This window comes from Plecotus auritus (genome assembly GCF_963455305.1).
Source record: "Plecotus auritus genome assembly, chromosome: 1".
In the NCBI taxonomy this organism is placed as follows: Eukaryota; Metazoa; Chordata; class Mammalia; order Chiroptera; family Vespertilionidae; genus Plecotus; species Plecotus auritus.
This window is the reverse complement of record NC_137770.1, coordinates 121,139,125-121,211,030: the sequence shown is the minus strand read 5'-3', so window position 1 is coordinate 121,211,030 and position 71,906 is coordinate 121,139,125. Positions and strand designations below refer to the sequence as shown.

Genomic DNA, 71,906 nt, shown 5'->3' with positions numbered 1-71,906 from the left:
GGGGGAGCCCCGGTGGGCAGGGGTCTGGAGGCACACGCGCCAGTGTGCACAAAGGCTGAGGAGGTTGCCACAGGCTTTCCCTAGCAGAAGGGAGTCGGAAGCTCCTGACTGCACTGAACCCCAGTTCTGACTGGGCTGAACCCCAGTTCCAGGCGAGCCCCTGGGGACCCACACTCTTACGGGGGGGAATCTGGACTCTCGGGTGGAGACTCGGGAGCCGGGGAAGGCAGAGGTCTGGAGGCGTGCGCGTGCCAGTGTGCACAAAGGCTGCGGAGGTTGCCACAGGCTTTCCCTAGTGGAAGGGAGTCAGAAGCTCCTGACTGCACTGAGCCTCAGTTCTGACTGCACTGAACCCCAGTTCCAGGTGAGCCCCTGGGGATCCACGCTCTTGTGGGGGGAGTCTGGACTCTCGGGCGGAGACTCGGGAGCCGGGGAAGGCAGAGGTCTGGGGGCGCGTGTGCACAAGGGCAAGGCTGACTGGAAGCCAAGACTGTCTGCTCTGCCCTGAGACTCCACCCCATCCAAGCTGAGCACAGAGGCTACTGCAATTTGGCAAGTCTAATCCTATAAGGCTGTCTCCAGCACCGAACTTCTCCCAGCATAGACACAGCTGATCCTTACAGCCAACTGGCCTGGAGGTCAATTCCTCCCAGTGATACCAACAACAATCAAGACTTAACTACAACAAGGCTGTACACACAGTCCACAAAGGGGTGCACCAAGAGTGTCCACCTCAGGTTAACTGGGGAGGCCGACCCACTGGGCCATATAGGAAACCTAGCACACAAATCTACCCTATCAACTCAGGGAAGCAGTGAAAATGTGGCGTTAAAGAAACAGATCACAAATGAAAGAAATGGAGGAAAACAAACGACTGGATATAGAATTCAAAACCACGGTTATAAGGCTTTTCAAGAATATCCTAGAAAAGGCCGATAAATATAACGAGACCTTCGAAGATATGAAAAAGGACCAACTAGAAATTAAACATACACTGACTGAAATAAAAAATATTATACAGAGACCCAACAACAGACTAGAGGAACACAAGAATCAAGTCAAAGAATTGAAATACAAAGTAGCAAAAAACACTCAACCGAAAAAGCAAAAAGAAAAAAAATCCAAAAAGTTGAAGATAGTGTAAGAAGCCTCTGGGACAACTTCAAGCGTACCAACATCAGAATTATGGGGGTGCCAGAAGAAGAGAGAGAGCAAGATACTGAAAACCTATTTGAAGAAATAATGACTGAAAACTTCCCCCACCTGGTGAAAGACATAGACTTACAAGTCCAGGAAGCGCACAGAACCCCAAACAAAAGGAATCCAAAGAGGACCACACCAAGACACATCATAATTAAAATGCCAAGAGCAAAAGACAAAGAGAGAATCTTAAAAGCAGCAAGAGAAAAACAGTTAATTACCTACAAGGGAGCACCCATGCGATTGTCAGCTGATTTCTCAACAGAAACTATGCAGGCCAGATGGGAGTGGCAAGAAATTTTCAATGTGATGAATAGCAAGAACCCACAACCAAGATTACTCTACCCAGCAAAGCTATCATTCAGAATTGAAGGGCAGATAAAGAGCTTCACAGATAAGAAAAAGCTAAAGGAGTTCATCACCACCAAACCGGTATTATATGAAATGCTGAAAGGTATTCTTAAAGAAGAGGAAGAAGAAAAAAGAGAAAAATTATGAACAACAAATACATATCTATCAACAAGTGAACCTAAAAATCAAGTGAATTAAAAACCTGAGGAACAGAATAATCTGGTGAATATAATAGAATCAGGGGCATAGAAAGGGAGTGGACTGATAATTCTCAGGGGGAAAGGGGTATGGGGGGGCGGTTCAGGAAGAGACTAGACAAAAATCATACACCTATGGATGAGGACAGTGGCGGGGAGGTAAGGGCAGAAGATGGGGTGGGAACCGGGTGGAGGGGAGCTATGGGGGGAAAAAAGGAGAGACAATTGTAATAATCTGAATAAAGATTTATTTAAAAAATAAATAAATAAAAATAAAAAATAAATAAATAAAATAAAAAATTTAGCTCTCAAAAGAAGAAAAAAAAAAAAGCTCAACTACAAGATGATGCACACAGACCACACAGGGGTACACCTAGAGTGCCCCACTCAGGTGACTGGGGCGGCTGAGCCACTGGGCCCTACAGGACACCTACTATACAAGGCCACTCTACCAATTCCAGAAGACACAGAAGCTCTACCTAATACACAGAAACAAACACAGGAAGCAGCCAAAATGCAGAGACAAAGAAAGATGTCACAAATAAAGAACTGAAGAAATCTCCAGAAAAAGATCTAAATGAAATGGAAGCAAGAATACTACTAGAAAGAGTTCAAAAACAATGGTTATAAGGTTGCTCAAGGATCTTAATGAGAGCTTCAAGGGACTTAGTGAGACTTTCATGGATCTTAGTGAAAATTTCAAAAACATGAAAAAGGACCAGTTGGAAAGAAAGCATACACTAACTGAAATAAAGAATAATTTACAGGGATTCAACAGTAGAATAGAGGATGCCGAGAATAAAATCAACGATTTAGAATATAAGGAAGCAAAAAACACCCAATCAGAAGAGTAAAAAGAAAGAAGAATTCAAAAATATGAAGATAGTGTAAGGAGCCTTTCGGACAACTTCAAGCATACCAACATTTACATTGTGGGGTGCTAGAAGGAGAAGAGAGAAAGCAAGATATTGAAAACCTATTTGAAGAAGTAATGACAGAAAACTTCTCCTACCTGGTGAAAGAAATAGACTTATAAGTCCAGGAAGCCCAAAGAGTCCCAAACAAGAGGAACCCAAAGAGGCCCACACCAAGACACATCAGAATTAAAATGTCAATTATTAAAGACAAAGAGAGAATCTTAAAAGCAGCAAGAGAAAAGCATTTAGTTACCTGCAAGGGAGCGCCATATGTCAACTGATTTCTCAACAGAAACTTTGCAGGCCAGAAGTGAGTGGCAATAAATAGTCAAAGTGATGAATAGCAAGGACCTACAAACAAGATTACTCTACCCACCAAAGCTATCATTTAGAATTGAAGGTCAGATAAAGAGCCTCACAGACAAGAAAAAGCTGAAGGAGTTCATCACCACCAAACCAGTATTACATGGAATGTTGAAGGGTATTCTTTAAGAAGAGGAAGAAGAAAACAAAGAAAGATAAAAAAAAAATGAACAATAAAATGGCAATAAATACATGTCTATTAACAATTGAATCTAAAAATCAAAATGAACAAAATAAACTGATGAATAAAATAGAACCAGAGGCATGGAGACATGTAACAGAATGACAAATCTCAGGAGGAACAGGGGTGGAGGGGAAGAGATTAACCAAAGATCTTATATGCATAACCTATGGACACAGACAACAGGGTGGTGAAGGCCTGGGGCAGGGTGGGAACCGAGTGGAGGGGGGCAATGTGGGGAAAAATGGGGGACATCTGTAATACTCTCAACAATAAAGATTTTATAAATAAATAAATAAATAAATAAATAAATAAATAAATAAATAAAGGCCCTTCTTGGCATCATTTCTTGACATTTCTCTACCATAAGGTCCTTGCCCTAATATTTTTTATCATATTTTGTTTCCTTCTTCCTCTTCTTAAAGAATACCCTTCAACTTGATGTTCCCAAACTATGTACTTCTTCACATTTGGTTCTCTCTGCCTAGGTGAATTTATTCCTCCACTTTCATATGGAGAAATCACACTTCTTCTCCAGGGCCTATCCCGTGCAAGTCAGTACGATGGCCACAAGTGTGTCATGATGCATAGCCTTCTGTAGTTTACTTTTTTCACAAGATATTGATAAACGAAACTCTTTCTAAATTTACTTTAACTGCTATATAATATTTCATTGCTTTGTTTATGTATTTTCCTGTTTCCAACCAAGAGAAAAAAACATATTGAATTTTTGCTACCATAAATAATGCTTTAACTAGGGAAAAAAAAAAAAAAGGTGTTCCATTCCACATGTTCTTTTTTATAAAGTGACACTGACACTCTTCCCATCAACATTTGTTCTGTCCCCTCCCCTTAAAACCAGTTGCAGCTAACAACCACAATCAAGCTTTAAGATGATCCCAGTCCCAGCCATCATACAACTGAAACTGCACAACCCCAAGTGAGAATTGCCTGGATGAGCCCAGTCAAATCTCAGAATCATAAGAGATAATAAAATGACATGACCATGTTTTAAGCTACAAAGTTTTGGGGTGATTTGTGATATAGCAATAGCAAATGGAACATCCCTTCTCAGATGGAGCTTTTCTTCTTGAAACCTCATCCTAGGAAGAATGAGTAATCCTTCTTTGGGACACAAGCTACCTTGTTTTTACTACTAGTCCAGCAAAGCACTTCTCATAATTGTTATAGACAGCACTGTCACTCTTCCCTCACCCCCTGCCCCTCAATTCATATTGAAGCCCTAACCACAAATGTGACTGTATTTGCAGATAGACACTATTTAAAGAAGCCATTAAGGTTAAATGAGGCCATAATCCAACAGGACTAGTGTCCATGTACTAGTAGTAAGAGGAGGAGGAGACATCAGGAAAGCCCATGCACAGAGGAAAGGCCATGTAAGTACACACAGCAAGAAGGTGGCCATCTGCACTTTAGGTAGAGCAACCTTGCAAGCACCTTGACCTTGTCCTATCAGCCTCTAGACTCGTGAGAAAATACATTTCTGTTTTTAAAGCACCCAGTTTGTGGTCTTCTGTTACAGGAGCCCAAGCTAACATAATGAATATATATTTCCAACAAATGAGATAAGGACCTTGCTTCATCCATCTCTGTATCCTCAGAACCCTACTGTGGACCTGATACACATGTAGTTGATGAATTAATGTGCATAAAGCCAGAGAGGCCAATGAAGCTGGTAAGGAAGTGGGTAAAAGGGCCCAACTTTGAAAAAAAGAGATAAAAATTGATACATCTAAATAAACAATGAATATGTGATATAAAAAATACTAGCTAACGTTTGAAAGTTCTTTAAAGTAGACACCATGCTAGATTACATAGATTATTTATTTGTCAGGATAACTTTGCTCTCTACCTTAGCCTTCCTGGCCCCAACAATCACAAAAACAAATAGTATAAGGCTGTTTTTCTATGGTGCCTTTGAGGTGATATCAAGAGAATTGAAGTTGAACTGAGACAGGAACTTAAGTTACTGAAAGGAAATAATTACATTCTCAGAGAGGAATACAAAGAAAGGAGGCACTGTGACTTGGGAGAATCCTAAATATGCAATATTTAGGATTGGTAAGAATATTTAGATTGGTAAGAAATGGGTTTCAGAGAAGGACAAGAGAGGCTGCAGAGAGAGTCCATAATGGAGACTAAAAAATGGCAGCTGAATTTGAAAATCACCAAGTCACCAGTGAGCTTTAAGAGGAGTTTCTGTGGCGTGCTGGTCTCCAAACTACAGTGTTAAGGAAGGGGAAGCAAGGCATCTATACTAATAAAAGGGTAATATGCTAATTAGACTGACCATCTTCCAGGCGACCTTCTGGACAAAGCCATGTTGGAGGGGCCAAGGCAGAGGAGGTTAGAGGCGACCAGGCAGGCAAGGGAGAGCAGTTATGGGGATCAGGCCAGCAGGGGAGAGCAGTTAGGGCGAACAGACTGACAGGGGAGAGCAGTTAGGGGGATCAGGCCAGCAGGCAGGTGAGCAGTTAGGAGCCAGAGGTCCTGAGAGGTCCCAGATTGGAGAGAGTGCAGGCGGAGCTGAGGGGACCCTCTTCCCATGCATGAATTTCGTGCGCTGGGCCTCTAGTAAAGAAATAAAGTCAGTAGTTAAAAGTATTATTGCACTCCTTCCTTCAAGAAGTTAGAAGCAAGAGAAAGAAGAGTGCTGTCACAGTGAGTAGAGTAGGAGGAGCATTTGGACTGCAAAAGAGCAGTCGCTAGAGGAGCAAGAAGAGCCGAAAGTGGAATGAAAGAGGCTCGGATATAAAGGTTTCTGGCTGAGCGGGATTTCCAAGAGGCTATGAAGACGGAACTATGCACTCAAGGGAGGGGCGCAGGTCAGCCAAGAGAAAAAAGCAGTCTGGTGAGTCCCTGCAGCAATGGCTCAGGGGCTGGCTGGACACATCCGACGCGTCTCGCCAAGAAGGCAGCAAGGACCAGCGCCCAGGGGCCTCCCGCGGACCTCAGGGAACCCGTTTCGCGCGGGCTCTAACTTCCCAGCTCCCGAGCCGCCCGACCTCCGCCAAGGTGGCCCTCGGAAGCGAACAGCAGCACCTCCAGGAGAGGCCGAGATGCACACCCCGAAGGCACTCACCCCACGGCCACGCGGCGCCAGCGCTGGGCCGGCCGCACGATGAGTGCGTCCCAGGCGGCCGCCAACCGGCCCTCAGGGGATCCCGGTCGGGGGGACGTGGGCCCAGGCTGCAGCGAGCTCCAAAGGGAGCGCAGCGCCGAGTGCGGCAGCTGCGGCTCCAACAGGAAGACACAGCCCACTGCCAACGCCAGGAAACCCGCGTACGCAGAGCCGCGCCACAGCGCCATGGGGACCCTGCAGGCCCAGCGTAGCCGCCTTGTGCCTTTCCGGGCCGCGCCTCTTCCGGGCTCGGCGCGCCCAGGTCCACGCGAGCGACACGTCACGCCGCGCGCCACTGGACCCTGAGGGGGCGGGGTACGGGGACTGCAGGGGACAAGGAGCCATTCTCCTTCCATCCGATCCTGGCACTTGCCGGCGCTGTTTCCGGCCCTGAAGTACATTGGACAAAGGCGGTCGTCCTGGTTAGGGCGCTGCATCCCTTCCCGGAACTCCAATCATTTCCAAAAATAGAGGGGTGAGGATACCTTTGTTTTCCCAGTAAAACGAAAAGGAGGGATTATAAAGAAGCGGGCAAACTTCCATCTGAGCCATTCAGTGTCCCCATTTGGATTGTGCCTGTAGTTCCGAGGGTACGAATCACACCCCGCTTTTAATCCGTTCCCTCTGCCCTTGTGTGCATATGTAATAGGCAGTTAGGTAGATATGAACAAAGCAAGGACGATGGGCCAGGCACAGAAGGTCACCAGGGTGGAAAGCCCCAGGTGCCTAGCAAAGGATAACTGTAGGGTGGAACCTCACCCCAGGGTGACCTTTCCTCCCCTAGCAGATCACTGGTCATGGGGTTTGGACCCCCTGAGTCTTTCCTACCTAGAGATAACATCTAGGCCTCAGATGTACCCAGATAAGCAACAAAACCAGCCAGTCTGGACCAGCTGCATGGAGTAATGATCCCCTAAACTAGTGTTGGCCAATGAATCAGTGGAGACCACAACCCTGAAAGGACACACCTGGAAAGGTGCTAAATATTCTATTAAGATCTTCCCCGGGACCGCCCCTAAAATCTCCACCCTTAAAACCCTTAGGATGGAGGACCCAGTGCGCTCTTCCTCCTGGGAGCATGCCCGGTGCCTTTCCCTTTCCCTTTTCCCTCCTCCTCTCCCTACCTCTCCCTGCCCCAGGCTGTTACCTTTCGTGTCCTCACTCCAAAGCTCCAAGGGCCCTTCCTTTACCTCTATCTCTTGTTTCCTAAGTCCATTTCTTCTAGAAATTACTTCTCCTACCACTGTGATTTACCAAATGTTCTCTTACAGTTTGGGTCTTGGCTCTGAATTCTTTCCTAGCCAGAACCAAGTACAGAGGTTGCTGAACCCAGATTTTGTCTGACCCCAACGGTCCCACACCTGGTGTGGTTATTCCTGCCGTCTACAACACATCCCCATAGTTTACTAAATTCCTCGTCTTTCACACCCTGGGCTCAGCGCTCCCCGCAGGAATCTGCTCTAATGACTGCAGCGCTGCAGCGAGCTCCTGGGGCCCACATGGCAGGGGCATTCTGTCCCTTTGGAGGGAGGATGACCATAGCATTCTAAGACCTTCAGCCACTAGGGGCATATGCCAACACTAAGGAGCTTGCAGGGATCATCCTGGCTGAATGACCAGATTAAAACCGAAAATAATCCTTTTGGGGGCGCTGTTCCCTGGAACAATCTCAGAAAAATGTACAAATCCATAATACATCTTGTGTACAACACAGGGAGGTTATGAACCTCAGTTAAGAAACCCTGGCTTCTCCTCTTCTCTCTTGTGATATGGCTTAAACCCTGCAGACCCTGTTGTCTTTGTTGTAACCCTTGTGTGTGAGCCTAGGTTGGGACACAGTGAAGCTAGGCTCAGTTACAGCAGCCACCATGCCAGGCCTTGTCTTGTTCCCTGGCCTGTTTGCATTTTTCCAGTCCTTCTGGCTCCTGACTTGGCTCTGTGTGGGATTTTCCACTCTGTGTCTGACCTTTGGACTTGGTAGTGAAACTTTATTTCCCTAACTTTGATCTTGAGCATTAGGCTTCATCCCCTTCCCACCCCCCAGCACCACTGTATCAGCACTTACCCATCCTATCCTATCATCCACCCTTTCCTGTCTCACCAACCTGACCACAACCCTTCTGACTGACCATAGCATTCTTTTTTTTTAAATTATAAATCTTTATTGTTCAGATTATTACAGTTGTTCCTCTTCCCCCCTGCATAGCTCCCCTCCACCCGGTTCCCACCACACCCCATGCCCTCATCGCCACGCCCCCACTGTCCTCGTCCATATGTGTAAGATCTTTGTCCAATCTCTTCCTGCACCCCCCAAACCCCCTTCCCCCCGAGATTTGTCAGTCCACTCCCTTTCTATGCCCCTGATTCTATTATATTCACCAGTTTATTCTGTTCTTCAGATTTTTTATTCACTTGATTTTTAGATTCACTTGTTGATAGATATGTATTTGTTGTCACTTTGTACATAATTTTTATCTTTACCTTTTTCTTTCTCTTCTTAGAGAATACCCTTCAGCATTTCATGTAATATTGGTTTGGTGGGGATGAACTCCTTCAGCTTTTTCTTGTCTGTGAGGCTCTTTATCTGACCTTCAATTCTGAATGATAACTTTGCTGGGTAGAGTAATCTTGGTTGTAGGTCCTTGCTATTCATCACTTTGTATATTTCTTGCCACTCCCTTCTGGCCTGCATAGTTTCTGTTGAGAAATCAGCTGACAGTCGTATGGGTACTCCCTTGTAGTTTTTCTCTTGGTGCTTTTAAGATTCTCTCTTTGTCTTTTGCCCTTGGCATTTTAATTCTGATGTGTCTTGGTGTGGTCCTCTTTAGATTCCTCTTGTTTGGGGTTCTCTGTGCTTCCTGGACTTGTAAGTCTATTTCTTTCACCAAGTAGGGGAGATTTTCTGTCATTATTTCTTCAAATATGTTTTCAATATCTTGCTCTCTCTCTTTTGCTGGCACCCCCATAATTCGGATGTTGGTATGCTTGAAGTTGTCCCAGAGGCTTCTTACACTATCTTCATACTTTTGGATTCTTTTTTCTTTTTTTTTTCCAGTTGGGTGTTTTTTGCTTCTTTGTATTTCAAATCTTTGACTTGATTCTTGGGATCCTCTAGTCTGCTGTTGGATCTCTGTATATTATTCTTTATTTCAGTCAGTGTATGCTTAATTTTTGATTGGTCCTTTTTCATATTCTTGAGGGTCTCACTAAATTTCTCGGAGGTTTCTGGAAGATTCTTGAGTAACCTTATAACCATGGTTTTGAACTCTATATCCAGTCTTTTGCTTTCATCCATTTCTTTCATTTGTGACATGTTTCTTTGTCTCTGCATTTTGGCTGCTTTCCTGTGTTTGTTTCTATGTACTGGGTAGCTGCTAATTCTCCTTGAGTTGATAGACTGGCCTTGTGTAGTAGGTGTCCTATAGGGCCCAGTGGCTCAGCCTCCCCAGTCACCTGAGGTGGACACTCTCGGTGCACCCCTTTGTGAGCTGTTTGCACAGTCTTGTTGTAGTTAACCCTTGATTGCTGTTGGTATCCCTGGGAGTAATTGACCTCCAGGCCAGTTGGCTGTGATGACCAGCTGTGTCTACACTGGAAGATCTGTTGCAAAGGAGACACCCTTATGGGGCAGGACTTGCTTCAGTAGGGCTTTGGTGCTCACTGAGTCTGCCCCTTGAGTGTGTCTCTTATGAATGTGAAGATTTGTAATCCGATATGATCTCACTCTGACCACTGGGTACACTGGCTCTTGGATCGCCAAGATTCCTGCTCTTTGTATGGGGTTTGGAAGTGTCCAGAAGAGGCCCAGCTGTGAAGCAAGGCAGCTGCTGCTGCTGCCACCAGGCAGTGGGTCTTCTTTTTCAATCTCTGGGGTTTTCTGACCCAGCTGCAGTTTATTTTAGGGGAAAGAACAGGCCATTCATATGAAAAGCTGATTCCCACAGCTTGGGTGGGGTTATAAATTGGGTGGGGTGGGGTCTCTGGGAATCACCAGGGCAGAGCAAACAGCGATGGCTGCCCTGAACCAGAGAAGTCCCCGGTTCTCCGTGTCCTGCGCTCCCTTGCAGGAACAATGATCGCTGTGAGCACCTCTAAGTGTAAGCCGCCCTCGCGTTCCTGTCCCGATGCCAGACAATCCAGTTTCTCCTGTATGTGTCTGGGTCCTCCAGAGTCTCTCCCGGAACTGGAGTTCAGAGCAAGCGGGAGCTTGTATCTCCCTCCCGGTTTAAAAAGCAGCACATCCAGGTGCAGCACTTTCCAAGCCTCTGCACCTCTTATGGGTCTCAATGTGCTTTCTTCACCTCTCTAGTTGTGGAATTTCCACTCAGCCAGCTTCCCCGCGGTTCTGGGTGGTAGTTGTCCTGCCTTTTTGATATGGTTGTGAGAGGCAGCAAGCCAACTTGGTTTCTCCCCATAGCAGTTTTTTTAAAGGAGATATTCACATAGGAAGAGATTTAGGCTATCATGGAGAAAAAAGAAGCCAAGGAGCCAATGAGATATCTGTGGTGCCATGAAGCTGTCTTCCCTAGAGTTGCCTGTTCCTTCTCTCTCTTTGAGAAACTGCTTCCTCTCTTGGCCCAAACTGGGCAGATTTCCTTATCCCACCCCAGAAGTGACTGAACTAGAACCTGACTCAAAAGCAGTGAATACACTGACTGGCCAGAGACCATTTCTTTCTACTGAGAATATAAACCAAGAGTGAAGAGTCTGTAATGTAAACCAAAATTAATTTGTAATTTTGCAACAAAGAATAAAAAACATTTATTTGAGCCCAGCTGGTGTGGCTCAGTGGTTGAGCGTCGACCCATGCACCAGGAGGTGGCCAGTTCAATGGTTCAATTCCCAGTCAGAGCACATGCCCAGGTTGGGGACTTGAAACCCACTGGGGGCCATGCAGGAGGCAGCAGATCAATGTTTCTATTTCTCTCCCTCTCTCTCTAAAAATCAATAAAAACATTTTTAAATAAAGGATTTATTTGAGCTAACGTAACTGCATCCCAGGAGATACAGATTCAGGTAGCAACCTAAACTATGTCCCACCAGGCAAAGGGGAGGTTGCCTTTTATAGCAAAAATTTCTACCATGTTCCCAATTGGGTCCGTTTCATGTAAATGAGGTATCCAAATTTGTATACTTCATATTGGTCTAAACTCATAGTCCTGATTGGTTGGCATTACACATCCTTATTGGTTGTTATGGAGCAGTTCTAATTGGATGGGGTAGATCTTTGTCCATTGGTGGAAAGACCAAACTAGGAACTGACTCTCTTATAATAGTTGACTCAGATAGCTAAATGAGCAGGGTACAGTGCAGGAAGCCAAGAGTTCAGTCTGAGGCCCTGGCCAGTTGCTTAGAGCCTCCTCCAGATATGCCAAGGTTGTGGGTTCCATATCTGGTCAGGGCACATACAAGATTCAACCATTGAATGCATAAATAAATGAAACAACAAATTTATGTTTCTCTCTCAAAATCAATCGATCAATCTATTTTAAAAAAAGAGTTCAGTCTGAGTTCTTTTATACAGAGTACCTGAGAAGCCCCTGTCAGCAAATGGCTGCTGGGCTCTTACTATTTATAAAATTTAGGTTCTCGGTTGAGTATAGGGAGTCCATCTCAGCAGATAAATTTATTTTCAAGGTTCACATTAAATTGATCTATCTTGTCAGGGTCCACAGTAGCTAGTTGGTTTTGATTGTGGACCTGCAATTTTACATAGGTTTGACGGGCAGATAGAACCAGTTAAATATATTTTCAAGGTGAAGCTTTGGAGAGAGCAGAGGAAGCTGAACTGTGGGAAGGCCATGTAGCAGACAGGCCTAAAGGATCAGGGAAGTGCTCAACACCAAACTGATGTGGAGAAAAACCACCTGGGGCCTACCCTTCTGGCCCCCAGGAGAGCTGCTAGTGTTTTGTATCTATTTCTTCTGCTTCTTTCTAGGCTTACATGACCCCCACCCCACCCCTCGGTTTTATTGAGATATAATTGACATAGAACACTGTATAAGTTTGAGGTGGTTTGATATACATATATGTTGCATAATGATCACCACAATAAGTTTAGTTAATATCCATCACCTCACATAATTACAATTTTTTTCTTTTTTAAAAAAACCTTTATTGTTGAGAATATTACAGATGTCCCTCTTTTTCCCCCTCCACCCAGTTCCCACCCTCCCCAGGCCTTCACCGCCCTATTATTTGTGTCCACTGGTAATGTTAGAGGAAGAAATAGAATATTGGAGACTAGCTATGGTTATGAGAAATATTAATCATGCTCAGTTAACCATGATTGACTTGTGTTGGTTAAAGAAAGGACAACCTTGGAATGTGGTCCATTCTCATTCAATAACTGCCTATTATCATGAAAAGAGTAACAACCTTGTTGCCCAAACAATGGAGTCCTGTCCCACCCCAGCCTGAAGTGCCTACTTCCCCATTCCTGTACTCCCTACTTCCCCATGTAATCTTTGTCCTATATAAGCAGCTGGCTTATTGGGGGGCGGGGGACGCTGCAGAGCAGATTTTTGTGGATGATCTGCTGCTCTCCCATACTGCTGGCAGTATTGGAATAAACACTCATATATGATTCAACCCTATCTCTGCTTAATTGGCTCAAGTAGTAACAGGCAGCACGGACCCATTGAAAGTCCAGTTACAGTAATGCATATACAGTATGCATTTAAGATCTTTGGTTCATCTCTTTCCACTCCCCCTTTCCCTTTGAAATTCATTAGTCTGTTCCATGTTTTGATGCCTCTGATTCTGTTTTATGCACCAATTTATTTTATTAGATTTCTTGTTCATTTAATTTGATTTTTAGATTTAATTATTGATAGACAGGTATTTATTGCCATTTTATTGTTCATATTTTTAATCTTTTTTCTTCTTCCTCTTGTTAAAGAATACCCTTCAACATTCCATGTAATACAGGTGTGGGGGTGATGAACTCCTTTAGCTTTTTCTTGTCTGTGAAGCTCTTTATCTGACCTTCAACTCTGAATGATAGCTTTGCTGGGTAGAGTAATCTTGGTTGTAGGTCCTTTCTATTCACCACTTTGAATATTTTTTGCCAGTCCCTTCTGGCCTGCAAAGAGAAATCAGCTGACAATCCTATGGGAGCTCCCTTGTAGGTAACTAAATGCTTTTCTCTTGCTGCTTTTAAAATTCTCTTTTTATCTTTAATCCTCAGCATTTTAATTCTGATGTGTCTTGGTGTGGGCCTCTTTGGGTTCCTCTTGTTTGGGACTCTCTGGGCTTCCTGGACTTATAAGTCTATTTCTTTCACCAGGTAGGAGTTTTCTGTCATTATTTCTTCAAATAGGTTTTCAATATCTTGCAGTCTCTCTTCTCCTTCCGGCATCCCCACAATGTAAATGTTGGTATGCTTGAAATTGTCCCAGAGGCTCCTTACACTATCTTCATATACTAGTATTTGAATTCTTTTTTCCTTTTGCTCTTCTGATTGGGTGTTTTTTAATTCCTCATATTCCAAATAGCTGATTTGATTCTTGGCATCCTCTACTCTACTGATGAATCCCTGTAAATTATTCTTTATTTCAGTTAGTGTATGCTTACTTTCCAACTGGTCCTTTTTCATGTCTTTGACATTCTCACTGAGATCCTTGAAAGTCTCACTAAGTCCCTTGAAGCTCTCATTAAGATCCTTGAGCAACCTTATAATCATGGATTTGAACTCTTTATCCAGTAGTTTGCTTTCTTCCATTTCTTTAATTTGTGACATGTTTCTTTGTCTCTATATTTTGTTTCCTTCCTGTGTTTATTTCTATGTATTAAGTAGAGCTGCTATGTCTCCTGGAGTTGGTAGAATGGCCTTGTATAATAGGTGTCCTGTAGGGCCCAGTGGCTCAGCCTCCACGGTCACCTGAGCTGGGCACTCTAGGTACGCCCCTGTGTGGTCTGAATGCCCAGTCTTGTTGTAATTGAGCCTTGATTGCTATTGGCATCACTGGGAGGAATTGTCCTCCAGGCCAATTATCTGTGAGGACCAGGTGTGATTACAGTGGAAGAACTGCTGTGCAGGAGACACCCCTATGGAGCAGGATTTGCTTCAAAAGGGTTTGGTGCTCACTGAGTCTGCCCCTTGAGAGTGTCACTTTTGGATGTGTGGAGCTGTAATTTGCTATGGTCTGATGCTGTCCACCAGGTGCATTGGCTCTAGGGTCTCCAGGGAGGTGCAAAGTCAGCCACTGCCTGGGGCCACCAGGCAGGAGCTACAGAGGGATATGCAGATACCTGCTATGTGTATTGGGTTTGTAAGTGCCCAGGTTGTGAAGTAAGGCAGGCTGGTGCTAGTGCTGGGTCTTGAGCCTTTTATTGGTAGGTTTACAGCATGCTGACACCAGCTGCTGCTTACATGGGAGATTTTAGGGAAGTCTGAAGCCTGAGCCAGGACACCCCATTCATATGGAAAAGCTGCTGCAAACAGCTTGCGTGGGGCTGCAAAATGGATGGGGTGGGGTGTCATTAAAAAATGTATTGTGGACATATTTCCATATCACAACATAGAGGTCCACCTCATCATTTTATTATATTTTTTCAAGCTTCTATTTTTTTTGTTTAAAGTAGTACATATATCTCCTTTTTTCCCCCATTGACCTTCCTCCAGCCTCCGCTACCCCCTGTCACATGCCCTCATCCCACACCCTCAGTGTCTTGTATCCATTGGTTGTGCTTATATGCATGCATACAAGTCCTTTGGTTGATCTCTTTCCCGCCCTCCCCAATACTCCCCACGCTGTAATTTGACAGTCTGTTCAATGCTTTACTGCCTCTGTATCTATCTTTTTGTTCATCAGGTTATAATGTTCTTTATTTTCCATAAATGAGTGAGATCATGCAGTATTCTTCATTCATTGCCAGGCTTATTTCCCTTAGCTTAATGCTCTCCAGTTCGATCCATGCTGCTGCAAATGGTAAGAATTCCTTCTTTTTTTATAGCAGCATAGTATTCAATTATGTAGATGTACCATAGTTTTCTAATCCACTCATCTGCTGATGGGCATTTAGGCTGTTTCCAAATCTTAGCTATGTTGAATTGTGCTGCTATGAACATTGGGGTGCATATATCCTTTCTGATTGGTGTTTCTAGTTTCTTGGGATATATTCCTAGAAGTGGGATTACTGGGGCAAATGGGAGTTCCATTTTTTTTAAAAATATGTTTTTATTTCTTTTTTTTAAAGTAAATCTTTATTCAGATTATTACAATTGTTTCTCCTTTTCCCCCCCATAGCTCTCCTCCACCGGGTTCCCACCCCACCTTCTGCCCTTACCTCCCCCACACTGTCCTCATCCATAGGTGTATGATTTTTGTCTAGTCTCTTCCTGAACCGCCCCCCCCATACCCCCTTCCCCCTGAGAATTATCAGTCCACTCCCTTTCGATGCCCCTGATTCTATTATATTCACCAGATTATTCTGTTCCTCAGGTTTTTAATTCACTTGGTTTTTAGGTTCACTTGTTGATAGATATGTATTTGTTGTTCATAATTTTTCTCTTTTTTCTTCTTCCTCTTCTTTAAGAATACCTTTCAGCATTTCATATAATACTGGTTTGGTGGTGATGAACTCCTTTAGCTTTTTCTTATCTGTAAAGCTCTTTATCTGCCCTTCAATTCTGAATGATAGCTTTGCTGGGTAGAGTAATCTTGGTTGTAGGTTCTTGCTATTCATCACTTTGAAAATTTCTTGCCACTCCCGTCTGGCCTGCATAGTTTCTGTTGAGAAATCAGCTGACAATCATATGGGTGCTCCCTTGTAGGTAATTAACTGTTTTTCTCTTGCTGCTTTTAAGATTCTCTCTTTGTCTTTTGCTCTTGGCATTTTAATTATGATGTGTCTTGGTGTGGTCCTCTTTGGATTCCTTTTGTTTGGGGTTCTGTACACTTCCTGGATTTGTAAGTCTGTGTCTTTCACCAGGTGGGGGAAGTTTTCAGTCATTATTTCTTCAAATAGGTTTTCAGTATCTTGCTCTCTCTCTTCTTCTGGCACCCCCCTAATTCTGATGTTGGTACGCTTGAAGTTGTCCCAGAGGCTTCTTACACTATCTTCAACTTTTTGGATTTTTTTTTCTTTTTGCTCTTTTTGGTTGAGTGTTTTTTGCTACTTCGTATTTCAATTCTTTGACTTGATTCTTGTGTTCCTCTAGTCTGTTGTTGGGTCTCTGTATAATATTTTTTATTTCAGTCAGTGTATGTTTAATTTCTAGTTGGTCCTTTTTCATATCTTCGAGGGTCTTGTTATATTTATCGGCCTTTTCTAGGTTATTCTTGAAAAGCCTTATAACCGTGGTTTTGAATTCTATATCCAGTCGTTTGTTTTCCTCCATTTCTTTTGTTTGTGATCTGTTTCTTTGATGCCACATTTCCACTCTTTTCTGAGTTGGTAGGGTAGATTTGTGTGCTAGGTGTCCTATATGGCCCAGTGGGTCGGCCTCCCCAGTTAACCTGAGGTGGACACTCTTGGTCCACCCTTTTGTGGACTGTGTGTACAGCCTTGTTGTAGTTAAGTCTTGATTGTTGTTGGTATCACTGGGAGGAATTGACCTCCAGGCCAGTTGGCTGTAAGGATCAGCTGTGTCTATGCTGGGAGAAGTTCGGTGCTAGAGACAGCCTTATAGGATTAGACTTGCCAAATTGCAATAGCTTCTGTGCTCAGCTTGGATGGGGTGGAGTCTCAGGGCAGAGCAGACAGTCTTGGCTTCCAGTCAGCCTTGCCCTTGTGCACGCACGCCCCCAGACCTCTGCCTTCCCCGGCTCCCGAGTCTCCACCTGAGAGTCCAGATTCCCCACACAAGAGTGTGGGTCCCCAGGGGCTCGCCTGGAACTGGGGTTCAGTGCAGTCAGAACTGGGGCTTAGTGCAGTCAGGAGCTTCTGACTCCCTTCCACTAGGGAAAGCCTGTGGCAACCTCCGCAGCCTTGTGCACACTGGCACGCACGCACCTCCAGACCTCCGCCTTCCCCGGCTCCCGAGTCTCTACCCGAGAGTCCAGATTCCCCCCCGTAAGAGTGTGGGTCCCCAGGGGCTCGCCTGGAACTGGGGTTCAGCCCAGTCACAACTGGGGTTCAGTGCAGTCAAGTGCTTCCGACTCCCTTCTGCTAGGGAAAGCCTGTGGCTACCTCTGCAGCCTTTGTGCACACTGGCGCGCGCGCCTTCAGACCCCTGCCTGCCGGGGCTCCCCTGGGTCTCCCCTGGGTCTCCAAGTCTCCGGGTGCCTTTCTCTCTACCTGATAGTCCAGACTCCCCATGTATGAGCATGGTTCCACGGGGTTTCGCCCTGGACTGGGGTTCAGTGCAGTCAGAACGGGGGTTCAGTGTGGTCGGGGGCTTCCTTCCCCCTTCCAACAGAGAAAGTCAGCCAGACTCTAAGCCACCCTTCCTCTCTGCGCACACAAAGACCCTTTTCCATACCTCCAATTCTCTGTGAGCTTTTCTCTTTCCTTCTAGTTGTAGAATTTCCACTCAGCCAGCTTTCCTGTGGTTCTGGATGGTGTCCGTTCTGTCTTTTAGTTGTAGTTTTGAAATTGTTGTGCAAGGCAGCAGTTTAAGTGCTTACCTATGCCGCCATCTTGGTTTCTCTCTCTGTTTTTATTTCTTTATTGGGAGTTCCATTTTTAGTTTCTTGAGGAAACCCCATACTGTTCTCCACAGTGGCTGCACCAGTCTGCATCTCACCAGCAGTGCACGAGGGTTCCTTTTTCTCCGCATCTTTGCCAGCATTTGTCGTTTGTTGATTTGTTGATGATAGCAATTCTGACAGGTGTGAGATGGTACTGCATTGTCGTTTTGATTTGCATCTCTTTAATTATCTTTGATGGATAATTAATAACTTTGAGCATGTTTTCATATGTCTCTTGGCCTTCCTTCTGTCTTCTTTTGAAAAGTATCTATTTAGGTCCATTGCCCATTTTTAAATTGGATTGTATATCTTCCTTTTATTAAGTTGTATGAGTTCGTTGTAGATGTTGGAGATTAAACCTTTACCAGTGATAACATTTACAAATATGTTCTCTCATAGAGTGGGCTTTCTTGTTGTTTTGTTGATGGTTTCTTTTGCTGTGCAAAAGGTTTTTATTTTGATGTAGTCCCATTTGTTTATTTTCTCTTTAGTTTCTATTGCCCTAGGAGCAGTATCAGTGAAGAAATTGCTTCAGCATATGTCTGAGATTTCGCTGACTGTGGATTCCTCTAGTATTTTTCTGGTTTCCCATGTTATGTTTTAGTCCTTTATCTGTTTTGAGTTTATTTTTGTGTATGGTGTAAGTTGGTGGTCTAGTTTCATTTTTTTGCATGTATCTGTCCAATTTTCCCAACACCATTTGTTGAAGAGACTGTCTTGACTCCATTGTATATTCATGCCTCCTTTGTCAAATATTAATTGAGCATAGTGGTTTGGGTTGATATCTGGGTTTTCTATTCTATTCCATTGGTGTATATGTCTGTTATTGTGCCAGTACCAGGCTGTTTTGAGAACAGTGGCTTTATAATACAGCTTGAAATCTGGTATTGAGATCCCACCTACTTTGTTCTTCTTTCTCAGGATTGCTGCGGCTATTCGGGGTCTTTTTTTATTCCAGATGAATTTTTCGAGAGTTCTTTCTAGGTCTGTGAAATATGTTGTTGGTATTTTAATGGGAGTGCATGGAATGTATAGATTGCTTTGGTTAGTATGGACATTTTAATGATGTTGATTTTACCAATCCATGAACATGGTATGTTCTTTCATCTGTTTATGTCTTCCTCAATCTCTTTTTTCAGTGTCCTGTAGTTTTCCGCGTATAGGTCTTTTACCTCCTTAGTTAAGTTTATTCCTAGGTATCTTAATGTTTTTGATACGATGGTAAATGGGATTGCTTCTTTAGTCTCTCTTACTGTAAGTTCACTATTGGTGTATAGAAATGCCATAGATTTCTTGGCATTAATTTTGTATCTTGCTACATTGCTGAATTCATTTATTAAGTCTAATAGTTTTTTGATGGAGTGTTTCAATTTTTTTATGTACAATATCATGTCATCTGCAAATAAGGACAGCTTTACTTCTTCTTTTCCAATTTGGATGCCTTTTATTTCTTCTTCTTGTCTAATTGCAATGGCTAATACTTCCAGTACTCTGTCAAACAGGAGTGGTGAGAATAAGCATCCCTGCCTTGTTCCTGTTCTAGGGGAAATGGTTTTAGTTTTTGCCCATTGACTATGATGTTGGCTGTGGGTTGGTAATATATGGCTTTTATTATGTTGAGGTATGATCCTTCTATTCCCACCTTGTTGAGAGTTTTTATCAAGAAAGGGTGTTCGATTTTGTGAAATGCTTTTTCTGCATCAATTGATATGACTATGTGATTTTTATCTCTCAGTTTGTTTATGTGATGTATCACGTTTATTGATTTGTGGATATTGTACCATCCTTGCATCCCTGCTATAAATCCTACTTGATCATGGTGTGTGATCTTTCTGATGTACTGCTGGATCCGATTTGCTAGAATTTTGTTGAGGATTTTGGCATCTATGTTCATGAGGGATATTGGCCTGTAATTCTCTTTCATTGTGTTGTCTTTATCTGGTTTTGGTATTAGGGTGATGCTGGCTTCATAGAATGAGCTTGGAAGTGTTCCTTCCTCTTGAATTCTTTGGAATAGTCTGAGGAGGATAGGTTTTAGTTCTTCCTTGAATGTTTGGTAGAACTCTCCTGTGAAGCCGTCTGGCCCCGGGCTTTTGTTTGCCGGAAGCTCTTTGATGACTGCTTCAATTTCTTCCATAGTTACTGGCATGTTGAGCTGTTTAGATTCTTCCTGATTGAGTTTTGGAAGGTTGTATTTTTCTAGAAATATGTCCATTTCCTCCAGGTTGTCCAGTTTGTTGGAATAGAGTTGTTCATAGTATTTTTTTTAACAATCATTTGTATTTCTGTGGGTCTGTTGTTATTTCTCCTCTTTCATTTCTGATTTTGTTTATTTGGGTCCTCTCTCTTTGCTTCTTGGTGAGCCTGGCTAGAGATTCATCAATGTTGTTTATCTTGGTTTTGTTGATCTTTTGTGTGTTTTTTTGGTCTCCATGTCCTTTATCTCCACTCTGATCTTTATTATTTCCTTCCTTCTGCTTACACTGGGCTTTTCTTGTTGCTCTCTTTCTAACTCTTTGCGTTCTAGGGTTAGGTAATTTATTTCCATTGTTTCTTGTTTTTTTGCAGTAGTCTTGTAGAGCTATGAACTTCCCTCTCATGACTGCTTTTGCTGGGTCCCACAGATTTTGGATTGTTGTGTTTTCATTGTCATTTGTTGCCATGTTATTTTTTATTTCATCTTTGATCTCTCTTGTAACCCAGTCATTGTTTAATAGCATGCTATTTAGTCACCAGGTGTTTGATTTTTTTGGATTGTTTTTGTTGTAGTTGATTTCCAGTTTTATGCCATTGTGATCTGAGAAGATGCTTGATATGATTTCTATCTTCTTGGATTTGAAGAGACTGTCTGTGACCCAATTTATGGTCTATCTTTGAAAATGACCCAAGTGCACTTGCATAGAATGTATATTCTGTGGATTTGGGGTGAAATGTTCTGAAGATGTCAATTAATTCCATATGATATAGTGATTCATTTAGGATTGATGTTTCTTTGCTGATTTTTTGTTTAGAGGATTTGTCCAATGGTGATAGTGGGGTATTAAAGTCCCCCACTAAGATTGTATTGCTGTCAATCTCTTCCTTGATAACCTCCAGAAGTTTTTTTTTATGTATTTGGGTGCTCCTGTTTTGGATGCATATATGATTACCAAAGATATTTCTTCTTGTTGGATTGTTCCCTTTAGTATTATGAAATGGCCTTCTTTATCTCTTTTTATGTCCTTCACTTTGAGATCTAATTTGTCAGATATAAGTATTGCTACCCCAGCTTTTTTTTCCATTTCCATTCGCCTGAAAAATGTTTTTCCATCCTGTCACCTCAGTCTGTGTGCGTCTTTTTTTCTGAGGTGTGTTTCTTGTAGACAGCAATTATATGGGCCATGTTTTCTTATCCACTCAGTTACCCTATGTCTTTTGATTGGGGCTTTTAATCCATTTACCTTTAAAGTTATTATTGATAGGTACGTATTTGTCACCATTTTTATTCTTTACCCCTGTGTTCCTTCTTCGCTTCCCATTTCTTCTTTTCACAGCAGACCCTTTAGCATTTCTTGCATTGCTGGTTTGGTGGTAATAAATTCCCTTAGTCCTTTTTTGTCTGTGAAGCTCCTGATTTCTCCCTCAATTTTTATTGATAGCCTTGCTGGGTACAGTATTCTTGGATTCAGACCCTTCCTTTGCATGACTTTGTATATTTCATTCCATTCCCTTCTGGCCTGATGTGTTTCTGTTGAGAAATCTGTCGCTAGTCTCATGGGGGATCCTTTGTAGGTACCTTTCTGTCTCTCTCTGGCTGCTCTTAAGATTCTTACTTTGTCGTTGGTGTTTGCCAATTTAATTATGATGTGCCTTGGCGTCGGTCTTTTGGGGTTCATTTTGTTTGGGACTCTGTGCTTCTTGGATTTGTGTGGGTTTTTTCTTCCTTATATCAGGAAGTTTTCTGTCATTTCTTCAAAAAGGTTTTCTATTCCTTGCTCAATTTCCTCTCCTTCTGGCACCTCTATTATGCAGATGTTATTTCATTTCATGCTGTCCCAAAGTTCCCTTAGGCTCTCCTCCTGCTTTTTAATTTTTTTTTCTAGAAGCTGCTCTGCTTGTGTATTTTTTCCTCCCTTGTCTTCTAGCTCACTGATGTGGTCCTCTGCTTCTTCTAGTCTACTGTTGATGCTTACTATTGAGTTCTTTATAGCAGCGATGCCATTTTTCATTTCTTCTTGGTTCTTCATCATTTCCTCTTGGTTCTTACACATATTGTTGAATTTGTCTTCCATTCTTTTCATCCACCATATGACCATTTTTCTGAATTCTTTCTCTGACAGGTTGCTTGCCTCCATTTAGTTTACTTCCTTTTCTGGTGATGCCTGCTTTTCTTTCATATGGGGGCTATTTCTTTGTCTCCCCATGATCTCTCTTCTTCGGGTGTCTGGTTATGTAGTTCTCTCTCTCCTGTGTTGATTTAAAGGCACAAAATACAACACCACAAGGCACAAGGCACTGAACACAAATGTATTCAGGATACTAATAACCCCAAATAAAGGTGACCACCAGAGAAAAGTGAATTAGAGGATAAGAAAGAAAGAAAGGAAGGAAGGAGGAGGAGGAGAAAAGGAGTACAAAAATGTAATTGAGAAAAGGAAAAAAAAATAAGAGAGAAAAGAAAGAGAATAAAAAAGAAGAGGGGAAAAAACTATTTATATGGGGAGAAAACTCCAATAGAACAGCCACTAATCCCAACAAATGCTAGCAACAAATACTTAGAGATGAATGCAAACTACAAGCAACAATTAATATCAAGCGAGGTGAGGAAAAACAGAAGCAAAACACAAACAAAAATAAAACAAAAAACGAAAAAGAAAAAGTGAAACAATCTCACAAACAAGCATAAAAAACCCCAATATAATCCTCAATCAAGCAAACAACAACAAAAGGCCAGAGAAAACTATTTAGGAGCAGGGGATTGGAAATTAGATATATAGGTAGGGTGAAATTTTAACAGGGGGTAAAAGGAAGGAATAGGGGAAAATCTAAAGCAGGAATAGGGTAAGAGAAACAGGACAACAAAAGGGGAAAAGTGAGGAAGAGAGTGTTGGCATAAAGGTAAAGTTGACGTAGAGTAAAATGCTGCTAAAGGAAAGATGAAAATAGAATGTAAATCACTAATCCCAAAGTAAAATAAAGAGAAAATAAAATGACACTTAAAAAAAGGTAAAATAGTAGTAGTAATAATACTGATTAAAAATAAAAATGTAATAATTAAAAAGGTAAAATCAAGTGAGGAAAAAAGGAAAAAAAATTAGTTTTTAAGTAAAAGATGAAAAAAATAAAAATGTGCAGTAGTGAAGGTCATTCACTTCCTCTGTTGTTCTGTTTGGCACGCCTGTTTCCTAGTCAGGACAGTATTGAAGTTCCCTGCATTCCACTGCTTCTCAGTGTTGTAAGCCAGAGTACTGATTTTCAAGCAGGCAGTACTTCTTTGTTTCTTATATTCCTTTATTTGTGTTTACACAAGAGTCAATTTGTGATTCAACCCTTGGTGGCAGTTTTTCTGGGTTGACCTTCGGGTCTATAAGTCCTCTCTAGCCAGTGCTTAGATTTTGTTTTTTCTGTCGCGCTTAATACTGGTTTGGGGGAGTGGGTTGCCCCAGAGCTGGTTCTCTGATCATTATACCCCACTCTGATCCCCAGGTTCCACAAAAGCAACTTTCCCCTGCTGTCTCTTAGAGTGTCCCCAATTGGGTGATCCTATGTTCTGGGCTTAGTAATCAAAAGCAAGGATTTAAAAAGAAAAAAGAAAAAAGAGCCAGATTAAGTGCACGACTTTTACCCTCCAGCACTGTGCGCAAGTCTGTGCAGTCTTTATTCCCCCTGGCTGAAAGCAGCCGGCATACTGTTAAAATTTTAGGCTGCCCTTTAGCGCCCAGTTCAACTATGGGTTGCTTTTTAGAGTTCCCTCCTGTTAGCAGCCCTGTAGATCCCCTTCCACATTCTTGGATCATGCTAGCCCCAATGGCCGTGGATTTTTTGGGGGGCACAGACTTCCCCAGATCCTCTAGCTCCCATTATGCGCATTTCTCTCTCCTGCCTGGATCACAGACCTCACTTTTTCCTAGGCGAAATCTGACCTTTCCGTGAGAAGGTGCAGAGCTCCTCCAAGTCCGCATATTCACGTTGCTTGGGGTCCGGTGTTCCTGTGTTCGCAGCTGTTCCCTGGGTGTTGGTGTTGTAGATTCCCGGGATTTTTAGACTTCCGATAACAGCCACTCTCCCCTACAAGATGGCGCAGTCTCCACATCAGAGCCGGTTGCTCTGCGAGGAATTTCAGCAGCAGTGGAGTCTGCCTGGTCAGGGGAACCCTGTCTGGCTATCCCCAACAGTCCCTTGGAGTATAGCTGTCCCTCAACTCACAAATAAACACTCCCCGTGCGACCACACACTCTCCTTTCGTTCTCTCACTCACGCACTATCTTGCAGTCTGCCTTCCTGTCGGCAGCCATCTTCCCAGTCTCGAGGTTAATTTTTTAAAAAAAATTCTCACCTGAAGACATGCTTAGAGAGAGGAAGGGGTGGAGGGATGGAGGGTAGGAAAGAGGGAGAGGGGGAGAGGGGTAGAGAGGAGAAAAAGAGAAAGAAAGAGGTGAGAGAAACATTGATTGATTGCCCTTGTACATGCCCAACCGAGCCTGCAACCCAGGTATGTGTCCTGACTGGGAATCAAACCGGCAACCCTTTGGTGTACAGAACGACACTCAATCAACTGAGCCAGAGGATAGTGACTGGCAATGGACATCAAGGAGCTTCTAGGGTGCTGGGAATGTTTTGCTTCTTGATCTGGATCTTGGTTACTTGAGTGTGTTCACTTGTGAACATTCATGGATCCATAAAAATATGTGCACTGTATAAAAGCTTTCAATAAAAACTTTGGCAAGGAGGCCTTATATAAATAAGAGATTAGAAGACCTTTTCAACCAAGGTTGGAAACCTATGAAATAAAAAAGATAGATATTTTTACTTTATAAGTATATAAATATATATTTAAATCATTTTTATGGCAAAAGATACTGCAAGCAATGTCAAAAGACAAGCATTAGAGTAGAAATAATATTTGTAATGCAGCTGATAAACAAACGTTGATAGCTATTTTATGCAAAGAGCTCTTATCAGTTGCTAAGACAAACAACTCAATGGAGAAATAGACAAAATGATATGAATAGGCAATGTAAAGAAGAAAAATATCCAACTGTATGGAAAGGTACTCAAATTCATTAGAATTCAGAGGAATTACAATAATTAAACTAATAAGGTACTTTCTTGGACCCTTCAGGCTGGAAAAATTAAAAAGCGCATCCACATCTATTTCATGTGGAGGAAAAGCATGCTCTTAATCATTGTTGGTAGAGATGAAAATTATTATGACCTTTTTAGAAATCAATCTGGAAAAATCCATTAAAATTAAAAATACATATGCCCTTTGACCTAGCAATCTCACACCTTGGAATCTATTCCAGAGATGAAAGCATTCACCTTAGGGCCCTTGTACAAGGGTGTTAATTCCAGCATTGATCTAGAGGTGCACACCTGGAAACAAAGCAAATGCCTCTAGCAGAGAAATAGTGTATATAACAAAGCTTCCCTTAGGGCTCAGAGGTCAGAGGCCCTGGGGAAAACCGGTCTTCTCAGTCAGTAGGAGGTCTCCACCAACAGCATGGGGCAGAGTGGACAATGTGGATGACTGGGAGCTGTCTGCCTCCTGCCCTTGGCCAGCAGCAGTGATCCCAGAGCAGGATTTGGAGGAGAGACCATCTTGGACAGAGGCATTGCCTCTCAGCAGGGCTCAGATTCTGTCCCTCCAGGATCAAAGAAGGGGCACCAGTAAAGGAGGCCACTGACAGAGGTGGCTCTTACAGACATCCATTATAGGCCCACATACAGTGGCTTAAGCCAAATCCAGGCAAAAATCTCTGCTAATGGAGGAACAAATGGGACATGGGATCAATTGCAAATAAAAAACATGTCTAATTTCTAAAAAGCATGTTTCCCTTTTGATATTTGTGTTCAAGCCATGTCTCTATCCACCTGATGCTCTCTTTCTCTGAGTGAATTAACTGTGGAGTAAACTCATTAATGTTTAGTCAGCTGGTGGGCAGGTAGCTCTAAGCAGGCGCCTATACTAAATGAAGGCCCACACTTTCATATAAAAACCATATACACTTAAAAAAAACTTTGTATATGGTTTTTATATGAATGGAAAATGGCAATACAGTAAAGATAACAGAATTGAATTATTTTTACACATATTTGGATATTCTGTTGATTGACTAGTGATGTTTAGACAAGTAATAAAATCAATATACACATAAATCAGAAACTATTACATACTTTTTATTGAATTTGTTTGCCTTCCCTATTGTAAAGTTACTTAATTAGGTTTCATAATTTAAATTTTTGCACAATTTATGTTCTATTGATGAAGACAAGTTAGACTATTTTTTTGAGTCAATGTAATGCTCAGATAATTTTAAAAATTAATTTCAACTTGGAGAAAGTTTAAGTAATAAGTGGGATTGTCATCAAATTCTTAAAAACAATATTTAAATTTGGAAGGTAACCATGAATTGTGAATATCCTGTTCAAATATTATAATGGAGTTTCATGAGACAAATGATCATTATTGAAGAAAATATTACAAAATATTTCAATTTCACAGTATAAATTTCTACCTCTTACATTGTAAATGTCACTATCTCTTAAAGTCATTCTAGATTCATGCAGTAATGTGAAGGATTAGCGTCACATAATGTTACTTCTATACTTACATATATGCAGACTAAAAGGTAAAATAAAGTGTTAATATTGCATAATGAAACTTAGCTACCATGTGCAATTGTCAAGACTGCAAACAAAGAGGAGCAGGAGAATAAATGTGTGGTCCTCCTGAGAGTGAAGACTCTGTAGGAAACAATTGCATTGTTCTGGCCCATGTGGCTCAGTTGATTGAGCTTTGTCTATTCCTGGTCAGGGCACATGCTTGGGTTGCAGGCTCAAGAGTAGGGGTGTGCAGGAGGCAGCTGATTGATGTTTCTCTCTTTTATCTCTCTCTCCCCTTCTTTGTTCCTTTCTCTCTAAAAATCAATAAAAACATATTTAAAAGATTGAAACTACTGCATTCATGCTACCCGAGAAAAAGGATTTGACAAGTTAATTTGCCTTTTTTTTTTTTTTTTTTTTAGCCTAAGTGCTTCTGCCACTCAAATCTTTACTCTGAAGCAGTGTCTGTTTCTGATGCTGGCAGAAGCACAATGCAGAAGGCTTTGAAACATTCAGATATAGTTGCCTTTTGTGTTGAGGACATTGGGCAAAAGCTGAGGAGTGGCATTTTGGGGGGCCTGATGGTGTTGTTACCTATAGGCTGCACTCTGCCAGTGTGAGCACCCAGTCCCATGAGCTCTGTAATCATTTATTTTCTGTTTATTTGTTATATGTGGGACTTTCTAAAATAGGGCTTCATAAATTTTCTGGGGTGGAGGATTGTTTTTTAATTACCCAATTCTAAAACAAACAAATTCTTTTGTAAAAATCCAACAAAAATAAATAAATAGAAAAATGAAATAAAAAATCCATCTGAAATACAAGGCTAGATTTGAAAAGTTTCAACAGGTCTTTGTGTAAGTTATGAAGAACCAGTAGCAGGCCATTGTGGACTGGCACTGATCAGAGCAGGGCGTTAAGTCTGGGACCCTGGGGATGCTCCTGCGCCTCTGCCTAAGGGACACCAGAAACCACCCGGCTGAATCCTACCTGATCGTCTTTTCAACCTCTGAGTACTTTCCTTATGTCATGTGGCTCTCACTCTGGTCACCAAGTCCTCTGTTCCCTCACCATCCTGACACAGGTGCAGATCTCTAAGGTGCTGCTCTCTTTATAAGGCTCTGCAGTCCCTGCTTCTCCCTGAGGCACGCCCATCGGTGTATGATGAAGGGCCTTGAGTGTCTCATGCCAGGAGAGGCGGCTTCTGAGCCAAGGGTCACACTGAGAGCGATGTTGCCTTTGACACAGCCAGGACCACTCTGCCTGGCAGTCAGCTCCAGAGATGTTGGGAGAGGGGGTCAGGCTCAAGATGATTCTTTTGCCCCTTGAACTTGGGGAATGTGCCTATTTCTCTAGCAGGGCCACCTGGAGAGGGCAGGTGCATTTCTGGAGCTAAGACTAAACCTCTCACCTGTTCTTCCTTTAGGGATTGATGCTGGAACCTGGGTCTGAATTGTTTCGGTTGTTGCTCTGCTGGAGGAGTCAGGATCCTATATTCAGGGCAAATGGTCATGCCATGCCACAGGAAGCAGGAATCTGAGGTATTTATGAAGACCAGACCAGAAAGCCGGTAGTCAGGTCCCAAACAGACAGATGGTGAAAGAAAGTCATGTAGAGGTAGTCAGAGCTGATGTCCCCCTATGGTGATAGAGCAAACAAAAGGGGGGAAAAGAATGCTTTGGGCTTTCTTAGAGGAGGCAGGAATCCCACCCTGCAACAATTCCAGAACTCACAGTGTGCTTCCAGAACTCCTGCATGGAGCAGAGACATACCTCTAAGATCATGCACATATGGTTTTTTATCATCCACATTATTTTTTATGACCCAGTTCAAATTTTCAATCCTTGTCATTTCTCCTTCTCATAGCTATTTTGTTGTGGACTTAGCTTTATTCATTACTAACTACTGGAAATTCATTTAAGCTTTCTCCTTTAATGTTTTAAAATTACAGAAGGGATTCAGAAGTATACAAAGTGAAAGTTTGTCTTCATCCTACCAATGTCTTGTGCTCTTCAATCCCATGCCCAAGAGTTAAGGATTTTTACCAGCTGTGAGCAGTATGATCTTCCCAGTTCCTGTCTACACATTGGCGAACACCTGTCTCTCTCATCACTCACTCTAGGAGAAGCAATGTCATGAGTAACCTTATGGAGTGGCCCAAGTGGCGAGGAATTGAAGCTTCTGGCCAGCAGATATGTGAGTGAGTTTGAAATCAGGTCCTCTAGCCCCACTCAAGCCTGAGACTGTAACCCTGGCTGACATCTTGACTGCAACCTTATGAGAGACTCTGAGGCAGGATCACCCTGAAGAATTCCTGACTACCAGAAACTGCATCCTATCTAATAAAAGAGTAATAGGCAAATTAACCATCACTCCGCTACACCCACAAGCCACGCCCACCAGCCAATCAGGAGTGAATATGCAAATAAAACAACCAAGATGGCTACGGCCACAGAGAGCAGGAGGGAGGTTTGGGTTTCCCCAGCAATGGAGGAAGCCAAGCTTTCCGCCTGCCCTTGCCAGCCTAGGCCTCCACTCAAGGCTACAAAGTTTCAATGACAGAAGATACATAAACCCAAACAGAAATGGCGGCAGCCACAGAGCTGGAAAGAGCAGGAGGCCAGGGTTGCCCCCGGCGATGGAGGAAGCCAAGCTTTCTGCACACCCTGGCCGGCCCAGGCCTCGCTTAAGGCTACAAAGTTTCAATTATAGAAGATACAAAAATCCCAATAGGAATGACTGCCGCCACGGAGCAAGCAGAAGGCTTGGCTCTGCTCCAGGCTACAAAGCTTCAATTGTAGAAGATAAATAAACCCCAGATACCAGGGCCTCCGCTTGGGTCGCCAGGGGGCGTGGCTGGCCTGCAAACGACCACAGGCTCCTCGCCCAGGCCACCTCACACCCCAAGGGAACCCCCACCCTGATCTGGGACACCCTTCAAGGCAAACCAGCTGGCCCCCACCCGTGCACCAGGCCTCTATCCTATCTAATAAAAGAGTAATATGCAGATTGACCATCACTCTAACACACAAGATGGCTGCCCCCATGTGGTCAAAGATCCTGCCCCCATGTGGACACAAGATGGCCACCACAAGATGGCCAGCAGGGGAGGGCAGTTGGGAGGGACCAGGCCTGCAAGGGAGGGCAGTTGGGGCGATCAAGCCTGCAGGGGAGGGCAGTTAGGGGTTACCAGGCCTGCAGGGGAAGGCAGTTGGGGGGACCCAGGCCTGCAGGGGAGGGCAGTTAGGGGTGACCAGGCCTGCAGGGGAGAGCAGTTAGGGGCAAACAGGCTGGCAGGGGAGTGGTTAGGGGGTGATCAGGCTGGCAGGCAGAAGCGGTTAGGGGCAATCAGGAAGGCAGGCAGGTGAGCAGTTGGGAGCCAGCAGTCCTGGATTGTGAGATGGATGTCCGACAGCCCGTTTAGGCCCGATCCTAACGGGCAGTCAGACATTCCTCGAGGGGTCCCAGATTGGAGAGGATGCAGGCTGGGCTGAGGGACACCCCCCCTCCCCTGTGCACGAATTTCGTGCACCGGGCCTCTAGTGATATAATAAATGTTTATTGTTTTAAGCTAAGTTTTGGAGTAATAGGTTATACAGCAAAATAATTAGCACTTTCATTTCTCTTCAGGTACTGGTATCATTTTTTAGTTTCTCTCTATTGCAAAGCTCTTCAAAAGCGTTGTCTTCCTTTTCCTCCCCCCCACTTCTCCCCACTCAATCCTATATGTTCTAGTGTGTTAGCCAATGTCTGCCTGTGTGACTAGGATGTGATAGGGCAATGCTAAGTTTGATTAGGTGAAATGTTCCTATGTTACCTGACTTATGTACAACTGTAGACCCTGAGATGATGGTTCTCGTGCAAGAGATTGATTAAGGAAGATTCCTAAGAGAAATTGGAAAAGGGCTGGGGAAAGCAGGACAGGAAGGATTAAGGATGAAATTTCAGGCAGAGTCCAAGTTTCAAACAGATCTGGACAGCACTGGAGAAAATTACTTTAAAGTTTGTTCCACTTTGAGGCAATAGAGCTTAGCTTTCATACTGCTATACTAGTCAACCAATGTGCAGGCTTCCCCAGGGGACATTAACTCCTAGACACTCTGGCTGTCTGCATGTATAGGCAAAGCAGCTCCAGGAACCCAAGGCACAATGCACAAGGCACTGAACACAAATGTATTCACGATACTAATAACCCCAAATAAAGGTGACCACCAGAGAAAGGCGAATTAGAGGATAAGAAAGAAAGAAGAAGAGAAAAAAAAAAAAAAGGAGTGCAAAAATGAAACTGGGAAAAGGAAAAAAAACGTAAGAGAGAAAATAAAGAGAATAAGATAGAAGAGGGGAAAAAACTATTTATATGGGGAGAAAACTCCAGTAGAACAGCCACTAATCCCAACAAATGCCAGCAAGAAATACCTAGAGATGAATGCAAACTACAAACAACAACTAATATCAAGCGAGGCAAGGGAAAACAGAAGCAAAAAACAAGCAAAAACAAAAAGAAAAAGTGAAAGAATCTCACAAACAAGCATAAAAAAACTTATATAATCAACAATCAAGCAAACAACAACAAAAGGACAGAGAGAAAAAAATTTTTGGATAGTGAAGAAAGAGAAGAGAGGTGTGTATGGACTTGGAGCAGGGGATTGGTAGGGTGAAATTTTAACAGGTGGTAAAAAGAAGGAATGGGGGAAATCTAAAGCAGGAATAGGATAAGGGAAACAGGACAACAAAAGGGGAAAAGTGAGGAAGAGAGTGATGGCATAAAGGTAAAGTTGAGATATAGTAAAATGATGCTAAAGGAAAGATGAAAATAGAATGTAAAGCACTAATCCCAAAGTAAAATAAAGAGAAAATAAAACGACCTTTTTTAAAAAAAGGTAAAATAGTAGTAGTAATAATACTGATTGAAAATAAAAATGTAATAATTAAAAGGGTAAAATCAAGTGAGGAAAAAAGAAAAAAAATTAGTCTCTTAAGTAAAAGATGAAAACAAAAATAAAAATGTGCAATAGTGAAGGTCATTCACTTACTCTACTGTTCTGTTTGGCACGCCTGTTTCCTAGTCAGGACAGTATTCAAGTTCCCTGCGTTCTGCTGCTCCTCAGTGTTGTAGGCCACAGTCCTGATTTTCAAGCAGGCAGTACGTCTTTATTTCTTATACTCCTTTATTTGTGTTTACACAAGAATCAATTTGTGATTCAACCCTTGGGTGGCAGTGTTTCTGGATTGACCTCTGGGTCTATAGGTCCTTTCTAGCTAGTGTTTAGATTTTGTTTTTCCTGTGGCACTTAATACAGGTTTGGGTTAGTGGGTTGCCCCAGAGCTGGTTCTCTGATCGTTATTCCCCGCTCTGATCCCCAGGTTCCACAAAAACAACTTCCCCCTGCAGTCTCTTAGAGTGTCCTCAATTGGGTGATCGTATGTATTGGGCTTAGTAATCAAAAGCAAGGATTTAAACAGAAAAAAAAATAGAGTAAAAAGAGCTGGAGTAAGTGCACGAACTCCGGCGCTGTGCGCATGTCTGTGCAGTCTTTTTTCCCCTTGGGTCTAAGCAGCTGACACACTGTTAAAAATTTTAGGCTGTCCTTTTGTGCCCAGTTCAGCTATGGGTTGCTTTTTTAGAATTCCCTTCTGTTAGCATCCCTGCAAATCCCCTTCCACATTCGCGGATCCCGCTAGCCCCAATGGTCTCGGATTTTTTTGGGGGGGGTCGCAGACTTCTACAGGTCCTCCAGCTCCCTCAGTATGCATTTCCCTCTCCTGCCTGGACCACAGCCCTCACCTTATCCCAGGCGAAATCTGACCTTTCCATGAGGGGGTGCAGAGCTCTTCTGAATCCGCGTGCTCGTGCCACTGGGGAACCGGTGTTCTTGGTTTCATAGCTGTTTGCTGGGTTCCGTAGTTGTAGATTTTCAGGCTTCCGATAACATCCACTTTCCCCTTCAAGATGGCGCAGTCTCTGTGTCAAAGCTGGTCTCTCTGGGAGGTAACCCAGCAGCAGTGGGGGCTGCCCGGTCAGGAGAACCTGGCCGGTTGTCCCCCACCGTCTCCTGGAATATAGCTGTCCCTCAACTTACCAACAAACACTCCCCATGCGACTACACACTCTCCCTTTGTTCTCTCACTGACACACTATCTTGCAGTCTGCCTTCCCATTGGCAGCCATCTTCCCTTCCAAAAACACAATTTATTATTCAGCAGTTCTCACTGGGGGTCTCCAATACAGTTGCACTCAGAAGTTGGCTGGAGCTGTGGTCTTCTGTGTGGAATGTCCAAGAGGGCTCACTGCCATGGCTGGCAGCAGACCCAGGCTATTGTCAGGAGCTCAGGCGGGGCTACTGACTGTCATATCTTCACGTTGCCTTTCACAGCATGGTAGCTGTACCATGATTTGTTTGAATCAGGTATGGTAACACATGCAGATATGGAAATGATTATCAGGGAGGAAGATGTTTATATTCACTCTAGATTCCTAGAAATGTCATGCAGGGCCATCCAAGAAAGTACTGGGGTCACTCAGGAGGCAGAAGGGGTGGGGAGGAGAACATGCTTTTACTGGGATATTTTGCAGGAAGGAGTGGGTGAGGCAGGGTAGGTAGGCTGAGTAAGTTTAAGATTGGATAATTTGAATAATTTTGGTAGGTTCTGGCTATAGGGGTGGTCCCTTTGTGGTCTGGTATCTGGGGTGATTAGGTCAGGGGAAATATTGGTTTGGTGTGTGAGAATTTGATAAAGGAGATAGTTGGATTGATTGATTTGTTGTAAAGTATGTGAGAACATTGGCCCTTTCCCATGCTCCAACTCCCCCTCCCACCTGTGGGAAGATGATGAAGGCCATCAGGAAGCAACTGTGAGACCTTGGGAGCCTGGCCAGCTCCTCAGTCAAGGAAATGGCATTTCTATCTCACACAGCTTGCTCACAAACACATCCTCCTCCCCCCCGCATGCCCTGTTCTGCTTTGCTTTCTGTACTTTATATAACCTTGTGCTGGAAGAAGTCAGGGTGGAGGAAAAACTTCACCAGCTGGCTGCCCCCAGTGTGCACATAAGTCCTAATAAACCCATGTCTTTCACAGCTAGTCCTTTGGGTTATTTCTGTGGAATTGGCAAGCATTATGCTGCTCTTTGCATAATATTTGTGCATCAAAGACATGCTCATAAGAGAGGTTGTACAAATTAACTAACCCTTGAAGGATCAAGGCCCCAAATCCAAGAGCATCAATAAAACAGAAAATAAGAAAATGTAATCAGTACAGTAGCTGGGCTGTGAAAGGGATATCCCAAGGGTGAGCATTTCAAGAGTTGGGAAGCAGAAGATGCCAGTTGAAAGCTATGCCCAGAAATGGCACAATATCACTTCTTCTGTATTCTTCGGGTTAAAGCAGACATTGGATAACTCAGATACAAGGAGCAAATAAACTCCACTTCTGATGGGGTGTGGCAGGGTTACATCACAGAGACATGTGGGGTGGGTGATTGCTATAGCCATCTTGGGAAAGTAAAATCTGCCAGATTCATATGTTTTTTAAAAAAATATATTTTAATTCCATTTCAGAGAAGAATAGAGAGGGACAGAGAGATAGAAACATCAATATGAGAGAGAATCATTGATTGGCTGCCTCCTGCATGCTCTCTACTGGGAATTGAGCCCAAAACATGGACATGTACCCTGACCAGGAATCAAACTGTGATCTCCTGGTTCATAGGTCAATGCTGAATCATTGAGCAACACCAGCCAGGCAGATGCATATCTTAATCAGTGTAAATACCTGTGTAAATATCTGACAACATTCAACTTGGTGGATTCGAGGTAATAAATACTCCAAACAAAAATATCTCAATGTATAAAGTCTCTGCACCTCCACCAATCTGCATGGGAGGAAGTCCAATACTTTCAAGGGTTTTCCTCTTCAGTGTTTCCCAAGTTTCCAGTACAGCATCCGCCTAATCTGTGGCTTCACTTTATTTCTTTATTATTATTTTTAATAAATCTTTATTCAGATTATTACAATTGTTTCTCCTTTTTCCCCCCATAGCTCCCCTCCACCCGGATCCCACCCCACCTTCTGCCTTTACCTCCTCCTCACTGTCCTCATCCATAGGTGTATGATTTTTGTCCAGTCTCTTCATGAACCCCCCATACCCCTTTCCCCCTGAGAATTATCAGTCCACTCCCTTTCTATGCCCGATTCTATTATATTCACCAGATTATTCTGTTCCTCAGGTTTTTAATTCACTTGGTTTTTAGGTTCACTTGTTGATAGATATGTATTTGTTGTTCATAATTTTTATCTTTACTTTTTTCTTCTTCCTCTTCTTTAAGAATACCTTTCAGCATTTCATATGATACTGGTTTGGTGGTGATGAACTCCTTTAGCTTTTTCTTATCTGTGAAGCTCTTTATCTGCCCTTCAATTCTATATGATAGCTTTGCTGGGTAGAGTAATCTTGGTTGTAGGTTTTTGTAATTCATCACTTTGAAAATTTCTTGCCACTCCCGTCTGGCCTGCATAGTTTCTGTTGAGAAATCAGCTGACAATCGTATGGGTGCTCCCTTGTAGGTAATTAACCGTTTTTCTCATGCTGCTTTTAATATTCTCTCTTTGTCTTTTGCTCTTGGCATTTTAATTATGATGTGTCTTGGTGTGGTCCTCTTTGGATTCCTTTTATTAGGGGTTCTGTACACTTCCTGGACTTGTAAGTCTATTTCTTTCACCATGTGGGGGAAGTTTTCAGTCATTATTTCTTCAAATAGGTTTTCAGTATCTTGCTCTCTCTCTTCTTCTGGCACCCCCATAATTCTGATGTTGGTACACTTGAAGTTGTCCCAGAGGCTTCTTACACTATCTTCAACTTTTTGGATTTTTTTTTCTTTTTGCTTTTTCGGTTGAGTGTTTTTTGCTTCTTTGTATTTCAATTCTTTGGCTTGATTCTTGTGTTCCTCTAGTCTGTTGTTGGGTCTCTGTATAATATTTTTTATTTCAGTCAGTGTACGTTTAATTTCTAGTTGGTCCTTTTTCATATCTTCGAGGGTCTCGTTATATTTATCGGCCTTTTCTAGGATATTCTTGAAAAGCCTTATAACCGTGGTTTTGAATTCTATATCCAGTCATTTGTTTTCCTCCATTTCTTTTGTTTGTGATCTGTTTCTTTCTCGCCGCATTTTCACTGTGTCCCTGAGTTGGTAGGGTAGCTTTGTGTGCTAGGTGTCCTATAGGGCCCAGTGGGTCGGCCTCCCCAGTTAACCTGAGGTGGATACTCTTGGTGCACCCCTTTGTGGACTGTGTGTACAGCCTTGTTGTAGTTAAGTCTTGATTGTTGTTGGTATCACTGGGAGGAATTGACCTCCAGGCCAGTTGGCTGTGAGGATCAGCTGTGTCTACACTGGGAGAAGTTTGGTGCTGAAGACAGCCTTATAGGATTAGCCTTGTCAAATTGCAAAAGCCTCTGTGCTCAGCTTGGATGGGGTGGAGTCTCAGGGTGGAGCAGACAGTCTTGGGTTCCCATCAGCCTTGCCCTTGCGCGCGCGCACCTCCAGACCTCTGCCTTCCCCGGCTCCCGAGTCTCCGCCTGAGAGTCCAGATCCCCCCCCCCCCGGCAAGAGCGTGGGTCCCCAGGAGCTCGCCTGGAACTGGGGATCAGTGCAGTCAGAACTGGGGCTCAGTGCAGTCAGGAGCTTCCGACTCCCTTCCACTAGGGAAAGCCTGTGGCAACCTCCGCAGCCTTTGTGCGCACTGGCATGCGCGCCTCCAGACCCCTGCCTGCCGGGGCTCCCCCAGGTCTCCGAGTCTCCGGGTGTGTGGCTTCACTTTCTGAGGTTTCAGTTACCTGCAGTCAACTATGATCTAAAAATATTAAATGAAAAATTCTAGCAATAAACAATTCATAAGTTTTTTAAAAAATTTATCTTTGTTGAAAGTATTACAGATGTCCCCCCCACTTACCCCCTCCACTCTGACCCCTCCTCAGGCCTTCACCACACTATTGTCTGTGTCCATGGGTTGCACATATGTGCATATAAGGTCTTTGGTTAATCTCTCCCACCCACCCCTGTCTTCCCTCAGAGATTCGTCAGTCTGTTCCATGATTCTGTGTCTCTGGATCTACTTTATTCATCAGTTTATTTTGTTCATTAGATTTCACATATGAGTGAGATCATGTGATACTTGTCTTTCTCTGACTGGCTTATTACACTTAGCATAATACTGGGACCTGACTTGTCCCTTTGTCCAGTGTATCCACACTCTATATGCTCCCTGGCCATTAGTCACTTAGTAGCCATCTGGGTTATCAGATAAACTGTCATAGTATCACAATGCTTATGTTCAAGTCACCATTATTTTACTTACTAAGAGCCTCAAAGTGCAAGAGTAGTGATGCTGGCAATTTGGATATGCCAAAGAGAAACCGTAAAGTGCTTCCTTTAGGTGAAAAGGTATGTATGTATGTATACGGAAAAACAGTATATACATGGTCAGCCAAAATTAGGTTTACAGTTGTGAGTACGTGGGAAACAATTTATTCTTGTATTATTATTTGTTAACTAGAGGCCTGGTGCACGGATTTGTGCACGGGTGTGCACCAGTGGGGTCCCTTGGCCTGGTCTACAGGGATCAGGTGAAACTGGCTCTCCAACATCCCCCAAGGGGTTCCAGATTGTGAGAGGGCACAGGCCAGGCTGAGGGACCCCACTGGTGTACGATCAGGGCCAGGGAGGGACCGCGGGACGGTTACAGGGCGTGTCCGGCCTGTCTCATCCAGTCCCCATCAGCTGGACCCCAGCAGCAAGCTGACCTACTGGTGCAAGTGTCTGCCCCCTGGTGGTCAGTGTGCGTCATAGCGACTGGTCGAACATTCGAACAAATGTTGGACACTTAGCATATTAGGCTTTTATTATATAGGATTATTGTATTATTTTCCATACGAACAACTGTAAACCTACTTTTGCCCCACCATATATAGAGTTCAGTACTATCCATGGTTTCAGGCATTCACTGGGGGTCTTGGAACTTATTTTCCGTGGGTAAACAGGGACTACTGTAATGCAGAAGTCCCTCTACAGACTACTCTGGTTTTTGTTCTTTGCTGCCCCCCTGCTGGCATATCAAGTTCAGACATTTCCCATAGGACTCCAAACCTCTGCTCCGCACCTTCATCCTAGCCCCTGGTAACTCTAAGTCACAGGCTTAGAGTGGAGTGCCTTAAATGAGCCCCTGTGAAGGGTTCTGAAATGAGACATCTGACTGGGGCTGCCCCAGTCTCTTAGATACATTTTTCTCTCCTCTTTAATGGAGTGAGGGTGATAATTATTTTTCACCCTCGGGGTAATGTGTGGGTACAAACAGATATTGAAGACTCAGCTTAATTCTACTACCAGCAGCTTTTAGGCCTGCCCCTGTGGAAGGAGCTATACTGAGAGGAGAGTGTTACCTGGCTTGGGTCAGCATGGCAACCCCGGATCTCCCAGGTGGAAATAGGTGGTGAGGATTCAAGAAGAGAGAAAGGATGTGGTTGTCTCCTTTTTGCAAGGCACATGGGAACCCAGTGACCACCCAATAATAATGTACTGTGACTTTAGATTTTATAGTTTACAGAAACTGCCCTTGCTCAATTGAGACATGGACATCTACCATGTTTCCCTGAAAATAAAACATCCTCTGAAAATAAGACCTACCTACAGGTTTCCTTCTGAGTGAAATATAAGGCATCCCCCGAAAATAAGGCCACCAGGCTCTGTCTCAGAATGAAAATTAATTTACCATAAACTGGTCGCTAGGGCCGCCCTGACTGGCGTCTAGCAACCAGTGATGTTACGCGGAGTCCTGACGTCACTGCTGTGTGGAGGTGGAGTGGAGGTCGGAGTGAGTGGTGAGCGCGGGGCGGGAGAGAGGAGGAGACTTTCGCAGATGCGTGTAGAAAAACAGGAGGATTAGAGCGGACAGGACGCGGCGAAGGTGGTGAGTGCTGGTCTGTCTCTGGTGACACTACCTGATGCTCATGGCTGCCTTCATGATGACTGAAGGTTCTCAGTCAGTGGCAGACCCTGCTCCAGCCCAGATCCAGGCCCCAGCAAGCTCAGTGACAGTCCCCAGGCAGGCCCCAGGGGGTAAATGTCTGATAAAGGGGTACGGGAGATGTCTGGTGAGGGTGTTCAGTGGCACAGGGGTGGGGGGAGGGGGATCACTTAAAATGACACAGGAGGATCAGAGGGGGCAATCAAAATGACACAGGAGGATCAGAGGGGACAATCAAAATGACACAGGAGGATCAAAAGGGGTTACTAAAATGGTAATCCCCCCTCTGATTCTCCTGTGCCATTTTGATTCCCCCCTCTGATCCCCCCGTGTCATTTTGAGTGATCCCCCTCCCCCCACCTTGATATCCCAATTCCTTTTTTTTTTTTTTTACCCCTATGGTAGAAATGAGCGCAAAAAGAAAAAGCTACTCCATGGAGTACAAGAAAGGAATCGTGGAAGACTCTTGGGGCCAAAATCTTACTGCTTTTTGCAAAGAGAAGATATTGAGTATCTGATTGGTCCGAAAATGGCGAGCAGAGTATGGTAACCTCATTGAACAAGTGGACAAGAGAAATGCTAAAAAGCGCAAGTGTGGATCAGGTCGGCAACCATTATTTTCCGAGCTGGAAGACCTATCTGTGAATGGGTTGTTGACAGGAGAGCAAAGGCTTTGGTTGTGAATAGGGCTCAGATTCAAGAATTTGCCCTTGCAATGGCACCACAGTTTGACATAGCCCCTGAAGACTTCAAAGCATCACAACACTGGCTGGATAATTTCCTTCAGCGAAGTGAACTGTCTTTAAGAAGATCTACAACATTGTTTAGGTTGGAAGATACTCAAGTTATTAAGTGAGCACTTGCATTCAAGTCCTTTATTGATGATGCTGACTTCTCTAAATACAATCTTTCCAACATGATTGCTATGGATGAAACTGCAGTGTTTATGGGCCAATCATCTCAAACAACAATTGAACAGCGGGGTGCCTCCTTAGCGTACATTCCCTCCACTGCTTATGAAAGTGCACGTGTTTCCTGTATTTTGGCAATTCGTCTGGATGGCACTAAAATCCCACCTTTAATCATTTCTAAGGGCAAGAAGGAAAAGATTGAACGTGTTTTCGGCGTTTTTATTCTTGAAACTGAAAAAGCCTGGGCCACACAAGCAGTTATAAGGAAGTGGATCGATTTAATGCTGCTGCTTGTTATGCGAGGGAGCCAAAGAGGTCTGCTAGTCTGGGATGCAGCCAGCACTCACCGCGCTAAAGACATGAAGACATTTCTTCACGAAAGAAAAATAGATCAAATAATGATTCCCGCAGGAATGACGGGCTATCTCCAGACTCTTTTTTTTTTTAAAATATATTTCTTTATTGATTTTAGAGAGGAAGGGAGAAGGAGAGAGAGATAGAAACATCAATGATGGGAGAGAATCATTGATCAGCTGCCTCCTGCACGACCCCCACTGGGGATTGAGCCCGCAACCCAGGCACGTGCCCTTGGCCGGAATCGAACCCGGGACCCTTCGGTCCGCAGACTGACGCTCTATCCACTGAGCCAAGCCGGCTAGGGCCAGACTCTTGATATTGCAATAAACAAGCCATTCAAAGACAATTTGCGCATGGAAATTAATGACTACATTGAAAATAGAATGGAGAGAAATCAGCGTGGAAACTTTGTGAAACCTAAACTGCAAGAAGTTGTGACTTGGGTGAAGAATTCATGGGAGAAAATCACTGACAGTTGCATTGCAAATGCACTGCGAGCAGGCTACCTTGACAAGAAGTACTCATTTAAAGACAGTGCTATTGAGAGAAACCAAGATGGCGGCATAGGTAAACACCTAAACTGCTGCCTCGCACAACAATTTCAAAACTACAACTAAAAGACAGAACGGACACCATCCAGAACCACAGGAAAGCTGGCTGAGTGAAAATTCTACAACTAGAAGGAAAGAGAAAAGCTCACAGAGAATTGGAGGTACGGCAAAAGGGCTTTGTGCGCGCAGAGAGGAAGGGCGGCTGAGAGCCTGGCTGACTTTCTCTGGCGGAAGGGGGAAGGAAGCCTCCGACCGCACTGAACCCCAGTTCTGACTGCACTGAACCCCAGTTACGGGCGAACCCCTGGGGACCCATGCTCTTACGGGGGGAGTCTGGACTCTCGGGCGGAGACTCGAGCTGGGAAAGGCAGAAGTCTGAAGGCGCACGTGGGCCAGTGCGCACAAAGGCTGCGGAGGTTACCACAGGCTTTCCCTAGTGGAAGGGAGTCAGAGGATCCTGACTGCACTGAGCCCCAGTTCTGACTGCACTGAACCCCAGTTCCAGGCGAGCCCCTGGGGACCCACGCTCTTGTGGGGGGAGTCTGGACTCTCGGGCGGAGACTCGGGAGCCGGGGAAGGCGGAGGACTGAAAGTGTGCACGCGCGCGCGTGCGAGTATGCACAAAGGCTGCGGAGGTTGCCACAGGCTTTCCCTAGTGGAAGGGAGTCAGAGGCTCCTGACGGCACTGAGCCCCAGTTCTGACTGCACTGATCCCCAGTTCCAGGCGAGCCCCTGGGGACCCACGCTCTTGGGGGGGGAGTCTGGACTCTCAGGCGGAGACTCGAGCTGGGGAAGGCGGAGGACTGAAAGCGCACATGCACGCAAGGGCAAGGCTGACAGGAAGCCAAGACTGAGACTCCACCCCATCCAAGCTGAGCACAGAGGCTATTGCAATTTGGCAAGTCTAATCCTATAAGGCTGTCTCCAGCACCGAACTTCTCCCAGCATAGACACAGCTGATCCTTACAGCCAACTGGCCCGGAGGTCAATTCTTCCCAGTGATACCAACAACAATAAAGACTTAATTACAACAAGGCTGTACACACAGTCCACAAAGGGGTGCACCAAGAATGTCCACCTCAGGTTAACTGGGGAAGCAGACCCACTAGGCCATATTGGAAACCTAGCACAAATATCTACCTTACCAACTCAGGGAATCAGTGAAAATGCGGGGTCAAAGAATCAGATCACAAACGAAAGAAATGGAGGAAAACAAACGACTGGATATAGAATTCAAAACAACGGTTATAAGACTTTTTAAGAATATCCTAGAAAAGGCCGATAAATATAACGAGACCCTCGAAGATATGAAAAAGGACCAACTAGAAATTAAACATACACTGACTGAAATAAAAAATATTATACAGAGACCCAACAACAGAATAGAGGAACACAAGAATCAAGTCAAAGAATTGAAATACAAAGAAGCAAAAAACACTCAACCGAAAAAGCAAAAAGAAAAAAAAAAAAATCCAAAAAGTTGAAGATAATGTAAGAAGACTCTGGGACAACTTTGAGCGTACCAACATCAGAATTATGGGGGTGCCAGAAGAAGAGAGAGAGCAAGATACTGAAAACCTATTTGAAGAAATAATGACTGAAAACTTCCCCCACATGGTGAAAGAAATAGACTTACAAGTCCAGGAAGCCCACAGAACCCCAAACAAAAGGAATCCAAAGAGGACCACACCAAGACACATCATAATTAAAATGCCAAGAGCAAAAGACAAAGAGAGAATCTTAAAAGCAGCAAGAGAAAAACAGTTAATTACCTACAAGGGAGCACCCATACGACTGTCAGCTGACTTCTCAACAGAAACTATGCAGGCCAGACGGGAGTGGCAAGAAATTTTCAATGTGATGAATAGCAAGAACCTACAACCAAGATTACTCTACCCAGCAAAGCTATCATTCAGAATTGAAGGGCAGATAAAGAGCTTCACAGATAAGAAAAAGCTGAAGGAGTTCATCACCACCAAACCAGTATTATATGAAATGCTGAAAGGTATTCTTAAAGAAGAGGAAGAAAAAAAAAGTAAAGATAAAAATTATGAACAACAAATACATATCTATCAACAAGCGAACCTAAAAATCAAGTGAATTAAAAACCTGAGGAACAGAATAATCTGGTGAATATAATAGAATCAGGGGCATAGAAAGGGAGTGGACTGATAATTCTCAGGGGGAAAGGGGTAAGGGGGGGTTTCAGGAAGAGAATGGACAAAAATCATACACCTATGGATGAGGACAGTGGGGGGGAGGTAAGGGCAGAAAGTGGGGTGGGAAATGGGTGGAGGGGAGCTATGGGGGGAAAAGGAGAAATAATTGTAATAATCTGAATAAAGATTTATTAAAAAAAAAATAAAGACAGTGCTATTGCTAAACATGAGAGATTTGGTCCACTGATTCAGAAAAAAATGGAGTCACAAGAAATTCACCAGGAAATTCAGGTATTGGATTGTTATGATGATGTTCCAGAAGATGATGACATGAATGTCATTGAATAAATGAGTAAATTCTTGATACTGTAGGATTCACAGTTTGTCTGGTTTGTGTTGACAACTACTGTACTACCATACCATATACAGGTAATAAATTTCCTTTATTTTCATTTAACAATAAATGTGTACCATATTCTTCTTCATGGAAAAATAAGACATTCCCTGAAAATAAGACCTAGCGTGTCTTTGGGGGCAAAAATTAATATAAGACACTGTCTTATTTTCGGGGAAACACGGTAGTAATATGTCCATTTCCTACAGGTTGTCCAGTTTGTTGGAATAGAATTGTTAATAGTATTTTTTAACAATCATTTGTATTTCTATGGGTCTGTTGTTATTTCTCCTCTTTCATTTCTGATTTTGTTTATTTGGGTCCTCTCTCTTTGCTTCTTGGTGAGCCTGGCTAGAGGTTCAGAAATCTTGTTTATCCTTTCAAAGAACCAGCTCTTGGTTTTGTTGATCTTTTGTATTGTTTTTTATTTTTATTTATTTTTTGTCTCTATGTCGTTTATCTCTGCTCTTATTTCCTTCCTTCTGCTTACACTGGGCTTTCCTTGTTGCTCTCTAACTCTTTGAGTTGTAGGGTTAGGTGATTTATTACCATAGTTTGTTTTTTGCAGTAGGCTTGTAGAGCTATGTACTTTCCTCTCAAGACTGCTTTTGCTGTGTCCCATAGATTTTGGATTGTTGTGTTTTCATTATCGTTTGTTGCCATGATATTTTTTATTTCTTCTTTGATCTCTCTGGTAACCCTGTCATTGTTTAATAGCATGCTATTTAGTCTCCATGTGTTTGATTTTTTTTGGATTGTTTTTATTGTAGTTGATTTCCAGTTTTATTCCATTGTGATCTGAGAAGATGCTTGATATGATTTCTATCTTCTTGAATTTGAAGTGACTTTGCCTGTGTCCCAATATATGGTCTATCTTTGAAAATGACCCATGTGCACTTGCGTAGAATGTATATTCTGTGGCTTTGGGGTGAAATGTTCTGAAGATGTCAATTAATTCCATATGATATAGTGATTCATTTAGGATTGATGTTTCTTTACTAGTTTTTTGTTTAGAGGATTTGTCCAATGGTGATAGTGGGGTATTAAAGTCCCCCACTAAGATTGTATTGCTGTCAATCTCTCCCTTCATATCCTCCAGAAGTTTTTTATGTATTTGGGTGCTCCTGTATTGGGTGCATATATGATTACCAGAGTTATTTATTCTTGTTGGATTTCTCCCTTTAGTATTATGAAGTGGCCTTCCTTATCTCTTTTTATGTCCTTCACTTTGAGATCTAATTTGTCAGATATAAGTATTGCTACCCCAGCTCTTTTTTTCATTTCCATTCGCCTGAAAAACGTTGTTCCATCCCTTCACCATCAGTTTGTGTGCGTCTTTTTTTCTGAGGTGGGTTTCCTGTAGAGAGCCGATATATGGGTCATGTTTTCTTATCCACTCAGTTACCCTATGTCTTTTGATTGGGGCTTTTAATCCATTTACATTTAAAGTTATTATTGATAGGTACATGTTTGTCGCCATTTTTATTCTTTACCCCTGTGTTCCTTCTTTGCTTCCCATTTCTTCTTTTCACAGCGGACCCTTTAGCATTTCTTGCATTGCTAGTTTGGTGGTAATAAATTCCCTTAGTCCTTTTTTGTCTGTGAAGCTCCTGATTTCACCTTCAATTTTGATTGATAGCCTTGCTCGGTACAGTATTCTTGGATTCAGATCCTTCCTTTGCATGACTTTGTATGTTTCATTCCATTCCCTTCTGGCCTGATGTGTTTCTGTTAAGAAATCTGTCGCTAGTCTCATGGGGGATCCTTTGTTGGTACCTTTCTGTCTCTCTCTGGCTACTCTTAAGATTCTTTGTCGTTGGTGTTTGCCAATTTAATTACGATGTGCCTTGGCGTCGGTCTTTTGGGGTTCATTTTGTTTGGGACTCTGTGAGTTTCTTGGATTTGAGTGAGTTTTATTCTTTCCTATATCAGGGAAGTTTTCTGTCATTATTTCTTCAAAGAGGTTTTCTATTCCTTGCTCAGTTTCCTCTCCTTCTGGCACCCCTATTATGCGGATGTTGTTTCGTTTCGTGTTGTCCCAAAGTTCCCTTAGACTCTGCTCCTGTTGTTTAATTTTTTTTCTAGAAGCTGCTCTGCTTGTGTATTTTTTCCTCCCTTGTCTTCTAGCTCACTGATGCGGTCCTCTGCTTCTTCTAATCTACTGTTAATGCTTTCTATTGAGTTCTTTATAGCAGTGATGCCATTTTTTCATTTCTACTTGGTTCTTCATTTTCTCTTGGTTCTTACACATATTGTTGAATTTGTCTTCCATTCTTTTCATCCACTTTATGACCATTTTTCTGAATTCTTTTTCTGACAGGTTGCTTGCCTCCATTTCGTTTACTTCCTTTTCTGGTGATGACTGCTTTTCTTTCATATGTGTGCTGTTTCTTTGTCTCCCCGTGATCTCTCTTCTCCGTGTGTTTGGTTATGTAGTTCTCTGTCTCCCTATCCCAGGGAAAATCTAACCTTCCAGTGAGGAGGTGCAGAGTTCCTCCGAATCCGCGTGCTCACATCTCTTGGGCACCAGTGTTTGCCGCTGTTCACTGGGTGCCAGTGTTATAGATTCTCAGATTTTCAGGCTTCCGACAACTTCCACTTTCCCCTGCAAGATGGCACGGTTTATGCATCAGAGCTGGTCACTCTGGGAGGGATTCCAGCAGCAGGGGATAGCAGGGGAACCCCGTCCTGCTATTCTCACAGTCCCCTGGAGTATAGCTGTCCTTCAACTCACAAACAAACACTTCCCATGCAACTACACACCCTTTCTTTGTTCTCTCACTCACTCACTATATTGCAGTCTGCCTTCCCGTCGGCAGCCATATTCCTTCCTTTGTACATTTTTCTACACTCTTTCTTTGCGTTGAGAAATTATTTGAACATGTTTCTATTTTGTCCAGTTACTGCTGATATTCAGAGAATTCCTAGATGTTTCTATCACTACTATAGTGTGTTTACTGCTCTATGTAAGGGATTTACCCCATAGTACAAACACCTTTCTTCCCCCTTTGCTCACATTGAGAAGTGATGGACACTTGTTTTCCAACTGTTTTGTACAGTTCACTGCTGGGTTTCAATAAATTCACAGTCGACTCTAACACTGGACAATAGTGTACTGAGTCCTCTATTTGAATTATTTACCTTCATTTTCAAACATGTGTCTTCACTCTTTCCTCATATTCAAAAGTGAATTTCACTTGTTTTCTAACTATTTGGTATATGTTACTGCTTTTTTTCAGTGAACTCTCAGTGGTTACTGACACTGTGCTTCCTGCTCTTTTTCAGGGATTTCCTCGATTGGACTAACTCTTTTCTACATTTTTTGTTCACATTAAGAAGTGACTTACACTTGTTTTCCAAGTATTTGGTAAGTTTACTACTGCTGTCAATGAATTCTCAGTTGTGTCCAACACTGTGGTACAGTTTGCTTACTGCTGTATGTTAGGATTTCCCCACAGGGTACAAACAATTTTCTACACTCTTTCTTCACGTTGAGAAGTTATTTGAACATGTTTCTAACTATTTTGTCCAGTTACGGCCACTAGTCAGCGAATACCTGGTGATTTCAAACATTGCTATATTGTGCTTACTGCTCTATCTAAAGTAATTTCCTCGCATAGTAGAATCACCTCTCTTGCCCCTTTGCTCACATTGAGAAGTGATGGACACTTGTTTTCCAACTGTTTTGTACAGTTTACTGCTGCTTTTCAGTCAACTCACAGTTGATTCTAACACTGGCCAATAGTGTACTTAGTCCTCTATTTAAGTGACTTCCCCTCATTCTCAAACACGTGTCTACACTTTCTTCATATTCAAAAGTGATTTTCACTCGTTTTCTATTTGGTATATGTTACTGCTTTTTTTCAGTGAACTCTCAGTGGTTACTGACACTGTGCTTCCTGCTCTTTTTCAGGGATTTCCTCGCATTGGACTAACTCTTTTCTACATTTTTTGCTCACATTAAGAAGTGACTTACCCTTGTTTTCCAAGTACTTGGTAAGTTTACTACTGCTGTCAGTGAATTCTCAGTTGTGTCCAACTCTGTGCTATTGTGTGCCTCCTACTCTATTTAAGGGTTTTCACCACATTGTACACACAGTTGTTTAAACTCTTTCTTCATGATGAGAAGTTATTTGAATGTGTTTTCTGTTTTGTCCAGTTACTGCCGCTATTCAGCGAATTCCTAGTGATTTCAAACATTGCTATATTGTGTTTACTGCTCTATCTAAAGTAATTTCCTCGCATAGTACAAACACCTCTCTTCCCCCTTTGCTCACATTGAGAAGTGATGGACACCTGTTTTCCAACAGTTTTGTACAGTTTACTGCTGCTTTTCAGTCAACTCACAGTCGATTCTAACACTGGACAATAGTGTACTTAGTCCTCTAAGTGATTAACCCTCATTCTCAAACTAGTGTCTACACTCTTCATATTCAAAAGTGATTTTCACTTGTTTCTATTTGGTATAGCTTATTGCTTTTTTTTCAGTGAATTCTCAGTGGTTACTGACACTGTGCTTCCTGCTCCTTTTCAGGATTTCCTCGCATTGGACTAACTCTTCTACATTTTTTGCTCCCATTAAGAAGTGACTTTCACTTTTTTCCAAGTACTTGGTAAGTTTACTACTGCTGTCAGTGAATTCTCAGTTGTGTCCAACTCTGTGCTATTGTGTGCCTCCTACTCTATTTAAGGGTTTTCACCACATTGTACACACAGTTGTCTACGCTCTTTCTTCATGTTGAGAAGTTATTTGAACATGTTTTCTAACTGTTTTGTCCAGTTACTGCTGCTATTCAGTGAATTGCTGGTGATTTCAAACATTGCTATATTGTGCTTACTGCTCTATCTAAAGTAATTTCCTCGCATAGTACAAACACCTCTCTTTCCGCTTTGCTCACATTGAGAAGTGATGGACACTTGTTTTCCAACAGTTTTGTACAGTTTACTGCTGCTTTTCAGTGAACTCACAGTCGATTCTAACACTGGCCAATAGTGTACTTAGTCCTCTATTTAAGTGATTTCCCCTCATTCTCAAACAGGTGTCTAATCGCAGGAGTGGATGTGAGTTCTCGAGAGCTCTGAGGCCAGAGAGAGTCCAGACAGCCCAGAGCTCTTCAGCTCTGGTCAGGTGACATGCAGCGCCTGGCAGGCACCTGCAGGCAGGCACCTCGGGCCAGGCACTTGCGGGTGGGCACCTGGGGGCGGGTACCTGGGGGCGGGCACCTGCGGGCGCCCCAGGAGGAGGCGGCACACGGATGTCCCAGCATCTGTTCTGTACCAGCTGCTGTGCAGGAAACACATCAGGGCCCCAGGGAGCATGAGGCCTGGAGGGGCTCGAAGAGCTCCGTTCTTAGCACAAGGCACAGCTCCGGGTGGCAGGTGTCCTCGTGCGAGCATGCCAGGGGAGTTTCCTGAGGGCAGAGCCCACACCCACTCCTCCACACCCACGGCGGACGCTCGGCTCCTACCGAACAGCCGGCTTCAGGCCCTCGGAGGGAACAGGGCGGGCAGACTCCTAGACTAAGGGTGGAGGCTCGTGGGCTGGGCGGAATATCTTGACTGAGAAGTTCCCTCTTTGGAGAGAGGTGACCTCTGGCACACTGGGCTCCCCAGCCCAGAGCACCAGTGCGGGGAAGGGGGTCCCCACAACATTTGCCTGTTCAATTGAGCCAAGGGTTCCACTGGGGTGCCACAGAGGGCTGCGTCTACATCTCTAAGTGGTAGACATATCTCCTAGAGCAGTGGTTGGCAAACCGCGGCTCATGAGCCACATGCGGCTCTTTGGCCCCTTGAGTGTGGCTCTTCCACAAAATACCACGTGCGGGTACGCATGTACAGTGCGATTGAAACTTCGTGGCTGATGCGCAAAAGTCGGTTTTCGGCTCTCAAAAGAAATTTCAATCTTGTACTGTTGATATTTGGCTCTGTTGACTAATGAGTTTGCCGACCACTGTCCTAGAGCAGGCGTCCTCAAACTACGGCCCGCGGGCCACATGCGGCCCGCCAAGGACATTTATCCGGCCCACCGGGTGTTGCTGCCTGTCCTCCTTAGCAGCCAACTGGTCCCGGGCCCACAGTGCACATAGGAATTTGTTCATAGTTTTTTTTTTAAACTATAGTCCGGCCCTCCAACGATCTCAGGGACAGTGAACTGGCCCCCTTTTTAAAAAGTTTGAGGACCCCTGGTCCTAGAGTATCCAGGTTCCATACCAAGAACACAGTGTCACAGGCTGGGAGAGCAAAAGGGAACACGACACACCACGCCCGGTCAGGTGGCAAGCCGATCCCAAGGATGTGAACTTACAATCCCAAGGTTTCTGGGCACTGGCAGAAGGTGAATCCCCCCAAGCCAAACCACGCCTGAGGCAGGTTGTCCCTGAGACCATAATAAGGGGTGTGGTCATACAAAGCTCAACAAACTCACCCAAAAGCCAGAGAAAGGAGCTATGCTTTACATTTATTTTTCACATATATATTTTTTATTCTTACAAAGAAAAAGAGATTAACTTTACAATAGCAGCCAGAAAAAAAATCTAGAAAAGTGCCAAAGCAACACGAACTCTGAAGCACCCTTACCCCTCCCCACCTTAGAAAGTAGTTTCTAATTATTTAACCTGTCTCCTTTTCCAGTTAGGAAGAAAAGTTATTCTGGAAACAGCGTGTGGATCTCTTCCCTCTTGCGGCCATCGTAGGAGCGCCAGCGGTCAAAATGAAGTTCAATCCCTTTGTGACTTCTGACCGGAGCAAGAACCGTAAAAGGCATTTCAATGCACCTTCCCACATTTGAAGGAAGATTATGTCATCTCCTCTTTCCAAAGAGCTGAGACAGAAGTACAATGTTCGGTCCATGCCCATCCGAAAGGATGATGAAGTTCAGGCTGTTCGAGGACATTACAAAGGGCAGCAAATTGGCAAAGTAGTCCAGGTTTACAGAAGAAATATGTCATCTACATTGAACGAGTGCAATGGGAGAAAGCTAATGGTACAACTGTTCATGTGGGCATTCACCCCAGCCAAGGTGGTTATCACTAGACTAAAGCTGGACAAAGACCGTAAAAAGATCCTTGAACGTAAAGCTAAATCTTGCCAAGTAGGAAAGGAAAAGGGAAAAATACAAGGAAGAAACAATTGAGAAGATGCAGGGATAAAGTAATCTTATACACAACTTTCATTAAAAACTTAAAATGAAAAAAAAAAGAAGAAAAGTTATTCTGCTACAAGGCAGAAAGAACTTTTTGCTAAAGCAGTTGTTAAAAACAAGACAACAGGCCCCACATGGAAGTCATATAGCAACTTATGCTCAGCCCCATGTCACCAAAAGGAGACCATCACACGTGCAGCCTGTCCCAGAAATGGGAGGTAAACTAGTCCGGGCGGAACTGCCGGGCCAGCACTGTGATCCCCGAGGAAAGTGTCCGGGTCACAGCCAATCCATGCGTTGCTATTATGACTTCCTTATTCCCGCCTCCTTCTACCTAGAACAGTCTCTCATTGGCACAGCTCCTCGGAGCTTCTTTCTATTGGCTGGATGGGATGCTGCCAGAGCCATGAATATTGAATAAAGCCAATATCTTTAAAATGTACTCAGTCCAATTCTGTTTTTTAACACTTGAATTTCTTTGGTTCTTAAAAGTTTTCTGGAATGAAACTTTTTTTTCCTCAGTGGCTGAACTGAAACTTGTACCTTATTTTGCAGTTTGAGGAGTCTTATCAGATTAAACAAATATATGACAAATGAAGTCTACAGGCAGATCTATGAGTATGACTATTTGGTGCAATAATCTAGCCGGTATTTGATCAAAAACATAGATTCGACATAGAGGACGTGAACTCTATTATAGGAAGTTAGTTAAACCCAAACTCCTCCTCTTAACAAACTGTCAAATATTTTGTGTTAAAAGGGTGGCTTGATAAAGTTGAAACATTAATTGATAAGTAGTTAAACATATTCTCTAGACCATAATATTTAGATAACAGTGAGATATTAATATCAAATGTGCCCATTGAAGGAAGTTCTCCACTTGGCATCCTCTGGCAGAGTTTAATGCTGACCCAGAGCAGGACCGTGTGCTTTCTCGGGTGAGTTTCTGTTTGATTTTGTACCTTATTTCTCACTCATTGATCACATTGAACTTCTTTTCACAGCTAAACTTCTTTTCACTTTCCTGCTTCTTGCTAAGTGTGGATTAAGATCTCAGTAGCTACTTTTCAAGCTATCATGTGTGTAACGGAGCACGTCCCCCGGAGATAGACCACCGAGACCAATTGGATCAAACAGGGAAAATGTTTATTGCAGATTCGAATCTGGGCCCCGCCGTAGCTGACGCAGCAGCAGCAGGCAAGTGCCGTGGCGAGAGCACCGTTGAAAGGGGCAGTCCCTTCCTTTATACCCCTTCCCTCTATAACCGTTGGCCTGGCATTCCCTGATTGGCCCTTTTGAATGACCCGCGAATGTGGGACCCCTTTGTCCTGGACTTTTCCTAATATGGTTCACTCGCGCAGTGAGGAAGTTCTACACCGGACCTTTCCCTATATGGGTTGTTTGTTACAGAGACAGCTCTGTAATGCCTCTGGCAGGTAGGGGAGTGGTGGTCAGGCAGAAACTATTTCTTTTATTTATGGAACTGGGAGTTCTATAGTGCCTGCGGGGGGTGACCTTTCCAAGTGGTTGTTTTAAATTTTTCTACTCTGACTCTAGACCCCGAGGTCTAGTCCCTTCCTGCCCTCCACATTCCCTACTGGTCTTATCGGGGAATCAAATCCTTGATTCCTCTGCCTCTTCCTCTTCTATTGTTAGATTTTGATAGTGGGACCGGAGGACCATAATTTTAAGGTCCTGGGTCCTAGCCTGTATCATGTCGACTAAAGACCTGAAGAGGCATGGACTGATTGATAGTACTAACAGTAACCCGGATAAGGGGCCCAGGAAAGGAAGGAGGTAGGGGAGGAAGCCATTAAGTCCGCTCCAGAGGGGATTTTCTTGGAGTTCTTTTTTCCTCCTGAGTAGGTCTTCTTGAAGGGTCTTGATCTTATCTCGAACGATCCCCGACTTGTTGGCGTAGAAACAGCATCGTTCCTGTAGGGCAAGGCCCCTAGTACCACGGTCCTCATCAGTACTGTCATCACTGAAGTTCAGTTCCCCTCCTGCAGGCGTCGAGTCTCCTTCTGGCCTGCGTGGAGCCCAGGCTAGGGATTTCACTGGTGAGGCCGCTGGTTGCCAGGATCCAGGCCATTTCCTGGTGCAGGAGCTGGGAGTGGTGTAGCCAGGGCTGGACGCCGTCTACTTTAACAGCCGTGGGCATGCTCAGGATAACAATGTAGCGTCCCTTTCAGGTTGGGGTGAGTCCTTGGGCAGTGCACTTCTTTACCCACACCGAGTCCCCGGGATGGAAGGGATGTACAGGGTCCGTGGTAGGTACTGGCAGTGCGTTTCAAACAAGCTTATGGGGGGCTCTCTGGGTATACTGCAGAGCCTGTAAGGACTTGAGCAAGGAATGGTTATGAATTCCAGCTTTCAGTTTCTCCCTGACCCTGGGAAGCATGGGGGGAGGTCTACTATACATAATCTCAAAAAAAAGGGGGGAACCCCTCCCGGGAGAGGGTACACCTGGCCCATAAGAGGGCGAAGGGCAGGAGGTTGGTCCAATTTTCACCGGTTTCTAGGACAAATTTAGTTAAAGTCCTTTTTTAAGAGTCCTGCTCATGCCTATCCTGAACTTTGTGGCCAGTATGCACAATGGAGTTTCTATTTTATGCCTAAGGCTTGAGCTATGCTTTGAGATACCTTGGCTACAAAGGCAGGGCCATTATCTGATCCTATGACTACTGGCAGCCCAAATCTAGGTATATTCTCCTGGAATAATTCCTTGACTACTATAGAGGCAGTTTCTGTCCTAGTGGGGTATGCTTCAACCCAACCCGAGAAGGTGTCTATAAGAACTAGTAGGTACTTGTACCCTGATGCTGGTGGCTTAATCTCTGTGAAATCCACCTCCCAATGCTCTCCTAGGGAATTTCCCCGGGGCCCGAATTCCCAGGGGGCCCCTCTTACCTTGCTTAGCATTTACCTGTGCACAGACAGTACTTCTAGTGACTATGCTTTTAATTATCTTATCTAAGCTTGGTATACAGTACCTGCCTTGCAGAAGTTCAGAAGTCTTGGTGACGCCTAGGTGGGTAGCCTGGTGTAACTGGGCAACTATCGTCCGACCTAGAGCCTCTGGGACCAACAGTCTGTCATCTGGTAGGGTCCACCAACCATGTGGTCCTTTGATGACTTGCTTCTGTTCTGTCAATTCCTCCTCTTGTTTGGTGTAGGAGGGGGTCTGTGGTAGGTCAGGGTCCGGCAGGGTTACTAAGACTTGTAAAGGCCCCACTGGTTTTTGGGTGGCTTCCTTGGCAGTTTGGTCTGCGGCTCTATTTTCTCTGGCTTCAGTTGTCTCCCCTTTCTGATGTCCTGTGCAGTGCACTATTGCAACTGCCCTTGGGAGCCAGATGGCCTCTAACAAGGCTAAAATCTCTTCCCTATTTTTAATGTCCTTTCCAGCTGAAGTTGGTAACCCTCTTTCCCGGTGGATTGCACTGTGTCCCCATCGAAGGGCCTGGATTAAGGCCAAAAGTTTAGCTTTTTGTACTGATGTCCCCTATTCAGGGACTGCACCCAAATGGTGTGGTCCAGGGTGACTACCGCTGCCCCTGCATATCGGATCCCATCCTGAACATAACTGCTCCCATCCGTGAACAGTACCTTGTCTGGTGATGATAGCGGGACATCTGTCAGGTCTGGGCGAGCCGTTTGTACTGCGTCTGTTACCTCTATGCAGTCATGAATGGGTTCCTCCGGATCATCATCTGGAAGCAGGCTGGCAGGGCTGATGGACAGTGTCTTATGGAACCGGATACGGGGCTGGTCCAGGAGAAGAGCTTGGCACTGGGTGATCCTGGTGTTTGACATCCATCTCTCCGGAGCACCTCGAAGGAGGGCCTCCACAGCATGGGGTGTTGTCAGGGCTAGTTCCTGGCCCAGAGTCAGCTTATCTGCCTCCTTTACCAGCAATGCTGTGGTGGCCACTGCCCGGAGGCACGCTGGCCACCCTGCTGCCACGGGGTCTAGTCTCTTAGATAGGCAACAGGTCTCTTCCAGGGACCTAGAGTCTGAGTGAGAACCCCTTTGGCAATGCCCCTTACCTCACTCACGTAGAGGTGGAAGGGCTTCGTGATGTCTGGCAAGGCTAGGGCAGGTGCTGAGACGAGAGCCTACTTTAGCTCCTCAAAGGCCCGTTGTTCCACTTCGGTCCAGTTCAGCGGCTGTGTTCCCCCAGTACCCGGGCTGGAGTGGCGGTGGCTTGCAATTGGACTACTACAGGGGCTTGATGACTTGCCAACCCCAGGGGGTTGTTTTCTGCCCAGACCATGGGATAGAGACCTTGTAACTCCTCCAGGTAGGTAGTGGGCTTATGCTTTTCCCCTGGTGTCGCTTTTTCCGTTTCCTGCAAGATATATTCCTCTGAGAGAGGACAGGTTAAAAGAATACAGGCGGGGGAGGATGTAACCAGACCTGGGTTCCTTGGATCCACGGTGAGGTGTGCTCTGTCCCCCTCAAAGGATATGGTGGCTTGTAGCTTCTGTAGGAGGTCACATCCAAGCAGGGGGTATGGGCATTCTGGCATGACCAGAAATGAATGCATTACCGTGTTCCTTCCGAGGTCCACAGTCCTTTTTGATGTCCAAGGAAAACAGGCAGGCTCCCTGGACTGATGTCTTCTTAGAGGTAACGGGTCCCATCGGCTCTGTCAAGACTGAATAGACTGCCCCAGTGTCCACCAGGAAACTAACAGGTTTGCCCCCCCACTTGTAAGGTTACCCTGGGCTCCTGGGGGTTTAATGGAAAGGAGCCCCGGCCCCGACAGTCCTCTTCCTCTAAGTTAAAGATCCTTGGATTCTGAGTCTCCCCTTTTGCTTCCCTGGCTAACCTGCCAAGACATTCTCTCTTTCAGTGCCCCTGCTTCCTGCAATAGGCATACTAATTTCTTCCTGTTTGCTACTGGCCTTTTCTTTCTACATTCTCTTTTCCTTCTCCTCACATACACAAACCTTCACAGATGTCACAATTTCAAATTAGCCTTCAAACCTTCTTTCTATGTCCTTCAAAAATGTATAACCATGCCTCAAGCCTTCTATTATTTTAAAATATTTAGAAAAGGTAGAGGGAGGAGGGAACAGGCCCAGCATGCGGTTCCCAGGCCTCCAGCCGCTTGAAATTCAAACTGCCACATTCTTCCTAAAGATAAAAGATCTCAGTTTCTGATAAGCCTGAAAAGGGGAATGGGGGAATTTCTAGCTGCCCTCTTTAAGCCCCCTAACAGAACACGGTGAAAAGTGTCCAAGGAGTCGCGGGGGTTTCTTGGGTCTCATTGGGGCCCAGGGGGTCACAAGGGAATTTCCCTTTTCGCCACCACCTCCAGCTACTCAAAACAACCCCTGCAGGGGACGGGCGCCGGGTGGGCGGAGGCAGGGAGCACGGCTCGGGTCCCAGGTGGCCATTGGAGGTGCTCCCACCGAGGCGTTTTCATCTGCAGTCCACTGGGAAAAGCGCTTGCCTCCTGCCCGCGAAGGTGGCGTGTGGGGAAGCGGTGACCCTTATACTGCAATCAGACTTTCTGACCTCTCTGAAAAGCCCCTCTGCTTGAGTGTGTTTCCATTAAAAAGTACTGATTTTAGAACCAATAACTTGAGAGTTGCCACACACAAAAGGACCAAGTGGCCCACAAAATATTTTCCTTTTCTTCTAAGGGTTTTACAATGCATTGTAATCATTAACCATATTAAACTTAAATGGCCAATTGAGACAAACAGTTCTGAGACCATTCCTCCACCACTGATTAAGACTGGGTGGCGGCAGGTGTCAGAAATAAGATTCATTTAGTTTTTGAGCTTTCTGGGCAGACTTGGTGACTTTGCCAGTTCTGGCTTCCTTCCTTCTGTCTTTATCCTCTCTCTCTCTTCCGACGTGAAGAGGGTATTTAAAAGCTGTTGGCAATCGTCCCATGTGGGCTGGTGGGTATAGAAAACAGACTCCAGAAGAGTTATCAGCCCTTGTGGGTTCTGGGAAAAAGGGGGGTTCTGATTCTTCCAATTATAAAGGTCAGAGGTGGTGAACGGAACATAAGTCCTTAGGCGGACGCCGCGAGAGTCTGTCTCTCCTACCTCTCTCAGGGGGAGTTGTGCCACTGGTCGGTTGTCACCAAAAAGGGCTCCTGACCTAGTATGGGGAGGGCTCAGGGGGAAGTCATTGGGGTGGGACTCCCCCTGCAAGGTGGAAGAATCGGGCGCCATTGGGAGGTCCGGTCCAGCCGCACCTCCCTGTGGCAAAGGTGGATACTCTCTCTTGGTTTGGGGCTCCTCCCGAGACCCAGCGGTGGTGGCTGAGTCGGCTGCGGCCACGTAGGGAGGCGGACGGGGAGCTCTTGGTCCCAGGATCGGGTCCTCCTCCGGGGCGTCCAAAATCGGGGGAGCCGAGGGGGCCCGCAGTGGTTTCCCGCTGCGCTCCCCGGGTGACTTCACCACTAGGATAGACCTAGTGGGTCTCTTTCCCAATTTTTCTCTAGACTGGGGGCAACCACAATCCTTCAGCCATTTGGGGTTATCAAACAGGACATCAATCCAGATGTCGATGTAAGGAATTTGGTTCGGGTGTCCGATATTGCCATAAACTACGTGCTGGACTCCCGTACAGGGTCCCATGTCTAGGGTCCCTGTTGAAGGCCAATCAACCCCAAACGTTGGCCATTCTAATTCACAGAATCTCCGAAGGGTGAAAGCATCTAGCGACACCCCGTAGCTCTCCCCTCTCTTCCTGAAGACAGTAACGTTCTTTATCATACACTCAAGGGGACTCAAAGGGCCAGTTTTACTGCCTCCTTGACCCATCTTAGCCCTCGACCCGATTCTCCACACACTGTAAAGAGACAAAGAAGCAAAACAAAACAAAAAAAGCCGACAAACAACACTTCCCTCACTATCAGCCGCGGCTGCACAGACACTTCATCAACCATTCATACAACCAGACCAGGTTCCTCAATAAACCTGTAACCGGGCCTCAGTGGTCGTCACCACTTTGGTTGTCAACAGGGAGTTTTGCGGCGTCCCACCTCCCTTAGTTCACTACTAAGGTACGTACCATACCAAACCAGACCAGACCAGAAATACGAAAATGAAACAGGCCTGACTTACCGGTGCCGCGCAGGCAGGGACAGGAACTTTGCGGAGCTCCGGGGAATGGGGTGAGATTTGAAGGGGCTTAACGAGAAGCCCCCTTAGTGCTATCTCGCTGGGGCCTCCAAATGTAACGGAGAGCGTCCCCCGGAGATAGACCACCGAGACCAATTGGATCAAACAGGGAAAATGTTTATTGCAGATTCGAATCTGGGCCCCGCCGTAGCTGACGCAGCAGCAGCAGGCAAGTGCCGTGGCGAGAGCACCGTTGAAAGGGGCAGTCCCTTCCTTTATACCCCTTCCCTCTATAACCGTTGGCCTGGCATTCCCTGATTGGCCCTTTTGAATGACCCGCGAATGTGGGACCCCTTTGTCCTGGACTTTTCCTAATATGGTTCACTTGCGCAGTGAGGAAGTTCTACACCGGACCTTTCCCTATATGGGTTGTTTGTTACAGAGACAGCCCTGTAATGCCTCTGGCAGGTAGGGGAGTGGTGATCAGGCAGAAACTATTTCTTTTATTTATGGAACGCGGAGTTCTATAGTGCCTGCGGGGGGTGACCTTTCCAAGTGGTTGTTTTAAATTTTTCTACTCTGACTCTAGACCCCGAGGTCTAGTCCCTTCCTGCCCTCCACAATGTGTTAAGTAAAAACGTTTAAATACTATGCAAGTTTAACCTGCTCCACAGCCGCTCCAAGTCCAGCTGGGACTTGGAAAACGTGTGTACAAGAAACACGATCTGCCCAGATTGTCAAAAACATTGACATGTACCTCCTAGGGTTTTTAAACCTCTCACATTCATCTGGAAAAGATAGATGCACTTAAGCTACATTTGCAAGAGCTGTTTTTGACCAATCTCACTACTCTTAAGTGTTTTTTTAAGTATTGCCTTCCATTTTCTATACTCCTGACCCCACCTTATTTTACCCACACAAGTGAACTAAAAGGCTTACAACACAGATCTTTGAATAAATTTAATAATTTGGTAAATAGATCCTTCTTTCTCCAGTTCCCAAAAAGCTATCAATTCTTTTTGGATTCTATCTAGAGAAGAAAAATGGACAGACATATACACAGTATTAACTTGGGTTACTTATTAAAGTTCACTTCAATCTCACCTAGATATACATCAAAAACACCCCATCTTCCGTCTCTCCCTCCTCATTCACAAGCAGCAGTAACAAGGAGAGGCAGGAATCCCGGGCCTAACAGGAAAATTAACTCTGTCCCATTGTTAACGCAATTCCCCGGACTGACCCGAGTATTGGTCGGCGAACCTAGCAGACGCACATTTTTCAAATTAAGCTTTTCAAGGACAAAAGCCAAGGTGAGCAGCGCGCCCAGGCTCCTCCGCAGCTGAAAGGGCTTGTGCCGGACCCGGAGCGGCCCCGCCTCCCCACGGCCCGAGTCCGTTCTGAATCCGCGAGGCCGGCTCCCCGATGCCCGTGGCGCCCCGCAACCAGGTCAGAGGGGTGGCACGCGCGCACACTCTCAAACCGGAAAGCCTGCAGCCGCAGGCAGTCGGTGCTCCCTCCCCTCTCCCTACGCCCCCCCCCCCCACATCGCGCCTTCCCCCCTCCCCCCACAACGCTCCTCTCTCCCTGGGGACAGCGCTCCTCTCCCCCACCCCGGACAGCGCCCCTCTTCCCCCGCTCCGTTCCCTTCCCCCACAATGCTCCTCTCCCCCTGGGGACAGCACCCCTCTCCCGCTGGGCCAGCGGGTGGGAAGGGCAATGCGGGTCTCAAATCGCGGGCTGCTTTCCGGTAAGCGCGGCGGGGCGGTGGGGGTGACGTGTCCCGAGTGGGGGGAGGACAGCAGAGGCGAGCGCTCATCCGCCCCATCTGCAGCCACGGCTGCGGCGCCCAAGGAGGTGCCTGCTGCGCTGCTGGGCGGGAGGCGGACAGGCACCTGGCGCTGGGAGGAAGGGAGGGACGCGGGAGGAGGGGATCCGGGAGGAGGGGCCGGGAGCAGTGACCGACTGGGAGGGGTGAGGGGGGGAAGGGGCTGCAGCCCTCCTCCCCGAGTTACGGCTCCTGTAGAGCGACCTGGGGGTCGGAGGAGAGCCTCAGGCTGGACCACAGGAGGCGGAGCTCAGGGGTCAGCTCAGCCCTCCTGGGAGGGGTCTTTGCTGTCACTTTCGCAGCTTATTCCTCGGGCGATCGGTTTTTTTCTTGGGGCCGCTTCTTTTGTTAGAAAATCATTTTCCAGTCATTTTCAATGATGATCTGTCATCTAAAAGGAAATAAGTTTTTGATAATGTTTTGTTAATTGTTTAATATCTGTTTGGCACTCTAGTAACAATGGCTTATTGAAACAATGCAAATTGGTTTAGGTTTCATTTCACAAAATAGGTTAATAATTTAGTTTTGTACTAAATTGTGCCTGACACATAGGCAATAATGAAGTTTATGAATAAGAAAGGAAAAACTATTTTCTTGAGATAATGCTTTACAATATCTTTCACATATAAAAGAGTAAAAAAAACCAAAATACAAAAAACAGCTGGGCACTATGCTTGTCCTGCTTTCTGTCTTTATTTTTTTTTTAATTTTCTGTTTTGGTAGTTTGCTAAAGTGGTTTAAGAATCAAAGATTTGGCCAGGCCAGTGTTGTTCAGTGTTTGAGCATCAACTCATGAACCAGGAGGGTCACAGTTCAATTCTATAGTCAGGGGACTCTCTCATCATTGATATTTTTCTCTCTCTCTCCCTCTCCCTTCCTCTCTCTCAAATCAATAAAAATACATTTTGAAAAAAATCAAAGCTTTGAACATGCCCAGATTAAAATAAAAACACACAAAAAAAACTTATTACAATAGTAATGATCTTGAATGGTCATTTTTCTTCAGTGAATCATTCAGCAAACATGTATTATGTGCTCACAGGGTCTACAAAGGTGAATAAGGCAGGTCGAAGTCCCAGCCATAGATCTAAAGCTGTGTGAGGAAAAGCAGACTGTAAACAATTGAAATTACTTCTGTGTTGTTAAGAAGCATCTTCAGCCCTAGCTGGTTTGGCTCAGTGGATAAAGTGTTGGTCTGAGGACTGAAAGGTCCTGTGTTCGATTCCAGACAAGGGCACATGCCCAGGTTGTGGGTTCGGTCCCCAGAAGGGGACGTGCAGAAGGCAGCCATCAAGGATTCTCTCTCATTATTAATGTTTCTATCTCTCTCCCTCTTCCTTCTTCTCTGAAATCAATAAAAATATATTTTTAAAAAAGAAGGGTCTTCATGTTGCTCTCTGAAGATACTCTTTCTTTCAAAAAGTGCACTTAGGCATCAGCTTGAAGCCTTAAAGGAAAGGCAACGTATGGTGTTTCTCATGTGTTCTCTTTTGTGGGTCAGCAGCGTCAGGACACAGTATAACAACAGGGTCCTCCTCTGATATGGTGCAAGGCCAATGGCACAGGGAGTGAGGCCGAGCAGGTCCAGCAAAAGTGAACTATTTAGAACAAGCATGTCACACTCAAAGGCTAACAGGGGCCAAATAAACAAGGTGTAAGTTTATGCGGGCCACAAACAAACAAAAGCTTTGCTTTCCATGGAAACATAGGTTTATTCTGATAGAGACAAAGGGCTGAAATAAATGAGTCATCATTCACATAAAATAAAAATTAATATTTTTCTTGAACATTAACTTACCAGACACTGAATAACTGCACATATTAATAAGTGTAACACAAACCTATTTTTCTTGTTCTCCGAAAGCAAAATATTTCCTTTTGCGCACACCAAACAAGTCAATCCAAGACTAATGACATGGCCATCGGCTGCTAAAATATTCACTGCTAGTATTAGTGTGTAGTTTGTTGATTTGTTGATGATAGCCATTCTGACAGGTGTGAGATGGTATCGCATTGTCGTTTTGATTTGCATCTCTCGGAAAATTAGTGACTTTGAGCATTTTTTCATGTGTCTCTTGGCCTTCCTTCTGTCTTCTTTTGAAAAGATTCTATTTAGGTCCTTTGCCCATTTTTTTATTGGATCATTTATCTTCCTTTTATTAAGTTGTATAAGCTGCCTGTAGATGTTGGAAATTAAACCTTTATCAGTGATACCATTTGCAAATATGTTCTCCCATACAGTGGGGTTTCTTGTTGTTTTGTTGATGGTTTCTTTTGCTGTGCAAAAGCTTTTTATTTTGATGTAGTCCCATTTGTTTATTTTCTCTTTGGCTTCCATTGCCCTAGGGGCAGTATCACTGAAAAAGTTCTTTTGGCATATGTCTGAGATTTTGCTGCCTGAGGATTCCTCTAGTATTTTTATGGTTTCCCGTCTTATATTTAAGTCCTGTATCCATTTTGAGTTTATTTTTGTGTATGGTGTAAGTTGGTGATCTAGTTTCATTTTTTTGCATGTATCTGTCCAATTTTCCCAACACCATTTATTGAAGACTGTCTTGACTCCATTGTATGCTCATGCCTCCTTTGTGAAATATTAATTGTGCATATTGGTTTGGGTCGATATCTGGATTCTCTATTCTATTCCATTGATCTATATGTCTGTTCTTGTGCCAGTACCAGGCTGTTTTGAGGACAGTGGCTTTGTAATACAGCTTGAAATCTGGTATTGAGATCCCTCCTACTTTATTCTTCTTTCTCAGGATTGCTGTGGCTATTCGGGGTCTTTTTTTATTCCAGATGAATTTTTGGAGAGTACTTTCTAGGTCTGTGAAATATGCTGTTGGTATTTTAATGGGGAGTGCATTAAATCTATAGATTGCTTTGGGTAGTATGGACATTTTGATGATGTTGATTCTACCAATCCATGAACATGGTATGTTTTTCCATCTGTTTACATCTTCCTCTATCTCTTTTTTCAGTGTCCTGTAGTTTTCCGCATATAGGTCTTTTACCTCCTTGGTTAGGTTTATTCCTAAGTATCTTAATTTTTTTGGTGCGATGGAAAATGGGATTGCTTTTTTAGTCTCTCTTTCTGTAAGTTCACTGTTGGTGTATAGAAATGCCATAGATTTCTTGGCGTTAATTTTGTATCCTGCTACATTGCCGAATTCATTTATTAAGTCTGTTAGTTTTTTGATGGAGTCTTTTGGGTTTTTTATGTACAATATCATGTCATCTGCAAATAAGGACAGCTTTACTTCTTCTTTTCCAATTTGGATGCCTTTTATTTCTTCTTCTTGTCTAATTGCAATGGCTAATACTTCCAGTACTATGTCAAACAGGAGTGCTGAGAGTAGGCATCCCTGTCTTGTTCCTGTTCTTAGGGGAAATGGTTTTAGTTTTTGCCCATTGAGTATGATGTTAGCTGTGGGTTTATCATATATAGCTTTTATTATGTTGAGGTATGATCCTTCTATTCCCACCTTGTTGAGAGTTTTTATGAAGAAAGGGTGTTGGATTTTGTCAAATGCTTTTTCTGCATCAATTGATATGACTATGTGATTTTTATCTTTCAATTTGTTTATGTGATGTATCACATTTATTGATTTTCGGATATTGTACCATACTTGCATTCCTGGGATAAACCCTACTTGGTCATTGTGTATGATCTTTCTGATGTACTGCTGGATCCGATTTGCTAGAATTTTGTTGAGGATTTTGGCATCTACATTCATGAGGGATATTGGCCTGTAATTCTCTTTCATTGTGTTGTCTTTATCTGGTTTTGGTGTTAGGGTGATGCTGGCTTCATAGAATGAGCTTGGAAGTGTTCCTTCCTCTTGAATTTTTTGGAATAGTCTGAGGAGGATAGGTTTTAGTTCTTCCTTGAATGTTTGGTAAAAGTCTCCTGTGAAGCCGTCTGGCCCCGGGCTTTTGTTTGCCGGAAGCTCTTTGATGACTGCTTCAATTTCTTCCATAGTTACTGGCATATTGAGCTGTTTAGATTCTTCCTGATTGAGTTTTGGAAGGTTATATTTTTCTAGGAATATGTCCATTTCCTCCAGGTTGTCCAGTTTGTTGGAATAGAGTTGTTCGTAGTATTTTTTAACAATCCTCTGTATTTCGGCGGGATCTGTTGTTATTTCACCTCTTTCATTTCTGATTTTGTTTATTTGGGTCCTCTCTCTTTGCTTCTTGGTGAGCCTGGCTAGAGGTTCATCAATCTTGTTTATCCTTTCAAAGAACCAGCTCTTGGTTTTGTTGATCTTTTGTATTGTTTCTTTGGTCTCTATGTCGTTTATCTGTGCTCTGATCTTTATTATTTCCTTCCTTCTGCTTACACTGGGCTTTTCTTGTTGCTCTTTTTCTAACTCTTTGAGTTGTTGGGTTAGGTAATTTATTACCATTGTTTTTGTTTTTTGCAGTAGGCTTGTAGAGCTATGAACTTCCCTCTCAAGACTGCTTTCGCTGTGTCCCATAGATTTTGGATTGTAGTGTTTTCATTGTCATTTGTTGCCATGATGTTTTTTATTTCTTCTTTGATCTCTCTGGTAACCCAGACATGGTTTAATAGCATGCTGTTTAGCCTCCATGAGTTTGATTTCTTTGGGTTGTTTTTATTGTAGTTGATTTCCAGTTTTATGCCACTGTGGTCTGAGAAGATGCTTGATATGATTTCTATCTTCTTGAATTTGAAGAGACTTTGCCTATGTCCCAACATATGGTCTGTCTTTGAAAATGACCCATGTGCACTTGAGAAGAATGTATATTCTGTGGCTTTGGGGTGAAATGTTCTGAAGATGTCAATTAATTCCATCTGGTCTAGTGAGTCATTTAGGATTGATGTTTCTTTGCTGATTTTTTGTTTAGAGGATTTGTCCAATGGTGATATTGGGGTATTAAAGTCTCCTACTATGATTGTATTGCTGTCAATCTCTCCCTTGATATCCTCCAGGAGTTTTTTTATGTATTTGGGTGCTCCTGTATTGGGTGCATATATGTTTACCAGAGTTATTTCTTCTTGTTGGATTGTTCCCTTTAGTATTATGAAGTGGCCTTCCTTATCTCTTGTTATGTCCTTCAGTTTGAGATCTAATTTGTCAGATATAAGTATTGCTACCCCAGCTTTTTTTTTTCAGTTCCATTTGCCTGGAAAACCTTTTTCCATCCCTTTACCCTCAGTCTGTGTGCGTCTTTTTTTCTGAGTGGGTTTCTTGTAGACAGCAGATATATGGGTCATGTTTTCTTATCCAATCCATTACCCTATGTCTTTTGATTGGGGCATTTAATCCGTTTACATTTAAAGTTATTATTGATAGGTACTTATTTGTCGCCATTCCTATTCTTTACACCTGTGTTCCTTCTTCGCTTCCTATCTCTTTTTTTTTTACAGCAGACCCTTTAGCATTTCTTGCATTGCTAGTTTGGTGGTAATAAATTTCCTTAGTCCTTTTTTGTCTGTGAAGCTCCTGATTTCACCTTCAATTTTGATTGACAGCCTTGCTGGGTATAGTATTCTTGGATTCAGACCCTTCCTTTGCATGACTTTGTATATTTCATTCCATTCCCTTCTGGCCTGATGAGTTTCTGTTGAGAAATCAGTTGCTAGTCTGATGGGGGTTCCTTTGTATGTAACTTTCTGTCTCTCTCTGGCCGCTTTTAAGATTCTTACTTTGTTGTTGGTGTTTGCCAATTTAATAATAATGTGCCTTGGCGTCAGTCTTTTGGGGTTCATTTTGCTTGGGACTCTGTGAGCTTCTTGGATTTGTGTGGGTTTTTTCTTCTCTATATCAGGGAAATTTTCTGTCATTATTTCTTCAAAGAGGTTTTCTATTCCTTGCTCAGCTTCCTTTCCTTCTGGAACCCCTATTATGTGGATGTTGTTTTGTTTCGTGTTGTCCCAAAGTTCCCTTAGGCTCTCCTCCTGCCTTTTAATTTTTTTTCTAGAAGTTGCTCTACTTGGGTATTTTTTCCCATCTTGTCTTCTAGCTCACTGATGCGGTCCTCTGCTTCTTCTAGTCTACTCTTGATGCTTTCTATTGAGTTCTTTACAGCAGCGATGTCATTTTTCATTTCTTCTTGGTTCTTCTTCATTTCCTCTTGGTTCTTGCTCATATTGTCGAATTTGTCTTCCATTCTTTTCAGCCACCTTATGACCATTTCTCTGAATTCTTTTTCTGGAAGGTTGCTTGCTTCCATTTCGTTTACTTCCTTTTCTGGTGATGCCTGCTTTTCTTTCATATGCGGGCTGTGTCTTTGTCTCCCCATGGTCTCTCTTCTCTGGGTGTCTGGTTATGTAGTTCTCTCTCTCCTGCGTCGATATAAAGGCACAAAATACAGCACTACCAGGTACAACACACAAGGCACTGAACAGAAATGTATTCATGATATTAATAACCTCCAATAAAGGTGACCACCAGAGAAAAGCAAATTAGGGGATAGTAGAGAAAGAAGAAGAGGAAAAAGAAAGAAAGAAGAAGAAAAAAAAGGAGTGTCAAAATGAAATTGGGAAAAGGGAAAAAAAGAAGAAAAAAAAGTAAGAGAGACAAGAAAGAGACTAAGAGAGAAAGGGAAACAGACTATATATATTGGGGATAAAACTCCAATAGAACAATCACTTATCCTAGCAAATGCCAGCAACAAGTACCTGGGGATTAATACAAACTACAACACCAACTAATATTGAGTGAGGCAAGGGAAAACAGAAGCACTAAACAAACAAAAAAATAAACAAAAGAAGAATAAGCAAAACAATCTCACAAAAAAGCATAAAAATTCGATATAATCTACATTCAAGCGAACAACTACAAAAGGACAGAGAGAAAAACAATTTTTTGGATAGTTAAGACAGCGAAGAGACAGGTGTGTATGGACTTGGAGCAGGGGATTGGAGATTAGATATGTAAGTAGGGTGAAATTTTAACAAGGGGTAAACAGAAAGAATAGGGAAAATCTAAAGCAGGAAAGGGGTAAGATACACAGGACACCGAAAAGGGAAAAGTGAGGAAGAGAGTGATGGCATAAAGGTAGATTTGAGATAGAGTAAAATGATGCTAAAGGAAAGATAAAAATAGAATGTAGAACATTAATCCCAAAACAAAATGAAGAGAAAATAAAATGACACTTAAAAAAAAAAAAGATAAAATAGCAGTAGTAATAATACGGATTGAAAATAAAAATGTAATAATTAAAAAGGTAAAATCAAGTGAGGAAAAAAAATTAGTTTCTTGAGTAAAAGATGCAAAAAATGAAAATAAAAAAATAAAAAATAAAAATAAAATGTGGAGTAGTGAAGGTCATTCACTTTCTCTGTTGTTCTGTTTGGCATGCCTGTTTCTCAGTCCGGACAGTATTGCAGTTCCCTGCATTCCACTGCTCTTCAGTGATGTAAGCCAGTCCTGATTTTAGCAGGCGGTGTGTCTTAATTCGTATTCCTTTATTTTTGATTACACAAGAGTCAATTTGTGATTCAGCCCCTGGGTGGCAGTGTTTCTGGATTGACTTCCGGGTTTATCTATGGCCTCTCTAGGGAGTGTTAGAGCCTTCTTTCCCTATGGCACTCACTACCGGTTTGTGGGAGTGGGCTGCCTCAGAGCTGGCTCTCTGATGGTCACTCCCCGCTCCGATCCCCAGGTTCCAGAAAAACAACTTTCCCCTGCAGTCTCCCAGGGTGTCCCCAACTGGGTGATCCTATGAATTGGGCTTAGTAATCAGAAGCAAGAATTTCAAAAGGAAAAAGCCCAAGTGTGCGCACTCCGTGGCTGCGCGTAAGTCTAGCACACCCCTGAAATCTTTTTTTTTTTCAAATTTTTTATTAAGGTATTATATGTGTACATATCTTACCATTGCCCCCCCCACCCCACTCCCATACCTGCCCTCACCCCCCAATGTTTTGCATCCGTTGGTTACTCTTATATGCATGCATACAAGTCCTTCAGTTGATCTCTTATTTCCCCCACCTCTCCCTAACCTTACCGCTGTAATTAGACACTCTGTTTGATGCTTTACTGCCTCTGTAACTATCTTTTGGTTCATCAGTTTATAATGTTTTTCATTATCCCTAAATGAGTGAGATCATGTGGTATTTTTCTTTCATTGGCTGGCTTATTTCACTTAGCATAATGTTCTCTAATTCCATCCAGGTGTCTACAAATGGTAGTAATTCCTTCTTTTTTATGGCAGCATAGTATTCCATTGTGTAGATGTACCATAGTTTTCTGATCCAGTCATCTGCTGACGGGCACCTAGGCTGTTTCCAAATCTTAGCTATTGTAAATTGTGCTGCTATGAACATAGGGGTGCATATATCCTTTCTGATTGGTGTTTCTGGTTTCTTAGGATATATTCCTACGAGTGGGATTACTGGGTCAAATGGGAGTTCCATTTTCAGTTTTTTGAGGAAACTCCATACTGTTCTCCACAGTGGCTGCACCAGTCTGCATTCCCACCAGCAGTGCACGAGGGTTCCTTTTTCTCCGCATCCTCGCCAACACTTGTCGTTTGTTGATTTGTTGATGATAGCCATTCTGACAGGTGTGAGATGGTATCGCATTGTCGTTTTGATTTGCATATCTCGGATAATAAGTAACTTTGAGCATGTTTTCATGTGTCTCTTGGCCTTCCTTCTGTCTTCTTTTGAAAAGATTCTATTTAGGTCCGTTGCCCATTTTTTTATTGGATCATTTATCTTCCTTTTATTAAGTTGTATAAGCTGCCTGTAGATGTTGGAAATTAAACCTTTATCAGTGATACCATTTGCAAATATGTTCTCCCATACAGTGGGGTTTCTTGTTGTTTTGTTGATGGTTTCTTTTGCTGTGCAAAAGCTTTTTATTTTGATGTAGTCCCATTTGTTTATTTTCTCTTTGGCTTCCATTGCCCTAGGGGCAGTATCACTGAAAAAGTTCTTTTGGCATATGTCTGAGATTTTGCTGCCTGAGGATTCCTCTAGTATTTTTATGGTTTCCCGTCTTATATTTAAGTCCTGTATCCATTTTGAGTTTATTTTTGTGTATGGTGTAAGTTGGTGATCTAGTTTCATTTTTTTGCATGTATCTGTCCAATTTTCCCAACACCATTTATTGAAGAGACTGTCTTGACTCCATTGTATGCTCATGCCTCCTTTGTCAAATATTAAATGCGCATATTGATTTGGGTCGATATCTGGATTCTCTATTCTATTCCATTGATCTATATGTCTGTTCTTGTGCCAGTACCAGGCTGTTTTGAGGACAGTGGCTTTGTAATACAGCTTGAAATCTGGTATTGAGATCCCTCCTACTTTATTCTTCTTTCTCAGGATTGCTGTGGCTATTCGGGGTCTTTTTTTATTCCAGATGAATTTTTGGAGAGTTCTTTCTAGGTCTGTGAAATATGCTGTTGGTATTTTAATGGGGAGTGCATTGAATCTATAGATTGCTTTGGGTAGTATGGACATTTTGATGATGTTGATTCTACCAATCCATGAACATGGTATGTTCTTCCATCTGTTTACATCTTCCTCTATCTCTTTTTTCAGTGTCCTGTAGTTTTCCGCATATAGGTCTTTTACCTCCTTGGTTAGGTTTATTCCTAAGTATCTTAATTTTTTTGATGCGATGGAAAATGTGATTGCTTTTTTAGTCTCTCTTTCTATAAGTTCACTGTTGGTGTATAGAAATGCCATAGATTTCTTGGTGTTAATTTTGTATCCTGCTACCTTGCTGAATTCATTTATTAAGTCTGTTAGTTTTTTGATGGAGTCTTTTGGGTTTTTTATGTACAATATCATGTCATCTGCAAATAAGGACAGCTTTACTTCTTCTTTTCCAATTTGGATGCCTTTTATTTCTTCTTCTTGTCTAATTGCAATGGCTAATACTTCCAGTACTATGTCAAACAGGAGTGGTGAGAGTGGGCATCCTTGTCTTGTTCCTGTTCTTAGGGGAAATGGTTTTAGTTTTTGCCCATTGAGTATGATGTTAGCTGTGGGTTTATCATATATAGCTTTTATTATGTTGAGGTATGATCCTTCTATTCCCACCTTGTTGAGAGTTTTTATGAAGAAAGGATGTTGGATTTTGTCAAATGCTTTTTCTGCATCAATTGATATGACTATGTGATTTTTATCTTTCAATTTGTTTATGTGATGTATCACATTTATTGATTTTCGGATATTGAACCATCCTTGCATTCCTGGGATAAACCCTACTTGGTCATGGTGTATGATCTTTCTGATGTACTGCTGGATCCGATTTGCTAGAATTTTGTTGAGGATTTTGGCATCTACATTCATGAGGGATATTGGCCTGTAATTCTCTTTCATTGTGTTTTCTTTATCTGGTTTTGGTATTAGGGTGATGCTGGCTTCATAGAATGAGCTTGGAAGTGTTCCTTCCTCTTGAATTTTTTGGAATAGTCTGAGGAGGATAGGTTTTAGTTCTTCCTTGAATGTTTGGTAAAAGTCTCCTGTGAAGCCGTCTGGCCCCGGGCTTTTGTTTGCCGGAAGCTCTTTGATGACTGCTTCAATTTCTTCCATAGTTACTGGCATATTGAGCTGTTTAGATTCTTCCTGATTGAGTTTTGGAAGGTTATATTTTTCTAGGAATATGTCCATTTCCTCCAGGTTGTCCAGTTTGTTGGAATAGAGTTGTTCGTAGTATTTTTTAACAATCCTCTGTATTTCGGCGGGATCTGTTGTTATTTCACCTCTTTCATTTCTGATTTTGTTTATTTGGGTCCTCTCTCTTTGCTTCTTGGTGAGCCTGGCTAGAGGTTCATCAATCTTGTTTATCCTTTCAAAGAACCAGCTCTTGGTTTTGTTGATCTTTTGTATTGTTTCTTTGGTCTCTATGTCGTTTATCTGTGCTCTGATCTTTATTATTTCCTTCCTTCTGCTTACACTGGGCTTTTCTTGTTGCTCTTTTTCTAACTCTTTGAGTTGTTGGGTTAGGTAATTTATTACCATTGTTTTTGTTTTTTGCAGTAGGCTTGTAGAGCTATGAACTTCCCTCTCAAGACTGCTTTCGCTGTGTCCCATAGATTTTGGATTGTAGTGTTTTCATTGTCATTTGTTGCCATGATGTTTTTTATTTCTTCTTTGATCTCTCTGGTAACCCAGTCATGGTTTAATAGCATGCTGTTTAGCCTCCATGAGTTTGATTTCTTTGGGATGTTTTTATTATAGTTGATTTCCAGTTTTATGCCACTGTGGTCTGAGAAGATGCTTGATATGATTTCTATCTTCTTGAATTTGAAGAGACTTTGCCTATGTCCCAACATATGGTCTATCTTTGAAAATGACCCATGTGCACTTGAGAAGAATGTATATTCTGTGGCTTTGGGGTGAAATGTTCTGAAGATGTCAATTAATTCCATCTGGTCTAGTGAGTCATTTAGGATTGATGTTTCTTTGCTGATTTTTTGTTTAGAGGATTTGTCCAATGGTGATATTGGGGTATTAAAGTCTCCTACTATGATTGTATTGCTGTCAATCTCTCCCTTGATATCCTCCAGGAGTTTTTTTATGTATTTGGGTGCTCCTGTATTGGGTGCATATATGTTTACCAGAGTTATTTCTTCTTGTTGGATTGTTCCCTTTGGTATTATGAAGTGGCCTTCCTTATCTCTTGTTATGTCCTTCAGTTTGAGATCTAATTTGTCAGATATAAGTATTGCTACCCCAGCTTTTTTTTTTCAGTTCCATTTGCCTGGAAATCCTTTTTCCATCCCTTCACCCTCAGTCTGTGTGCGTCTTTTTTTCTGAGGTGGGTTTCTTGTAGACCGCAGATATATGGGTCATGTTTTCTTATCCAATCCATTACCCTATGTCTTTTGATTGGGGCATTTAATCCGTTTACATTTAAAGTTATTATTGATAGGTACTTATTTGTCGTCATTCCTATTCTTTACACCTGTGTTCCTTCTTCGCTTCCTATCTCTTTTTTTTTTTTACAGCAGACCCTTTAGCATTTCTTGCATTGCTAGTTTGGTGGTAATAAATTTCCTTAGTCCTTTTTTGTCTGTGAAGCTCCTGATTTCACCTTCAATTTTGATTGACAGCCTTGCTGGGTACAGTATTCTTGGATTCAGACCCTTCCTTTGCATGACTTTGTATATTTCATTCCATTCCCTTCTGGCCTGATGAGTTTCTGTTGAGAAATCAGTTGCTAGTCTGATGGGGGTTCCTTTGTATGTAACTTTCTGTCTCTCTCTGGCCGCTTTTAAGATTCTTACTTTGTCGTTGGTGTTTGCCAATTTAATAATAATGTGCCTTGGCGTCAGTCTTTTGGGGTTCATTTTGCTTGGGACTCTGTGAGCTTCTTGGATTTGTGTTGGTTTTTTCTTCTTTATATCAGGGAAATTTTCTGTCATTATTTCTTCAAAGAGGTTTTCTATTCCTTGCTCAGCTTCCTTTCCTTGTGGAACCCCTATTATGCGGATATTGTTTTGTTTCGTGTTGTCCCAAAGTTCCCTTAGGCTGTCCTCCTGCCTTTTAATTTTTTTTTCTAGAAGTTGCTCTACTTGGGTATTATTTCCCATCTTGTCTTCTAGCTCTGAGTGAGATCATGTGGTATTTTTCTTGTCTTCTAGCTCTGAGTGAGATCATGTGGTATTTTTCTTTCATTGACTGGCTTATTTCACTTAGCATAATGTTCTCTAATTCCATTCAGGTGCCTACAAATGGTAGT

General features: G+C 43.4%; 1 protein-coding gene and 1 pseudogene across 5 annotated transcripts in view; one reads left to right on the top strand and one right to left on the bottom strand.

Annotated features, from left to right (window-relative positions):
* The window catches only part of ADPGK (ADP dependent glucokinase), a 42,068-nt gene extending 35,254 nt beyond the window's left edge, over positions 1-6,814 (bottom strand). The window contains exon 1 of one of the 4 annotated variants that reach the window (XM_080665715.1): positions 6,313-6,814. In XM_080665715.1, the coding sequence (XP_080521841.1) occupies positions 6,313-6,788 (476 nt within the window). In that variant the 5' untranslated portion in view covers positions 6,789-6,814. The remainder of the gene's footprint in view (positions 1-6,312) is intronic. The other 3 variants (XM_080665716.1, XM_080665717.1, XM_080665718.1) reach the window with 3 other exon arrangements.
* A 42,888-nt stretch (positions 6,815-49,702) lies between these two features.
* LOC308249545 (large ribosomal subunit protein uL24-like) lies at positions 49,703-58,823 on the top strand (annotated as a pseudogene). Its single transcript has one exon. The product of its transcript is annotated as a large ribosomal subunit protein uL24-like (transcript).
* The last annotated feature ends 13,083 nt before the right edge of the window (positions 58,824-71,906 follow it).